Here is a 70,686-nt window from a genome sequence, read left to right as displayed (position 1 = left end):
AAGTCCACAAGATTACATCCTGGCGTTCTGCCCTTCATCTTTGTTTTCACCAGGTCTTTTACCATAGCAACATCATCCCATCGACCTCCCACAGCATAAACATTCAGTAGCAGCCGGTAATGCAAAAAATTCCAAGGTTCCATATCTATCAATGAGTTCGCAATTCTTTCCCCCAAAGCCACATTTCCTTGGAAACGACATGAATTGAGCAAATTAGCCCATACCAAGGATTCTAATGGCATATCCTCCTCCTCCTCCTCCTCCTCCTGTGTGGTTCTTAATATATCCTCTGCCTCTTGAATTAGTCCAGCACGAGCATAAAGATTAGCCATACACCAAAAATGTGCAAAATTTGGCTTTAGACCGTGGTTGTAAATCATTTGACTGAAAAAATTCTTTCCCTCAGTCAACAGTCCAGCTCGAGCACAAGCACACAGCACCCCTATGAAAGTAACTTCATCTGGATGGACAGAGTCACGTTTCCCCAACCCTGCCCGATCAACCATATCTTTAAATAACTCAAGTCCATCATCTGGATTCCCATGAAGGCAATGCCCCAATATCATTGCATTCCAGCAACCCAAATTCCTCCTTACCACTTTATCAAAAATTCTCCGTGCCATTTCAACTTTATGGCATCTATTATACATATCTATCAATGTAGTCTCATGAATTACATTCATACTCGAAAACTTCTTAACAATAAACCCATGAACTGAACGTCCTTCCCTCAATCTAGCTGACCTACCACAAGCACTAAGCACGCTGACTATAGTCGAATCGTTACCTCTCATCCCATCATTCATCATTTTCCTAAACAGCATCAACACGCAACCAGGATTATTACCCTTCAAGTACCCACTAATCAAGATGTTCCAAGAAACCACATTTCTCTCAGGCATTACCTCAAACAATCCATGAGCAATACCCAACTCACCAAGAGTAGCATACCCATCCATAATCGAATTCCACGACACCAAATCTCTATGCGACATTTCATCAAACACCTTCTTAGCTAACCCCATATCCCCACAACTACCATAACAATGGATCAATGAATTCTCTACTGGCAATATCCTATCAACCCCATTTTTCACAGCTTGCCCATGACACTTTTTTCCTAATTTAGCACACCCGACTTTAGCACAACACCCGAAAAGCGAAACAAAAGTGTAACTATTTGGACAAAACCCACTCTTTAACATCTCAAAATAGAAAACAAGAGCCTTGTTCGGCTCAGAACTAAGCGAATACGCTTTAACAACATTATTTACAACAAAAGTACCCGGAGAAGCAATAAATTTGAAAATGAAAATAGTGTAATCAATATCACCAAAATCTGCAAAATGTTTGAGCAGTCTAGGAGACCATAAGGAGAAAAGACCACAAGTAATCAATTGAGCTTGGATTTGGTAGAGATGAAATGGGTTTAGAGTTGAGTATAGAAGTTCAAATCTTGGGTTGTTGTAAGAAGTAATTGGCGTGTCTTTTATAGAAGCATAATATGAAGATGATGGTGACAAGAGGGTGATTTGTTTTGGAGTGGGAAGGTAGGGGTAATGGGTGAGAATGGCGTGTCTGAATTTAAAGATGTCTCTCGTTGAAATTCTTGCCATTCATTTGTGAATCTTTGAGGTTATTGACTTTTGATGTTTGATCCATTAATGCATGCTTTCTGATCTCATTTTTGTTCGTTTAGATTTCGAGTGATTGTTGTTCAATGGCAGCTGAACAAGGGCATTTTGATTCTTTTGAAATGACTTCCGGATTTTGTTTGGAGAAAAGGAGAAACCTTTAAACGGCGGCGGCTTCAGCTAAACACACCCCTCTCAAGCATTTGCAAACACAACCTTACACTTCAAAAGAAAGTTTCTCAATTATTAAAAAGAAAATAAAAAAATGCATGACTTCCTTCCTCGAAACATCAGGGCTATGCCACGTCATTTTGATCATGTTGTAAGCAGTGTAATGTAACCCCTTCGTGTTTTTACGAGTCAATTATGTGGTGTTTATTTTTATATTTTAAAAATATTTTTTAAAAAATTTAAATTTAAATTTTTTTTATTTTTATTTAAAATTAATATATTTTTAATTATTTTTAAATCATTTTAATACATTGATAACAAAAATAATTTTTAAAAAATAAAAAAAATATTATTTTGATACATTTTAAAATGAAAAATATTTTGAAAAGCAACCGCAACAACAAATACAATACAAACTTGAATTGTAAAAATAAATAATAAAATTATAAGTAATTTTTTTTTTATATATTTCAAGTATCTTAAAATAATTTAATTAAAAATTCAAACATAGTTTAAGTGACTTAAAAATACAATATAATTTTTCATGTTCATAGATTTTCATTAACTAACAATTAACATACATAAAATAATCAATCTATTATTATAATGATAATAATGATTCAAATAATAAATTGTTACATGTAAAGATCTATGGAATTGAAGTTTTCATTTTGCACCAAGAATATTCCATATAGGTATAATAATAATAATAATAATTTATGAAATCATTATCATTTTTAACTAATTATAAAAAAATTCTAGCTAAGTAATAAATAACACAATTAAAACAAAAATAAAAATAAACATATTAAATCAACTAGTAGTAGTAAGCAAAAAATTAGCAAAATAGATGATTAGTAGTTCAATACCCTTTTTCATAAAACTAGAATTTACTTGTATCCTTTCTTTTGTTTAATCCATCGCTTCATATATAAATCTTATAATTGGTTTTTCATTTGAATCAACTAATCAAAGAACTTTAATTGAAGAATATGTTGTCTTAAGACTTCTAGTGACATCATGCCAAAACCTGTTATCCAAAACACATATATTTGAATTTGCTTCTCTTCTTTTATTCTTAAAAACCTACATGAGCTTCACTATTTGGAAGTAAACATAGTCATTGGTTGCTTATTCAAACATTCTACGGTCAAGTACATAGTAAAAAACCGAGTAGTAACATGACTAATCAAATCTTTTCCTTTAGTAAAGTGCCTAAAAATAGAAATAAGAATAGTTATTGAATAAATATACGAGTTGATTCTCTTCCCCTTAACAATAGTTATTTGATATATCTTTAGCTTTTTCTCAAAATCTTCTAATATCAAATTGATACAGTGAGCATCATATGGTTTCCAAAACAATCTTTGTCTTTTTCCCATCAATAATTATTCTGCAGCCTTATAATTTGCAGCATTATTAGTGATTACTTAGACAATAATTTCCTCTCCACAATAACACCCAACATCTCAAACACCTTATAAATAATTTTAGACCTATTAAAGGTATTTATCGATGATTAGAAAAATTGTTCTTTTAGAACTATCAATCAAAAAATTGCAAATATAATGTCTTTTCTTATATGTTCATCTATCATATATTATTGAAACACACACACACACACACATATATATATATATATATATATATATATATTAACTTGTACTCCTCAATAAAATTCATTGTCTGATCTATTTTTTGTTTTAAATACTTTTCTCTAATATCATGATAAGATAGAAGCTTAAAACCTGACCCATGCTTTGCAACCTTTAAGTGCCTTAAGAAACCTAAGTTTTTTCACACAGTTAAATTGAATCACACCAGTGTAGAAAAACCTTGAAGTCTATTAACATGCTTTTTCTCTAAGATTGTTTTTTAGCAACTAGTTTATAGTAGTTTGTGTACTTCCACTCCTACTAGTTATACTTTTTCTTTGTCTTTTGATCTAATTTCTTTCCCTTTATCTTTACCATCTTTTATAATACATTGAAGAACTTCTTTTTTTTTTTTTTTCATTTGCTTCTTAATTTCTCACCAAAACATCCAAAATCATCTTCTTTATATTTTCTGGTACTTTATGACATGACTCCACATCCTTACAAGTGCAAGCCAGATAATGTTTGAAATGAAAAATGCCTCTACTAATAGTTTTTTTTTTTTAATACTTACACTAAATTTTTTTTAAATTCTTATAAATATCTATACCATATTGACATCACATATCAAGCCTATTACTAGAGGAATTGTTGCTAGATGCCATGTGTTCAGCAGTTCAAGAATCAATTTAAATAAGCCTTGTAATCAATTCAAACAATATTGTTAGAAACAAACTGTAATCAATTCAAACAAGACTTATAGAGTATAATTTACAAGCATTCAAACAAAGTTACATGAAATAAAACACTTCAAACCAAAAACCAATTCAAATCATCCATTTTTTTAACAATTCAAATTCTAGTTTCAAGTTCAAAAACTTTATCAATAATTTCTATTTTTTTTAATTATAATTTAACTTTTAGAATAACAACAAAAATCCAAGAAAACTACTTGGGGTTTTAGGGTTGGCTACATAGACTCTTCCATCAATAACTTAACTTCTAATGAAATCCAAGAAAATGTCTAATTAAAAAAATATCAACTGATAATTCAAGATCTTCTACATTTAATCTAGGTATTGGAGTTGAAATAAGAAGTCTATACACTTAAAATCAAATTTCCCCCCTAAGAAATCATAATTTCAAATCTAATTGACAAGGTAAAAACAACATACACGAACTAAGTACTAATAATTGTTTTTATAAAAGCATTCAAGTATCGTAATAACACTAAAAACAAAAATGAAATCATGAAATTAGGATAGAAAAGAAAAGGGTACCTTTCCATAAATGATGAGCTAGCAACCATTGATGCTGTTGTGTTAAAAAACCTAGGTTAAAGAGTATACCAATTTTCCTTGTTTTATTTAGGAGTATATTATTACTAGTGGTGACTATAAATCCATAAGTCATCTTGGAGGAGATGACATGTTGTGGGTCTTGAGTTACCCTGTCACCAGTGTTGTGACCATGGTGTTGTGAGAGATGGAGATGAAGTTTGGATCATCGACGAGGAGGAGATGAACAATTAGGTTTGTTAGGATTACGAGGGAGACATCGTGTATGATGCTGTTATGACAGTGAGGAATCAGTTAGTTAAGGCTAGTGGGGAGGGTATCATAGAAGGGGAAAAGTCCTTAGTTTTATAGTGAGACACATGTATTCTTGTAATGAAATTAAGCGATATTATATTTTCAATGAAAATGTTAAACCAATATTAAAATGACGAGTTTACTAATTTTACCAACTTAGAATGATTTCAATTAGTTTTTTAGTTTTTAAAATAATTTTGCATGATAAGCATATGATGATTGGTAAATCATACAATTTTACAAATGAACTCATAATTTTAACAACCTTGACCTAGCTTTTAGTTTGATTTGGATCTCAAATTCAATTGGTGCGACATAGTTAACTTGGAAGGTCAATCCACAACCTATATAAAATTGGTTTGACTTTAAAAAATGAATTTCAATGCAAAATTGTTTTAACTCTTTTTTATTTTTTTTAAATAAAATTATTTAAGATTGAATGAGATCAATTTAAGTTAATCTAACTAACATATAATCTAGACTTTGGACTGAATCAAGAATCAATCAAGTTTAATGATTTTAGTTGAAAGAAAAGGTTACAGTAAAAAAGAAGAAGAAAAATTATTACCTTACACATCTAAAATAACTAAGTTAATCTAATTAACATATGATCTAGACTTTGGATTGAATCATGAATCAATCAAGTTTAATGACTTTGGTTGAAAGAAAAGGTTACAATAAAAAGAAGAAGAAGAAAATTTATTACCTTACACATCTAAAATAAATAGGAAATATGATGGTGATTAATTATTCATAAGAACAGTGAAGCACTTTGATCTTTTTTCATTTTAAAACCTTTTTATTTCAATTATATTCTTTTATTGCTTGCCTAATTAAATGAAATTAGGTAAGTTATTTTGGTAAAAATTACCAAATTAAAAGAAATGAGATTGAATTGTAACACACAGAAAAAAAAAATATGATTTACCCCAAATCCACAATAATTTTTATTTTGGTATACAAGTTCCTTTTGTTCAATTTTTAGTTTTTAAGTCAGAGAGAACAAAGAGAAACTTATTGAAAAATGATAGTAGAGAGAAAAAGTTAATAGTTGTCACAATTTAGGCAATCAAAATAACCAAGAATGGTGTAAAATGACTCTATATAATGAGAGGAATTTATTGGTGGTGATTTTCCGCCTCTATGTTACTTGAAAAAATAAATTGGACTTGAGAGATAATTTTTTTTTTTTCAATTTGATCTTGTGTTTTTATACCCATTTTAAGGTGTTTTGAGTTGAAAGATTAGTTAACTTAGGTTTTTAAAATGTTTCTTAGGTGTTTTTTTTTTAATGTAGAAAAAGATTAAAAAATAAATATTTCAACCCAAAAACACCATAACCTAATTTTCCAACCACCACCCATGATTGAAAATTAGGCTAATAGATTTAGAGTCTGACCATAAAAAAGAAGGCGAGGTGCGTTTTGGGTCTATAAGTTAGGCCCACTCACCTAACCTTGTTTATTTTTATTTTTTCAAGGGATGAATGATATGCATAATTGTTTTTAATAATTATCTCATTAATATTAAAAGAGAAAAAAATCTGTATGTATTTTTTTTTATAAATTAATAACTCATGAAAAAAAATATATTGATATGAAATTTTTTGTAATTTTCTTTCAATAGAGTTTAAATTATTTATATTCTAACCAAAAAAACAATTAATGAGATCGTTGTAATATGTATTTTATCTTATTTTTTTGATTTAAAATTTTTTTTTAGAATTAATATAATTATTATAATTTATTAGCATACATAATTTTTTTATTTATTTTATTAAATGTAAGTATTGATTTTTTATTTTGTAATTAATTTTTTTCTTTATGCTAGAAGAAAAAAAAGTTAACCATGCCAACGTCTTTATATAATTGAATGAATTACATAAAATAATATATATATATATATATATATATATATATATATATATGTGTGTGTGTGTGTGTGTGTGTGTGTGTGTGTGGAAAATAAAATAAAATGTAAAATAGGAAAAAAGAAAGAATGAAAGAAGGTTGGGCCCGATCCTGGGTGCGCGCTGGCTTATTGAACAGGTAAAATTATTAGCAAATTAAAAAACGGTATCATTTAAGGGCTCTATTTCTTGAATCTTATCTTTAAGGATTGATTGAGAAAGAAGAAAGCAGCAGCAACAGAAGCAGCAAGAATCAGCAAAACTCCTAAGAAATTCTTGTCTGCCCACCCTCAAGGTCTCTCTTCACTCTTTTCTTTCAATAGTCCTTAACTTTGTCTACTTTTATTTGGTGGGGTCTAGGTATTGCAAAGAAACAAATTCGCTTATCAGTGATTCTATTGGGGTCTCTTTTTCCGTAAGTTCTGTTTATTTCTTGAATAATTATTATTACTTTGCTTTGTCTTTTTATATATATATATATATATGTGTGTGCGTGTGTGTGTGTGTGTGATTTGTGTTGTTATAGATAAACGTAGGAATCCCTTGTTTGTGTTTGTTTCCAATAGATGGAAAGATGATTGAAACAGCTGATGACCCAAAAATCTGACCCGGTTGTTTATTCATCTGCCGCAACAAATAACGTGTGATTGATTACTAGGTTGTCCTTAAGTTAGAGAGAAAGTCAGTGTCCTTTTTTTTGATATTGTGTGATCATTGCTGTTGTTACGATTGTTGCGGTTTCGTTTTTCAGATCCAATTGTCCAATCCCAGAATTATTCTGCATTGATTAGCCGGTTTTAGCTATGAAGCTGAGACTAAGGTCCGTGCAATCTAAAGAAACTGTGAAAATACAAGTGCCGGATTCTTGTACTTTGCAGCAACTAAAAGAAACACTTTCTCGAGCAATATCTTCTTCTGGCTCGTCTCTTTATTTGTCTCTTAATAGAAAGGATGAGCTCAATACCTCATTGCCTGAGGATTCTTTGCAATCACTCGGTATTACGTCTGGTGACCTTATCTATTTCTCTGTCAATCCCAAAGATTTCTCATCCTCTGGTCAACCCCTATGGTTAGGTTCTAGTTCCTCTATACAAGAACAGGTTCAAGGCCATCGGGGTAATGTACAAGAGCCTATGCCAGATCAATCGATGAGTTTTCAAGAGTCTAAATGTTCGGATTTGAATATGCTCGAGAAGCAAGATTTGTTCGTACAAGGGCATATTGGTGTTGAGGTTAATGATACCGATTCTCGAGAAACCATATCTGAAATCTCTCCACATATGCACTTGCTAGGACAGAAGCATGAGATTGCAGAATCAGATATGAATGGTGCAGTTACTGAAGGACATGGAGCTCTGGGTTCAAAAACTCGGAGCAGAGAAACCTTAGAGACCCAAGAATTTACCAGTGTGGAAGCTATGGATGTTGATCCTGGATCTGTAGATGTGGGCAATAAGAGGTTCTCTGAACCGTATTTCTTGAGGAGGCTATTGAGGAAAGAATTGGGTGATGATGGTAGCAACTACAAGCTCTTGGTTATTGCAGTTCATTCTGTTTTTATAGAATCTGGTTTTGTTGGGTTCAATTCTATATCTGGGATGCGAGTTGATGGATTTCACCTTCCAGAAGAGCAGTCATCTAGGAATTTGGCAGTGTCACTTTGTTACACTCTTCCTGAACTTTTGGATAGTAAAGTTATTGCTGAAACAATTGTTTTGAAGCTCCAAAGTTTAGGCCATTTTGTTAATGTCTATGGGAGTTTGTCCAAGGGTGGATCAGGGCTACATCACGCGTGTCTGGATATAAATAAATTTGTGCCAGCTATAGATTTTGTGTGGGAAAATGATAAGAATGATGGGATGAATGGAAGTGACAGGTCATCCATTTTGTATCCTGAAAAGGAAATTTTTGAGTTCTGGAAAATTGTGAAGGATGGTCTTGCTTTGCCATTGTTGATAGATATTTGTGAGAAGGCTGGTCTGGTTCTTCCTTCATGCTTGATGCGCCTCCCAACAGAGCTGAAGCTCAAGATTTTTGAGTTGTTACCTGCTATTGATATTGCAAAAATGGAATGTGTTTGTTCAGAAATGCGGTACTTGTCTTCAAACAATGATTTATGGAAGCAGAAATTTGTGGAGGAGTTTGGAGATGGGACAGCAGCACATGGAACTCTCAATTGGAAGGCGAGGTTTGCTTCATATTGGGAGAATAAGAAGCCAAAGAGGGATTTCAATGCATGGCGAGCGTCTCATCAATTTCTGCCCTTTCATGTCCCGATCAGGAGGGACCCTAATCCATTATGGTGTCCTTCAATTATAGGTGGTGACTATGACCGTCTGCCGGGGCTTGGTATTCCTCCTTATCAGGGTCCTGGTCTAGGATGGCCCCAACCTCGTCGTAATTTTTCACCCAATTGTAACCTGGGGGGATTCAGTTCCTAGTCTGGGGCTTGAAGGCTTTCTCGATGACGGTGGAATGCTGAATATGAACCGAATAGAGGCATTTATGGGTCAGTTATATGCATGATAAATAATGTGTTTCTGGTTGTAGTGCTTCCGAAGTCTACATTACAATTTGGAAGGTGTTTTTTTGGTTTTAATGTTTATAAAACGTTGTTGAACTCTCATCTCTTTGTTCTTATTAGTTATTGCCACTATTTTGGGTATATTTCAGTGTATTTTTAGCTTTTTGGTAGTTGGCATATTATATTTGACTATCATGATATGAAGCCTGGATGTTTTCTTCATGCTAAAAGAAGAGGGAAAATTATGTCTGGGTGGGGCATGGAGGAGTTAAAATATCTACGTTAGAACGCAGCAACATTATCCTTTCAGCTTGTTCTTCTTATTAAAAAATTATCAATCAGTAGTGATCGCATATTTTCTTTGTTCTAGCTAACTGCTACACTGAACCAGCGTTTTACCAATTTAAAAGATGATGGAGTTATGAATTCGAATCTTAAAATCCTATCACCTTAAAATATGGTTTGGGTTTAGATGCCCCCCCCCCCCCCAAGAACAGCAGATAATTATGTGGACGTAGGAGCTAGGATTATCAGTCATATTGACATGTATTATGGAGTCGAGGGTGAATAATAGATATGATCATGAAGCTGAGAACACGTTGCATATAACCCAGTAACACGAAGGAAATAGTTATTTGCCATTTTCAAGTGAAAAGGTCAAGAGTAACACTCATGTTTAGGTGCAACCGCTTTTTTGTTGCAAACTCAAATTCTGCTCTTTTGAAGCTAACAATTCTTACAGATCACTCAAAATAAGTAGACAACAAATATGACCATCCAATATGCGCTTACTTTCATTCAACCGCTTGTATTAAATATCTAACAAGAGTGCTAATCCTCCATTAAAACCAAAATGGTTCTCAAAAAATTCGTCTCCTTCGTGTACAGCTTCATAGGCCTCAGAGGGCATCCGAGGATTAAAGATGCGGCGGCGGCGGCAGCTTGTAGGAGAATCACAGTGGATGTGTCGGGCAACGTCAAGCAAGGCGTGCTCGAATCTCCTGTCGGATCATGTTCATCCGAAATCGTAGAAGCTGAAGGTGAATACTGTTGTGTTTGCTTGTCGCGATTGAAGGCAGATGAGGACACGAGTGCTTTACCTTGCTTGCACAGGTTTCATAAGGTATGCATAGAAGGATGGTTTAATAATGTGTGTCGAAGAACTTGTCCGCTGTGCCGGTCGTCCATGGGGGGAGAAGAGAGGTCTCATAAGAGAGAAGAACAGTTCACTGAAGAGATGGTAATATGGTTTTCTTCTTTTCATGTAGCTGGTTTTTGAGTTTCAAGTTTCTGCACATTTTGACACTTTGCAATTTAAAAAAAAAAAAAAAAAAAACTATTTTTAAGTAGGTCGAAGCTCATAAAAAAAAATCAATAACTCCGTTGCTAGAATCCAACCCAGGTCTCCTGGGTACAAATGGCCGCTGGACGGCAACGGAGCTGTTTCTTGTTGATGGCTGCAACTTGGTACTAACTAGGCCTGGTACCCTCGCTTTGCTTTGTACCAATCAAAAGTTCAATTATTGTATAAAAAAAATATGTGAGCAATGTTATTCTTTTTCTTGCTTGTAATAAAATATTTGGAACGAGGATAAAAAAACTATTTAGAGCATCACATCAAATTAATTCATCATCATATATGTTAATAAATATAAAAAGAATTAATGCGACTTGTTCGACCAAACAAGCCAAAGCGAATTATCATTTCATTCAAATAACAATCTAGCTTTTTAAAAAAAAAACTTCACAACTCTGTTGTTTTAACCTTTACCTAGTCCCAACTTAACCTAATAAGTTAAGAGCGAATTATCATCCCATTTATATCCACGTGGTTCACATCAAATAATGATATGTTTCTAGCGACATAGTGAAACTCCCTTTCATTTTAGCTTTTTTTCTCTTAATATATATATATATATATATATATATATATATATATATATATATATATATTGTATAATAAACCCTTGCGTATTTCAAATCTAATATGTTGTTGAGAACCTTTTTTGTGTAACTAACATAGTGCATAGTTCATTGACTTAATTAGGGTCCCGACTTGATTAAATTCAAACATGTGCTAAAGATAGTACCAATGGTTAAAACGATTTAAAATATAAGATACCATGAGGTTAAGTCTTTAACCTTAGATAAGTTATGGGTTTTTGTATTCCTTGACTCACCACACCAAGCATAATTTTCTTTTCAAATAAGTAAGGCGGACTCTCTCCAGCATAGTTCATTGATTTATTTTTTCTTTCAAAATGTACCGCATTTGCAAAAAAAATAATAATATTATGAGCCTTGCATGATTTTTTTTTCTTTTATTTTATTCGATCAATTTAATTTGTGTTTCTATTTCTACTATTATTTACTTAAATAAAAAAAATATTTTAATAAATAAATTTAGTAAACACAACTGGGTAAATATGATATCTTTTTAGATTAAATATCTTAATCTAAACTTCTCTCTTGATTTTTCAAGTTTTATTTTTAGATATCAGTAATGACTTTTATTTATTTATTTGCACACGAAGTTTTTGATTTATTTAATGACATGTATGTATAAATTTTTTAATTTAAATTTGAATTTTTAAATCACTAAAATACATTAAAAAACATACACCTATAATGTTTTTTTATAAAAAATAAAAAAATTGTATCCATGGGGGAGCGGTGACATAACTAGTGATTAAATATATGCCGACCACTCCAAAGACCAAACGACTTCAACTGGCCCACTCTCGCAAACAAAAACCAATCAATTTCCTTGGACAAAAATAATTCATAAGAAACGCCAGCCCCATGTCATCATCATTTGCAGACTTGATTTCTGAAAATAAATGAAACTGATCAAGTTATCTCTAAGTTGGACCCACCCACTACTACACTTCCAAGTATCTAATCTAATCTAATGTATTAATTGCATATTTCGTCGTCCCATACTTTTTGACGTTTATCTAGCTTATCTAGTCAAGTAATATTTTAAGCCTCTTCATTTTTTTTTTTTTTTTGAGGGGGTCACTTTCTTATCTAGTCAAGTAATATTTTAAGTGTGATAGAGATAATGTTTTTTTAAAAATTATATTTAATATTAGAATATTAAAATAGTAAAAACATAAAAAGACCAACTATATAACAAAAGAAAAAAAGAGAGGAGCAAAATACACTATAGGCAAAATACATCAAATTAGACCAGAAAATCTATATCCACGACACCAAAATACACTATAAGATGCTTGCTGCCTAACCTAATATGGCAAGTGGACCGAGATATTTTTTTCGCTCAAAAAGTTTATAAAATAACTGCTGTCTGTACTAAGGTGAGAATAGGTGATAAAAGAGAGAGATTTATTTTACTGGTTATAAATTTAAGTTTCGCCACTTATTTTTTTTTTTAAATGATAAATGATATATCTATATCTATCTTCACTCGGGTAGTGTTTGTTACTCGGGTAGTGTTTGGTATTATTGATAACAATTATTTTTTAAAATATTTTTAGCTTGAAAATATATCAAAATAATATATATATATATATATATATATTTTTAAAATTTATTATTGATATTAGTGCATCAAAACAATTTAAAAACACCAATTTTCTTTTAAAAATCAGAATTTTTAGCAAACACACAGTCAGTTGTGTTGCCAAACATATTCTTAATAAATCCCCCCATAAAAAACCCATAAGAACTATCATATAAGGAATATTTGATTTTTATTTGCAGGCTATTTAGAATCAATTATGTATTATAATTGAATTCAATTATAATATTCAATTTGAATTTTATTGATAAATAAATTAAATTTATATGTTTGAAAGAAATATAATTCAATTTATTTTATTTTATATACTATTCTTGTCACTTTCATTTTATTTCTTTAAATGCTTCTAAAAAAAAGATAAATAATAGGATATTTTGAAGAATCTAGTTCTAACATTAATTTCTCTTTTTTAGTGTAGTAAATTATATGAGTTGACTTTGTATTATTTGTAGAGATTGAATTTTATTTTAAATTCAATTTTTGATATTTAAAATATTATAAATATAAGATTTTAATAAAATTTCTAAATTGAATTCAATTCGAAAGGATTTTAAAAATTATGTTACAACTTTTTTTAAATATATATAGATAAGAAAGATGTGATGTATTTTCCATAAATCACGTTTCCATGCTATTTTGTTTTTCAAAAAAAAAAAAAACCTTTGACGATCTTTTAACTATACAGGGCATGGCTTCCATTTTTCGAGGTGCTGGATTGTAGTTAATGGAAAGGTGATATTAGATCATTTACACCTATACTACTACTTTTTTTTAGTTAAATTTTAGCTAAAATAACTATAAAGTCATTTTAACTAACTAAAAATTGTATCAACATTTTACGCAAGTTGAAATCATTTTATTATTATTTTCAGAAAATCTCAATTTTGTATTGATGGCCATAATGATACGGTAATAAAATCAGCTTCTACTAAATCATCAATTTACATTACACTACAAGTCAGGTCAAATTTTTATTGAACATAAAAAAAAATATTTAAATATTGCTAATATTTTTTTAGTGGAAAACAATTTAAATGAGGGTTGACTCGATATAACCCGACTACCTTACAGGTTAAAAAACAATCTGGAAGACCCGTACAAATATAGTTTGACCCTAATTTTTTTTTCTTCAAGATGACTTTGTTTTTAAATATCAAGATAATAACATATTAATTGACTTGAGTTAACATGTTAAATTCATAACTAAAGTTATTAGACTATGATAACCCAATAGAAACAAATCAAAACAAATTATAAAGCCTTTAATTTCTAATCAACATAATGATGAATGATGTAATTGAAAAAAAAAGTCAATTAAAAAAAACCTAAAAAAAAAAACAACTCCGATTAACTTGTCAAACTCGCAACTTACATCATTAAACTAAGATGATTTCATAGAAATAAAATCGAAAACAATTACGAAGTTTAATTACCAATTAGTCAAATGTTGAAGGCTGAGACTAAAAAAAATAAATCAATTAAGACAAACATAAAAAGCAACCTAATTTAATCCGTCAAACCCATGATCCAGGTCATATGACTGAGATAACCTTATAAAAAACATATAAAAAATAACTTGATTTAACTTGTTAAATCCATGACTTTAGCTATGAGTCTGAGATAATCTTATAAAAAATAAATCAAAATAAATTATGAAACTCGATTTTCAATCGATCATGTCGGACCAAATATTAAATGATGAAATTGTAAAAATTCTAATTAAAAAATGACAAAAAAATGAGCCAAATCAATAGGGGTTAACCTATTTAGCATTATTTCCAGGTTATGAGGTTATGATAACCTTATAAAAATCAAACTGAAATAAATCATGAGGCATAATTCTCAATCAAACACAATATTAATTAATGAAACTGGAAAAAAAAAATCAATTAGAAAAAGAAAAGAAAAACCAAGTCAACTGGATTAACCTGCAAAACATGTGACTCGATTAATGTGTCAAGAATAACCTAATAAAAAACAAATTCAATATTGAAGGATATGATATTAAGATAACCTCTTAGAAACAAAATAAAAAAAGACCTGATTTAACTAGTATTTTAATATCAAAACCCGCACCGTAATTATGAGGCCAATATATCCATATAAAAAACAAATCAAAACAGATTATAAGACTCGAGTTAACTCAGGTTAACCTATTAAACACTATTTTCAAGTTATAAGACTGAAATAATCTAATAAAAAAATAAAAACAAGTCATGAATTTTAATTTTCAATTAATCAAATATTAAAAGATGAAATTGAGAAGCAAAAAGTTAAATAAAAAAAATAAAACCTTAACCAGCTGGGTTAATCAACAAACTTGCTATCTGTATTATAAATAAATACAAGATGATCCTATAAAAAAACAAATTTAATATTAAAATATAAAAAATTATTAATTGAAGAACAAGGAAGTGTTTTTCTAGGACACCAAAACATGCGGGCAAAGTTTCCTGTTAAAGCACTTTCCGCCAACTGTTTTAGTGGCTGGTTAATTAAATAATTAATCATGTCAACGGCCACCACAAAACACCAAGAAACATACTCTTGCACAATACGAGAAAAAACAAGAAGATAAAAATAGCTCAACACAAATCGAGCTCAAAATGAAATCTCATATTCAAAAATTAAATTTTATCTCTAACAGTCACGAAAGGAAAAACACTTAAATACAAAATTTAAGGTCCAAACTTTAACCATTTTACCTTGTACGAGAAACAAAGAAACACTTGGAAGAATCAAATGAGCCTTTTTCAGTATGAGACTGGTTCAAAGAGTTTGTATTGGACCGAGGATTAATGCTTTCTATATAAAGTAAAACATCGTCCTCTTCACAATATGAAATACGCGTGTTTTCACCATTGATGGGGTTGAAAAGACCCACTGACCTTTAACATTTACGTTCGTTTTTTACATTAAAATGCTAATCCGACGACTAAACTCACCTTATAAAATACCATAATTACCAGAGCAGTCAAAAGATTTGAACGGGTTAAGAGCTTAGATTCAAGTAAATTTAAGTCACTCAGTGGATTTGTTTCAAGAAAAAAACCAGGATAATGTGGTTTTACGTGGGAAACGCTGAATTCTGGCCTCGCTTTGAATTGAAATGTTACGAGATGAACCTACAAAGTAAGGAGTAACCATGCTTTTAGGAGGAAGAAAAAACAAGAAGAAGAGAGAGCGCGGGGGCAGAATGACTGTTAATGATAAGGAAAGAGAGGGAGGTGCTGTACAGATGGACCCTAGATAGAGATAAAGCAGTACAGAGTTGTTCAAATTGATAGGCTAATTGCTTGGTTTCAGAACAAAATGTCCCATCATTTTTCACTGTACAACTCGCAGGGGCTGAGTCCAACATCACAATATTGTTTCCCAAATTTACCCCTTCAACCCCATGCTTGCAGGACAAGAGAATACAATACAAAGCCAAAACTAAGACCCACCAAATTAAGCTCCTACCTGTTTGGAATGCCAGAAACAACATCGGTTACCTCCTAGACACTTGTTCTTTCCTAAAACAACAGTGTTTGCTAGAGCTGCACCCTTTCTTGCAAAAACATCGATGCTTTTCCCCCCTTCTGCCCCAATAGGGAGATAGTACTGTGATATTAGGGTAAAGATGCACAAGGTAAAAATTAAAAGCACTGATACATCAACACCAGTTCTCAAAATGGGGCTGTTGATGTTCTTTGTAGGGTGTGCTTTTTTGGTAGCTGAGCTGCCGCGGCCAAATATAGCTGCCCAAAAAACATAGACATTTACATCAATTCTATTGGAAACAATGTAGACGCTTAGCAGCACTCCATGCTGCATTGACTAAATTAACAGCTAATGGTAATGGTCTTGCGGTGTAAAAAATGCTAAAGTCAAGAAATATCCCATCCAAAAACTCGACTTTCAGTAACTTAATTACCTCTTCTTGTTGTCTCTTGAGCCTTGCATTCTCTTTCAATAACTGTTCAACTTCGTTCTCCAATTCGTTGGTGTACGCCTGTAAGAAAAACACACATAAAGCACAAGCACAGAAACATGTCCCGTCAACAACAAAACAAGAAATTAGCACGGGTATATGTACATGTAAGAAAATGAATCTTTAAAGAGAAAGGGAGATTCCTGTTTTCTAGCTCTAGAACGAGCTGCAGATTCTCGATTCTTGATCATTCTTTTGTGTCTGCGATCACCAGAACTACCATCAGATTCTTGAGTTCTTTTCTTACAAAAAGAAGGCAAGCCGGGAGATGAATCTAAACCCTCAAAAGGACTAGTGAATGAGGAAATATTTGAAATTGGGTTGCTCTGTAATTGCGAGTCAGGCCTCTGAGGATGATCAGAGTTCTCAAGAAAATCAAAGCCAGGGCCAGAGTTCAAACTCAAAACAGTAGCAGGAGCGGGCACTGGAGAGCCAAAAGGAGTGGTGTCTCGAATAATAGAGACCATTCTTGTTGGCGGGTCTTTGTTGAAAGGCCTAGCAAGAAAATCTTGAAGGATAAAGTTAGGGCTGTTATTATTATGATGATGATGACGATGATGATGAGAAATGTTGTGGAGTCTTGGGGTCATAGAAAGTTCTTGATCGGTAGAAGTGTGGTCATGAAGAGAAGCAAGACTTATGTCTTTCCACACTTCTTCCATGGTTGCGGCCTTCTGTTGGGCTTGGCAGTGAAGATTATTGGAGGGTGAAAATATTGAAGGAGATGAGGAAGTGGAGGATGATTTTGAAGATATTGATGATGAGACTTTTCGGAGACTCTTTGTCTTATTGTTGTAGCTGGTGCCTTCGCAATCTGTTGGCGACAACATTTGGAAGAGTAGCTTGGCTAGATAGCAACTGAAATGTTCACACAAAAAGTTAAACGGCACAAAACATTGGATGCCAACAAACAAGTATTAATACCCAAAATTCTCATATTAATTTCAATTAATTGTTCATGTTTATGACATTATGTATAGGAATACAGAAAATATTATCTTCCACCCCACTAGCATAAAAAATAAAAAAACAAAAAAAAAACACGTCAAAACTCACACCGAAGTATACAACTTGTGCACACTCTCATTTGAAACTAGTTCCCTCTCTCTTTCTTTAGACAATATTCTCTCTACAAACAATTCTAAATCAAAATCAATCTGGGTTTTTGTTAATTGATTACAATATAATTTATTTTGACCTGATTTAATCAAAAATTAAAAATTTCTTAACTGTTGAAAAGTTAATGCTACATCTTGAAAAACCCTATAAATAAATAAATTCAATATTCTCTTGAATATACACAATATTTAAAATTTTATACATGTTTTAGCCTTTGTTTAACCAGATTAGTAATGTCTTATTGGAAACCATAAAAAACCCAAAAATCAAAGCTTACGAGTTACTATTCAGAACTCTAATGACTTAATTTGAACTTAAAACGTGTATAATTTATGTTTAACCCTTCTATAACCTCTTATAATTAGTCATGTTTATTTAAAACCCTAAAAAAACCCAAATTAAAGCTTATAAGGTATTGTTCACATAACCCTAATTTTATTACATTTTGTTTAACCATTGATATAACATCATGTAATATTGTATTATACACCATGAAAGGTTACAAAATACCATTTATTATAGTTCATCATGGTGGTTTGTCATACGCTTGAAAGTTGTTATTAATCACAAGTCTTGACCCATTCATTTCAAATAAAACATTGGATACAATTTTGGATGACAAGTTTAGGATTATACCATACCTAATACGAATGTGGAGAGCTCAGATTAAGGCGAAAGGGTTTACTAAAGGAAGCCACAAGAAGTCTTTTAAGATACTCCTTAGGTATATGTAGTTGTTGAAATAGTATAATCCATGTTATGATGTGTATTTAGAGTTTGAACTTAACTATAATTTGAATGTTTATTTACCATGAAGTTTTCAACAAGTTTATGTTTGTTTGAAAGTTACAAAAAAAGGCTTCATTAATAGATGTAGACCATTTATTGGTATTAATAGATGTTATCTTAAAGGTCTATATAGAGGTATCTTATTGTCAACAACGAGGTTGGATGCCATTAATAGATTATTTACCACTATATATGTTATTGTTGAGGCTAACAACAACAACATATGACGATAGTTCTTGTATGTTTTATATGGATCTATCAAGATTAGAGTATATCAGAGGTTGTTTTGCATCATGTCTGATAAGCAAAACATTATATTATCCTTTATATTTTGTTATATACAACTCTTGCATTTGTTTTCATGTTTTTCCTCTAATTATTAATATTTTCTTTTGCTTTTGTATAGTATACCAAAAGTTTTTGCTAAGATATTCCCAAAGGTAACACATAGGCACTGTGTAAGACATATTTATATCATTATAAAGAATAAAGGATTTCATGATTTGGAGTTGAATATTGAATTTTAGAGTGCCTCAAAAGCTTATATGAATCTTCATTATAACATTTACTTGAAGGACATCAAAGATGTTGACAATGCAACCCTAAATTAATTAAATAGCATCCATATTGATACTTGGGCTAGGTATTTGTTTGATAATACAGTCAATGTTAAAAATATAGCTAACAATTTGGATGAGTCATTAAACATTTGGGTCGGGAAACATAGGAGTATGCCAATTGTTATGATATATTTGCTTAAGTTGTAAATTGATTAACATATACCACATTCTATGTTAGGAAGTTGCTGGATAAGTCTATTAAAATGTCTATATATATATATATATATATATATGAGAATGATTCCATCAAGTTCTAATGGATATCAAGTCTTTGAGGTCCAAAGTAGAGTTTATAGTGATTTGGAGAAAAGACAATGCTTATGTGCTAAATGGTTAAAGAATAGCATTCAATGTAAACATATGATTCCTTGAGTGTATCACAAAAGAATTGAGTTAGAAGATTTATGTCATGCAATTACACTATTGAAACATTTAAAAAGATATAAAATGAGGTTGTACACCCATTATTAGACGGTAATTTAGATCCTAAAGAAAGATATATTATTTTACCTCCAAACCTTAAAAGGATTATGAGTAGATGAGAAAGAATAGATAAAACGAACGAAGAGAAGATAAACCTCGTACTATAAAAAAAAGGTTCTCACATTTAGGTGCAACATCTATAAGTAATTTGGCCACAATTATAGGACATGCCAAAAAGAAAGTGCTATAAGAGGATTTACTGGTGTTTTTAGGGGTATTAATGATGCTGGTAATAGTTTCAGTGATGTTGACAAAGGTTTTAAAGTTAAGAAAAGTTGGCGGATATTATCAAGAAATGGTAAAGGTGGTGGGAGAGCTGCCGATCCATCTATATTTCTACCCTCAACACAAACATACGTGAGTCGCTTAAATATATATGATGTTCATTTATTTTAGTGGTTACTCTATTATTAATCAATGTTTTTTTTTTTTTTTTGAAATCATAGACCAGTGTTGGTACTTCCTACTTTCAACACTCAGTTCAAAATAGTTGCATCGATTGATAGATATATAAGAACCATTATATGGATTTTCTTTTAATTGTTTGAAACTAGTAAGAGCATAAATATTATGGATCATTGTTGTTGTTATAACATGTCTAAATTATTAATTTTACTTTATTTTAATGTGCATGCTTTTGTTATATTTGATATTAATGTTTTATGCATTTTCTTTACTAGGGAATATATTTATTTCATTTCATTTGTTCATGTTGAACAATATTGTAGTTAGAAACATTAATACTACATATGTTAAATTAGCTACCTACAACAATTTTACATTTGCAAAGCTAGCCTTTATATTTTGATTCTTGATCGAAACTCTACATAATTTATCTTTCATTTTTTTTCACTTCATCTAGTATTCAATCGATATCATTAACACCTCATCCATTTCTTATAGTTAATTCAGTTTTATTAATGGGTTTGCACCAATCAATGAATATATTGTCACATAACTTGTCATCACATATTTAAAATAACTTGTTTCTATTTTTTATATCATTAGCACTCCATCCCTTTCCTATAGTTAATTTAGTTTTATTAATAGGTTTGCACCAGTCAAAAAATGTATTGTCACATGACCGTCATCACATATTTAAAATAACTTGTTTTTACTTGCTTCTGTTTTCGATATCATGACAATTACTCTTTCCCCCATATTTTATACACTTTATATTATTGAACTTTAGTCCATTCAAGATTTTGCAAGTTTATAAGTTATTAGCATTTGATGATTATAATGACATATTGATAATGCATATTGTTGTTGTTGGCAATAAATGTACTATAAATTTCGAGTTTTTGGTAGTATGTGTTTCGGGTATTTCACCAAAAAAAAAAAGTATGTGTTTTGGGTTGTATCTATGTTGAATTGATATGTGTTTTTGTTAGAGATATTGATTGTGTTTACCTATATTTTGGATAATGTGTTTGCTATAAATGTTGGCTATGTTTGCTAGATTCTTAAAAGTGGTGTTTGTAAGAAATTATGATTTTTCTTTGCTGGAAAATGTTGGCCGTATATGCTTGAATTTTGAGCAGTGTGTTTGCCAGATTTGTGATAGCATTTTTGCTGGAAAATTTGTTGAGTTTTATGCTCAAATGGTATGTTTTTTTTGCTCAAAATAGTAAAGAATTGTTATGAAAATAGTATAAGGAAAAAAAAATTGATGTTTATATGGCTAGAAATGGTGAGAGAAGAGGCAACATGCTTAATTGTTGGCGTGCGTAACACATACATCAACAATAAGAATTTCACCCTTTGCGTGTAAAACATGTATCAACAAAAAAAACTTTGTTAGCGAGTGTATCAATGTGCCAACAAAAAAAATTGGTCCTGCTAACGCATGTATCATTCATGCTAGACTAAAAAACATTATTGCTGACAAGTCATGCATGTGCAACCTACACATCCCTGTGAACTGTGCTTGTTTGGGAAATTTTCTTTAGATGCAAAAAAAACAAAAAAGTATGAACCGAATCTTTAGATGTGAACCCTGGCAGAATGTTTATTGAATTTGCAAACCTATGATTTATCTACTTCGGGCTTGAGATTGATAATTGAGCTTAACACAATGGACGATCTGTCTCAAGGTACTAAGATTATAATAACCATCCTCGTACAACATCTTGATCTAAAGATAAGCAAAAGAATAATAAAATCACAACAAAGATTAGTCAAATATTTGAAGAGTCAATTAAGAACTAAGCAAGAAAAATCCTTATTATCTATGTGGCAATTAATGTGTATTGCAATATGAAAATTAAGTTTTACAAAATAGTATTTATACATACTCTTGAAAATAAACCCTAAATATAATTTATTATCCAATTTGAAACTAGAGCTAAAATAAACCAAAAACTAACTAAATAACTTTAAAATAATAAAATAAATATTCTGAAATATGTATCATATGGTACCGCAACTAATAACTAAAAATATACATGAGAAATAATTGTTTGGATGTAAAATCCCTTCATGCCACAACTTCTCTTTAAGAAATAAACTAGAAAATTTTCTTGTCCTAATACTCCTAGTTTGCTGCCACCTCAGTGTCTATGGTGGAGTATAATTCTCTTTCCAATTAAGTCTCATTGATATATTAGACTCTTGTTTACTAAATATCTCATGATTTCCTTGATGGATTAGGAAACACAAAATATTTGACATAATAAGCCCATTGATGCTGAAATTTCTATTTAGGTCGTGGATTATAGCCCTCAAGCTCATCTTGAACATGAATCAAATTTATTAAGGCTTGTTCTTTTTCGTTTGTTTTTTTTTTTTTTTTTTCAAAACTCAACTCATGTGCCTTGCAAAAGCCCATTAAAGGCTTCCTTTAACTTATTTACACTAGCTCATGATTAGGTCTGTTGGAACTACTAATGGATCCTTTGTTATGGGCTGAATTACATTACTAAATTTTTTCCTTTCATAATAAAAGACAAAAATATATAAAAGAAAGAACCGGACTTGCAGTAATTGATAATTTGTATATAATTAAATTTAATTACTCCATTAATTACAATTACATTACAAATTACAAATTAACCAAAAAACTAAATTCATTATAGACCCCTTAATAAAGCATCATTTACCATAATATTATTTTGAGTATTTATATTCCTTTAAGCAATTTTTTATTTCAGTCACCAATTTGTTTTTCAATTTTTTCCATACACCTAACATTATTTTGAATTTGGGCCAGAGAAGTTGTTTTGATTAGCTTGATATGAGGATCTTGAGTTATTGAAAAATCTTTCTAATATTTGATTGATGTCCAATTTTGAAAAATAAAAATTAGTTTTGTTTCTTGGAAAAAATTGGAAATGAAGGTAATTTGACATTGTGCCTAAAATAAAGGGTTTTTTTTTGTTGTTCAAAACATGATTTTTTGCATTTAGAATTGTTTTGTTTTTCATTGCATTCCCTTGGTTTTTGTGATTTTTGTTATCATCCTACACTTTTTTTTGTTTATTTTTGAATTTCTAGTTTAAAATAAAAGAGGGAGAATCGTCAAAAAATGGTGAAGGTGAGAGAGTTTATGATTGGCTAAATTATAGCAATGAAACAAGTCATGATTGATGTCAACAAGTTCTATTTGACAAGAAAAGTTCTATTTAGGGTTTTTTTTTCATTTATCTTATTGAAAAAAGTAGATTGGGGTTGATAAAGATTTTGTTTTCCAAACTTTATTTTTTTTTCTTTACCAATTTAAGGGTTTTAAGTTGAGAGATTGTTTTCTTAAGGTTATGATTGTGTTTTTTGGTAAACATATGTTGAAAAATAGACTTTTTGGTAAACAAAAAACCTAGGATCAATTTTATGACCAACTATTAAATGGTCGAACATTAGGCTTTTAGATGACGCATCATTTAATTATTTAAAAATTAACCACAAAAAAAACTAGGCAAACAACCTTAGCCTTGTAAGCCCAAATACATGGCCTTTTCATTTTTGGGGCTAGGTACCTTGGCCTGTCTAGGCCCAAGTGCTGGCTTTTGTTTTACCTTGAGTAGTTTTATTTATTTATTTATTCTATTTTATTGCTTTCTTTAGAATGTCTATTTTTAGTGTCATGTAATTAAGTGAAATATAGATTCTATAAACAATATATTAAACCCAAGTAATTCTATTATTTAAGTCATGAGTTTCGATCATTAACTAGGTTAACCCATTTCCATTCAAAACATGGTCGATCAATATTTTTTAAAAACAATATATGGAAAACAACATCATCTTGAAACACTTCTTCTTCTTCTTTTTTCTCATTCAAACCATGTCTTAATTTTTTTAATTCAAATTCATTAAAATAAATTAATTAAGGATATATTTGGGATATTATTTAATAAAGTCCAATTCATTTTTAATAGGATTATAAAATATCTTTCTCATATTATCACGTGCTTTTTCTATACAAGTTGATGATTTTTTTATTTTTTATTAAAGTTAGTCCAATTCCTTTACTTTGGGTCTTTATTTTGGTTATCATATAATTAGATCAAAACCTTGATTCTAATTAATAAAGTTATTAAACATAACGGGTTTATGTCCCGTGTGGCAGGTTTGTGGGGCTAGCTTAGGTTGATAAAAACATTGTCTTCTCATAAAAATATAAGAAGTATTTAAACAATAGCAGGTTGGATTTTTTAGTCAAATCAGGTTTTAAGCAAAATTATTTTTTCTAAAATGATATTGATGTATAATTAAATAAAAAATATCAAATAGCATGACATGACATGAGATCATGTTTGCTTAATTTTTAGCTTCACAATTTAGTCCGCAGTTATCATTAATGACTTTTTTATCATTTGTTGGTGCATAAAATTATCAATTGGTTTTATTAATCTCGTGTGTCAAGTTCTTAATTTGAAATTAAAACTTTTTTTAGTTGAATAAGATTAACAACACACATAATTTTTTTTATCATTAACTTTTGATTAGGTTTGTAGTGGAACACGGGCACCTAGACTAGTAAAGAAACTAAAAGAAGTAATCCTTTTACGGTGGATTTCATGTTAATTCTCTCACAAGTAACTATTCATAAGCATTATTGCATTGCTTAATTTTTTCTTTTATCATTCAAGATCTTTTTTTTAGTTGTAGATTCTTTCAATTTAGTTCTCAAAATTTCTTGTTTTTTTCCCGAGTTTTTTTGTTTTCTCTATATTTCATGTTTGCACTTGTGCAAGGTGTCATGAATTGTTTTAGAGATTTAATAACATGTTGATTATGCATAGAGAAAATTTCAATTGTAGTAAAAGAAAAAATTAAAAGCATATAGGCTAAATTTGACGTTGTCAATAATGGACAGGATTTTTCTTGTGTTACTACTTTGAAAGGAGCATAAATCTACACTTTTTTCCCTTAGTTTTAGTTTTATTTTGAGCCCTTCTATTTCTGGATTTTTTTTGTTTTGCATTTTAGTCTCCAAGTCGTAGAAGAGAGAGAGAAAGAGTTCCCAAAAATCTTTGAGGAAAGAGTTTTCAGAAGGTTAGATTTTGGTCATCAATAACTTGGGTTTTCAATTCTATAGATTCTTCGAGAGAGACGAACTTGGCGGAGGTGGTTTTCATCTTTATTAATGTAAAAAAAAAAAAAAGTAGATTGAAGCTTGATAATTGTTTTTTTATTTAATTTGATTTTAATTTTTTAGGCTGATTAGAACATGCTTTTTTAGTTAGAAATGGGGTTATAAAGTTTTATGATATATATGGACCTTGATTGTTTAGTCATTGGTGACACTTCTAATGATCAAAAATACTGACAAGCCAATGATGTGTTGTATGCTCTTGTTAAGAAAAAAAACAGTGACATCTAGGCGTGTGGGACTTGGTTTCGTGTGGGTTCAACACACATGTCCATGCCATGTTTGCCCGACCTTTTTTTTTTATCATATTTTTTTTAATGTTTTTAATTGAATTCTTTTAAAAATGATTTAATTTAAATAATTATCAAATTATTCCCTTATTCTTATATTATATAAGTGACTTTCATGGTAATATAAATAATGTTTTTTTGAATAGTATATATGAATCTAATATGCTTAATTTTCTATGTGCGGATGCAATATCTATTTTGTAAAATTTCTTATTGCATATTTTTTTATATAATTCTTCTCAACATTATTATTATGTTATTTTTAAAAATATTATCATCAAAATTATCAATTATCAATTTTTTATTTTGTTTTATTAAAAATTGCTTTTGAGATTATAATAAGCTTTTATTGAAGAAATAAGCTTCTAATAAAAAAAAATATTTTGTCAGAGAAACTAAGAGTACATTAATAAGAGAAATAATTTTTTTATTAAAGAGATACCTCTCTTATACTTATTTCAAATCATTAGGATTTTTTATATTTATTTTAAATGCTTATAGATTTAATACAATAAACAACATAGCTAAAGGAAGATGTATTTTTTTTGTGAAGAAAAATATATGCATAAAATAAAAGAGAATTTATACTAACAACTATGATTCTTTTAAAAAAATTTAAATGGTTGCAATTGTGATGAAAATTCATTTTTATTACCGCATAATTAAATTAAAGAAAGATTTGAAGAGCACCGCAAATTACGATATCAAATATCATCATATACATTTATCTTTAATCTTCTAGATTTAGTCATTAATTAGCATTAATAACCTTTTTTCTCTAATTTATTAATCCATAGGATTTTTATTTTATTCCATTAAATATATGCATTAACTTTTCAATTCTTAATGTAAAACAATGTATTTATGATACCAATACATTCTTCTCTTACTTTAAAAAATAAATTTGAATCCCACTCACATAAGAATTACAATCTTTTACTTGATTTAATGACATATGTTTCCCCTATTTATCATAAATACTCCAAAATTAATTTAAAAAATGCCATTTTAACTCTATGAGCCATTAAATTAAATTAAAGAAAAAAAATAATACATGCAGTGCTTTCACTATACACGCACTGTACTGTGCAAGTGAAAACACTGTAGTTAGAAATTGTGCTTACTTCTTTTCCGTTTATTTTTTTTCAATTACTATATTTTTATTTTGTCCTTTGCGTTGATTAGGATTGGACTAGGTAATGTATTTTGATGTATCTTCTATCAGGTTTTGGTGTTGTAAGAAAAATCATGATATTTGTTTCCTGCTTTATTTTATTAAAAAAATAAATTTGATTTAGTTATTTGTTAAAAATTAAAAAATAGTGCATCAAAATTTAAAATGGGGTGGAAAATGAAGGATTTCTTTGGCGTAACATTGTTCAATCAATGTTTTTTTTTTAAAAAAAACAAAGCCTTGATATTTTTTTTTAATTTTAATCTTTTAATTTGACAATTATATGTTTTGATCAGAAACTTTATTTTCTTCATGTTTAGATCCCTGGATTCAAGGAAGGAGATAATGAATCATTAAATGAGATATGAGAGAAAATCATTTATCATATATATATACATTCTAATGACAAAACAAATCTACTCTTGATATCAATAAGTTTAATTTGATGTGAGGAGTTTCATTAATGTGTGTTTTACCCTTCATTTTATTGGAGAAAGCATATAAAGGTTGAGAAATAAAATTTTTATTCAGTTTGATTTTGTATTTTTAACTGTTTTAGGGGTATTTTGGATTGAAAGTTTGATTTATTGAGGTTCTAAGAGTTTATTTAGGTGTTTTAGATAAAAATGAATTGGAAATGAGTTTTAAATCAAAACATTTACCACAACTTCCCGACAACCTCTTCAATTGCTGAAATATGCATTATAAATAACACGGTTTATGCGGTGTTATATATATATATATATATATATATATATATATATATAAAGAATGACAAGTAGGCTATGTTTGTTTTCTGAAAAGTTGTTTTCGAGAAACCACTTTCCAAACTTCCCTGTGTTTATTTGCCATTAGAAAAGTTGGTCAACAGGAAAACACTTTCCAATCAAAAAAAGATTTAACTTGATTTTCAGGAAAGTGTTTTCCTGAAAATTTTGGACGAAAAGCATTTTTCAAAAATTATGAAAATTTAGAAATATCATATTAGTTGTTGATTATATCAAATTTGGTCCTCAAACTTTTGATTGCTATATATATATATATATATTGAATATTTATTTTTCAATTTCATCTCTTAAAATTTAATTTTTATATTAACTTTGATCCTTATTTTTATAATTGTTATTTGCTTTTTCCTTATCATTTTTTTATTGAAATTTTTTATCTATCAAATTTGATCATCATTCTTTTGATTGTTACTTATTTTATTTGAAATAATTTATGAAATGTTAATTATTATTATTTTAATTTCTTCATCTTTCATTTTTTTTAATTGTTTAGATTTGATCTCTATTATTTTGATTATTATTTTTTTATTTGAGATAATTTATGAAATTATATTTTTTTTCAATTTCATTCTCATTCAAATTTTTAATTTGTAAGATTTGTTTCCTCATTATTTTAATAAACTTGAAAAAATAAAACATTAATAAGTTATTTTCCAGCTCATTTTTAATGACATAACCAAATACTGAAAAATGTTTTTTCAATTTATTTTTCATTACACTACCAAACATTAAAAAATAATTCATTTTATCGGAATTTACTTTTAAAAAAGAAACTACTTTTCAGCAAATAAATGGGACCTTAAAAACCATTGGACTATTAATTTCTTTAATTAGATCATAGCTTTTTATTATTTTTATTATTATTCAGAATGCAAGTATGTATTAAGATTAAACCAGTAATTCCATATATATGTACAGAAATGAAGAGAAGGCAGAAAAGAGAACAAACTCCATATGAAATTAAACTGGATATAGCTAAACTATTTAATTACGTTAGTTGACCAGGAAAGCAAAAGAATCGACATATACACATAACAAAAGGTGGGATGAGAATAAACTCTCAATCAAATTTAATTGCGTTAGCTGATCAGAAAAGCAAAAGAAGCAACATATATACATAACAAAAGGTGGGATGGGAACAGACTCTCAATAAAAAATAGTCATGCAGGCCGAGAGAACAATTCTTATTATTATATTGGTAAGTGATATTTTTGTACAATTCTTCATGATATTTTTCTTTTAAAAAAAAACTTACTTCATTGCTAGATTTTTTTAAATATTGTCTGATTAAATATCGTTTGATTTTTTTTGTTTATTTTTGAAAAAGATAATAGTATTATTTTTATAATATTAGCCTACGACTTTTTTTTGCAACTCTTCTTACTTCTTTTTGTCAGTAAATTGTATGCGATGGATACCAATTTTTATTATTATATAGTTAAATAAAAAAATATTTTAAAAAACACTAAGTTCTTAATTTTACTTAGGCATATAAACTAGACTGCAAGTTTAAAATATTAATCTAAATTAATCCGAATAAATTTAAAATATTATCATTTTAGTGTAATAAAAAAAAAGGTTAGATCGATGCCATCTTAATTTTTTCCCCTGCATATTAAACCATTTTTTTGTTAACTAAATCACATTAAAATTTTCCCTCGATTCAATTTAAAATCCTAGCCAAGTAAGGGTCCAGTCCAGGCTGGGAGGTCTCTGTTTCAGCCCGCCAAGCATACAGTTTACTCTTTATATTTTTTTTATCCGACTGCGGCCGAGCTTTTTTTATAACTTACTCGTGTTTTTTTTTTTTTTATTTAAAAAAAAAAAAAAATGAAAAAATTTAAGTATTCAGTTGCTGACATCTGTTTCTGTTCAATTCACTGCATGCATACTTTCTCAATAAGGCTCTATATATATATATATAGGGTATGTATAGGGTGTAGCCCGGTAGGAAAACCTAATCTTGCCGATGGCTTCCAAGAACCGACGGGTCTAAGGAGAAACCAGAGTAATAACCCTCAAGTCATCAAGGTGAGCTAGCTAAGGACTGAAGCCCTGGGGAAGTTGATGAAAAGAGAGAATCAGAGCGAACCCAGAATCTAGTCTTTAAGCAGACAGCTGTCAGCTCTGCATTACACTGTTCAAGGAGTTAGACCATCTTTTACAGTGAAGTCCATTATCTACATGCCCCACCACTCCATTTGCTGTTTTTTCACCTGCTGTATGCACCACATCAAACCTTTCCACAAGTTCTTTTCCGCCTAGGCCTCTTCCCAAGCTGGGGAATAATCCTCACGAATCTCAAACAACCATGTACAGAGAGTTACTTGCCCCTTTCAATCAAACCCTGGATAATTATGTACCTTCCACTCTTTCTTGGTAGATTTGTGTGTGTTTTTTAAGTGATCAGCTTTTGGATGTTTCGTCCCAGTTTGTATCTCCAAGAAATGGGGTGTGTGTGTGTGTGTGTGGTCTATGTTGTAGTAAAAAGAAAGAAGGCTAAAAAGAAATCGGAGGAGAAAAGCCGTGCAAAGAACGAAGGGTGGCACTTTTAATGAGATGCCATCGCAGAGAGGACACTTCCTCTATTAAGGGTAATATCCATTAATCAATATGATATAGACCCGTCAGGCATCTCTATATTTGAGCTTTTCCAGAGGGAGAGAAATGACGTTTACCAGGTTCTGATCATTTTTCAATCTCTTTGGCGCTGCCTGTCCATTTCAAGGCTATGATCCATCGGGTTTGGACAATAAAGCTATAATAACCGTAGGTTAGCACGTGTAGCAAGTGCTTTAGAGGACAAAGGATAGTGTAATTGGTGGGTCCTATCATATAGTGAAGGGCAAGCTAGGCAAAGGACTGGCACAGCAGCAACGAGTCGTCTTAAAAGTTAAAAGAAACTATGCATTTTCCACTTCTACCAGCTCTTTTTCATGTGCTTTGCCCACTTTCAGATGAACTAACCAAATCCACGCAAAATGTTTCAATTCTACCATGCAACAGTGCAATGGTTTCTGCCGTACGAGGGTGACACCACCACCCTGCTTCCCGCTAAACTCAAATCTTAGTAAGAATGGAGGTTTCAATTCTTGTTCGCATGTATGATGTATGGCATTGCATGTTCATGCAATGCATTTGCTTATGTTGTTGGCATGGTGAAGCCATGAATGTACTTTCTTATTAGTGACAATTTAAACTACAATTAAAATATACTTGCAATGTTTGTAAGTATATCCTCCGACCTATGCATGTCCTACAACCGCATAACAAATGCATCCATGGAAACGAGAGTAAAGTACTCATAATCCTATCTCCACAATGTGAATCCGATATGGGCATACCAAAAACATCACCCATATTATTTGGATGGCCCCTGTGAAGAAGAAGCATCACCTTGAGCATATGAATGCCTTCCCGTGAAGCCGAAGCACCACCTCCAATACACGACATCCTATGTAATTGTATCTATAAGACATAAATTATTGTCGATTAGTATAATATAACAATAAAAAATAACATCCAATTCGTAAACTTATAATAAAGAGACATCTATGCTATTTTGTTGGACAAGATTTCCTATTATTGCATTCATGATTGCATATGTTACATCTATAATTGACATGCCTTTCTTTTGTATATATCTTGTTATGTAACTAAATGTGCTTCTTTTTTTTTAATTAAATTAAGTTCCCATCTCGAAAAATTTGGCTCTACTCAAAGACCAAAATATTTATTCTAGTCTAACTTATCAGGTAAAGGATGGAATGAAATCCTGTATATTTTTTTATTGCTCTAAACACAATAAAAATTGTTAACAAAATAAATATAATCAATATGACTTTCATCATAACATGCGAAAATGTGTGAATATGGTCAATAAACTATATTTCATTTACTATACCTACATATTCATTCATTCAATTTGATTGTCCATTGAATATTTTTTTTCAGGCCATGTTTTGGATGGGTTTACTTGCAAAACTCCATATTAGATGTTGCATAACATTGCAACATAATCTCTTAATCTATCCATATTTGTTCTTAGTTCAAACTATACAGCTAGAAGCCATATTATCCCATATATAATGAAATCAAATGCATGTTTTCTCTATTTGACAAAATAAGCATTACTCTTGTAAAAGGTCAAACAAATTAAATTAGAAATAGGCATTGCATGTGCACATTTCAAGATGTGATTAAAAGCTTTTGACATATTGATTATTATATTGTCATATTAATGACCTCCATTATAAGATAATGTCAATCTTTTTTTCGTCCATGATCAAACTATTCTTTATATGTTGGGCTTATTTTGTATATATTTGCAAAACACAAATCAAATTTAAACCTTAAAGCTTCATAATATATCTTCATCAAACCTTTCTTTGCAAACAAGTCTTTGAATTTGCCATTGAAGTTGCTTATAAAGTGTAAATCACAATACCAACAATATCCTAAAGGCTCATGCCATAATTTTTTTTTTTTTTCATTTTATTCTTCATACTTGCATGTCTGTTTGATATTATACATATATTGATATGGTCACCAATAATGTATCACTACAAGCAAAGCAAAATCATCTTTAATTGTAATTATTTTCCTCTTCAAACAGAGGCAATGCCAAAGAGAATGTCTTATTATTTGTATTAAAATAAATTATAATCAACAACTTCCCATCAAACATCTCATATAAATGTGTGCCATCAACACTAATAAGTTACCTACAAGACTTGAACCCTTCAATCACAAGTCTAAATGACAAAAAAACCTCTCCAAAAAACAATTATTTCATTATCAAGATTTTAATTATGATCCCTTACAATAACAATACAGGGATTTTATTTTTTGATTGCCTTCAAATGACTTCTCATGTGAATTAAAAAGTTACTCAAACACCTTTTGTTTTGCATCATATGCCTTGTTATTGAAAAACTCAAACAATAATAAACTAAGAAACCCATAAAATTAAAAGTGATATAGGATATTTACCTTGATTTATCAACTAGAGAGTGGTGGCATTGTAGTGGTTATGAATGGAGAGTGGTGGCAACATTAGGGGCAATGGTATTCAATTAAAAAATCGACCAAAGAAAAGCTAGAAGACAAAGAAATCTTTTAATGTGATAAAGCTACAAATGATCGATTCGCAATGGATTTTAGGCTAGAGAGAACATCAAATGGTGGAAGACAATAGATGGTGGAAGAGAGGGTGTGAGCAGGGCGGGGGTGCATGTTTTTTGATAAAATGTTATGGTTAAGAAACATAACATTTTAATTATTACAAATTAACTATAAAACTCATAAAATTAAGAGTAATATAGGATGTTCATCTTGATTTATCAACCAAGAAATGGTGGTAGTATAGTGGTCGTAATCAAGGATTGGTGGCAATGGTTTTTGGTTAAAAACAAATGAAGAGAGGCTGATTTATCAACCAAGAAATGGCGGTAGTATAGTGGTCGTAATCAAGGATTGGTGGCAATGGTTTTTGGTTAAAAACAAATGAAGAGAGGCTTGAAGATGGAGAAGAAGTTTTTTTGTTATGTGTTATAAGGTCGTAAATGGTCAATTCACAATGGTTTTTGGGCTAGAGTGAAGTACAAAAGGTGAAAAAGAGAGTGGGTAATCGCAGGTCTAGAGGGAGAAGATATGCGAGTTTTTATTTGGTAAGAAATATCAATCGACATTACAAACTATATTATTTCACCAAATGTTTTTTAAAATAAGTCATTTTGGCAAAACAAATATATGAACAGTCAAAGGAAAGTCTAATGATGAACCCAGAAAGCTAGCTCTAAGGTTATGAAATATAGAAATGCAGATAGGAGAGAGAGTAGATACGAAGTTTGAAACATGATGGCAACTAGTCCCTGAATTTCCAAAAGATCCCGAGGTTTTTCGAATCAAAGGGGAGACGCTGGAATCCTGCTAGCTGATATCTGGAGTTGAAGCCAGAATTTAAGGAAGCCATAACTCATCATCGTCTATTTTCCCCGGTGGCCAAGAATTACGCCATGGTTCCATTCCACGCTAACAAATGCAACAAACATGGTCACCCAAATAAGCAGCAGAAGACTTCTAAAACAGTATTCCAAATGATTTGTGAAGTAGCATTTCAGCAAAGAAATAACACTGCCACAAACATAACCTACGAGTACTGTAGACTGCTAATTCTCGAAATATTGAAGACTCTCTCATAACATTCATAAAACTGAATTCATTGACGTTCAACGAGGTCAATTCTTTTGACAACAAACCATGTTAACTGCATCAAAATCATACCACATCTCCATAGAACAAATATCATGGGTGTGCTGAACAAAAAACCAAGACAATTAGGTACACCACAAAGACGACCAAAATTCAAACTCATTTTGATTATATATTTCAATCTGGATCATCGTCCAAGAGGGTTTCCTGCCACGGCCGAACCTAATAAATAACACAGCATATAAGATCAAGGACATCAAGCAGATACACCCAGGATTCTGCCAGGCATTTTATTATCTCACTCAGCAAACCAATAAATAATAAAAATGGGTTTAATCAGAAAACCAGAACATCTCAGATTCCACAATCTCAGTCTTAAATGAACATGTAATGCCAACCACGTCCAATCCAAAGCTGGATATTTCAATGGCTTCTCACTCAAGAGGACCAATTTATGCGGTGAAATCTTCAAAAGGTTTGAAGAAAAAGTTATACATATTAATGCCAACTCTAATTATAACAATATGCGACGAGAATAATAATAATAATAATAATAATAATAAAAAGGACATCCCGTAACCAAAAATAGAGCAATAGTAGACGGCGTAGCATGAGCTTAGCATCCTGCAAAAGTCACCCTTCACTCCCCCCTCACGATATGCAGACACAGATAGAGCATATACTTAGTGCCACAAGTCAAAAAATCATGTTTCCTCCTGAAGTCTGGAGGTAATCTGACCCCAAAGATTTTTAAAAAGTAGCTGAGGGGCAGTAAGGGGAAGTAAAACCAAACCCCCCCCTCTTAAGAACAGCAACGTCATGCCATCACAAATAATCATGGGATAAAAAGGAACACTCCCATAAGAACATACATATATCCCAACAAACTCATGCTACTAGCTCAAAGTCATGAAGGTTCTCTTTTTTTTTCTTTTCTTTTTTCCTTTTTTTTCCTTTTGATTTCTCCCTTCAAGTTATTGCTATCTTTAAAAAGTTTTTTTTTTCCCCTCCTTTATCACAAGCTAATTCACTTCCTATTTGTCGGACAGGAAACCATGTTTCAATGTGCCAATGCAAGACCCACTACATTCAACAAAATCCAAGACATCCACCAGTTCAATCAAAACCCTCAGTCCCCACTTTCCTCCAGTATTTCGTAAAATGCGTAGCACACATTTTACTTACTTGCATTTCTTGATGAAGTGGGGAGATCCAAATCTCCTTGAAATCTGTTTTCATCAATTCCCTTGCTGCTAGACAGCTGTGACTGGCTATTAAAATCCCCAGACAATGATCTACCAAGAAAAGCTTCAGTACGAGCATCTGCTTGATTCCTCACATTGCTATGGCCAGCAGTCATCTCCTCCAGAGAGATGCCTTGGACATTGGCTGCCAGCATGTCATAGCCAGACTTCTCACCAGACTGAGGGCTGGAAACATTAGGAAACTGAATAGGAGTTGTCATGATCCACCTCATCCAATCATTTCGCTTCCTCACCTTCTCGCCCTAAAATACAACAGGAAAATAGAATTAGTGAAGGTAAGACATAGATCACATTATTAAATTCTGATAACTTGGCATGTATATCTGAGTGCCTAAATCATGCGCTCCTAAATGTGACAGGGTTCAGAATTGAGGACCAGAAACTAGTTAGGATGGGAAATCACAAAACCATTATTTTGTAACTTGAAAATTTCAACAACAGCAGATCTCAATGTACAGAAAAAGGCACCTGCACTTCGACGACACTTGAATTTCTTATAGCATCCAGTATAAGATGGATATTGTCAGTCAAAAGCAAAACCTGAACCACAAGCCACAAGAAGATATTGTTAAGTTAATAGCATATGAAAATACAGTCGCGAAATCATGTACAGCCATTAATATAAATCATTAGTGGGTTTCAGTGTCTTAAAGGGGAAAAACTCAGAAGCAGCATGGTATAGATACACACAAGCATACAAAGATAGCAAACAACCAGACAGTTCACATGCTGACAAGCTCAATACAGCAATGGAGATATCAGAATCCCTCAAATTAATTTAAAAGACACGCAAGAATGACAAAGGAAACAAAGTATGCAGCCTGACCTAAAACCCAACAGATCAGAAGCTCATGACAGCAATCCCCACATAGCATGGAATAATCATTCAAGTTTATTTCACAATTTATAGATCTGAGAGTGCCATCATACAGGGGGAAAAAAAAAACCAGGAAACAGAATTCCATTATGTCTGGAAAGCATAACCATTACCACCTAAGGATTAAATTTATAATGTCAACATCCCAATGAAAACAGAACGACATATTAAGCACAGCACTGATAAATGGTTCTAACTAGGCATGAATCTAAGCAGCAAATAATTACTTCAACCAGAAATTTATTAAAAATTATATTCCGATAATGCAGAAACTGAGACACAAAGAAAGAAGCAATTGTAAAATAATGGAAAACTTTCTACAAAATTATATCTGTGTAGCTTGTGTAATATAGGAAATTATAATTATGCCTATAAACAAATTATCTATTAAGGTATTACATGAAGCGATGCACACAACCCAAGGTCAAAATGATGTAGAATATAAGTTGTGACTCAAAAAAAAAAAATACAATTCTATCACCTCATCCATAAATTAATCTTCAATACAACATATCTCAAGACAATAGACTAAATATGAGGAACAAATATAATGATATACACAATAAATTAAGTGCAATTTACTAAACTAGGTAGATTTTGAAGAATAAGGTTGGGCCTCCACGCAACAGTAATATTGTTCTGTTGTGACCTAGAGGTCATGGAGAAGCACTGTATATTTGACTCTACCCAAACCCTCCCACAATGCAAAAAGAATCAAGAACTAAGGCCACCCTCTCTTTTCAGAAAAACAACAGGAAAAAAAAAAAGATTTTGAGCAAAACAAAAATCATAACTATATAGTTCCATCCACTTGACAAAATTTTCTATTATTTGTCCATACACCAATGCTCTTACAAGTGGATGAATATAGAAATTGTTTTGCAGATGACAATAAAAGCAAAATTGTTGTATTTTTATGTATTTTTGCATACAAGGGTAATTCTGTAATTACATTTGCTCGAATTTTCTACATCTAGGCTTTTATGTTTTGTTTCATTGTCTTATTAGCCCTTAATTACATAGGTTTAAATAAGAAGGACCTCTGCATAAAGTTCTGTGATCGTTCACAAGAGAATCAGAGTTTATGAATAAATTTTCCACCTATATGCTTGCAATCTATCATGGGTGTGACTTCTAAAAACTTATGATGCTCTTTTTCCTTGGTGTTGCTCCTAGAAAACCTACTATTGTCAGTAGATCTATAACTTTCAGCAAACAAACCCTCATATATCTATATCCAAATTTCAATTTACAAACACCTAAACCCTTCAATTTAAACTAGTAGGACAGAAATTCCAGAAGTTGTCTTGAGTCATCATTCATCAATCCCGGTGAAGTTTTAGTGGAATTTCCTTTGGCATTCCTATAATCTACAGACCAAATTACCTATTCCATAGCTACATACGTCCGAGTTTCCAGCTAATGCTAACTCCAGGCGCACAAAATTGATACTGGAATTATAGCATAATAAAATCACCAAGGAAAAAAAGGACCAACCATGCAGCATGTAAGAGATTGAACATGAATCTTAGAGACTATTGACTCTAGGAAGAGAATAGGTAACAGAATGAAATTAGGGAAAACCAATTCGTCAGCAACAAAATAGATAATCTACTAGTTCTTCTCAACCTTTCAATGCAGAAAGAGAAAAGAGACAGAAGATATATATCAGAGTGAGAACTTAGTATTTAAACTACCATGAAACTAAAAAGAATATAATTCAGACTCCCAAAGAGTATGTCTATAAATATTAGAAACAAGCACATTGATACTCTAAAACATGGCTCATGAAAATTACACCAAAAAAGTATTTCAAAAGAAAAAAAAGCTTCTAGAAACAACTTCAGCCTTTAGCTAGTTCAATCAGATATTTCATCATTGATAAGAAGACATGACCTTCACATGACTCTAGAGAAATGTAATTGGATTCCTGGTCTGAAATGCTGGCTGTAAAAACCTTACACCACTATTAACTGTCACAGAAGAAACCAGGATATCCAAAGAGAGAACAAAATGCGGGACATATTTAAATAATTAGGAAGTGGTTATCAGGTATGGGTAATTTCATCAGCAACAAAATACATAATCTACTAATTCTTCTCAACTTTTCACTGCAGAAAGAGAAAAGAGACTAGATATACATCACAGGATGGGAACTCAGTATTTAGACTACCATGACACTAAAAAGAATATAATTCAGACTCCTGAAGAGTCAAAACTACTAACCCAAAGTGTATGTCTATAAATATCAGAAACAAGCAAATTGATACTCTAAAACATGGCATGAAAATTACAAAAAAAAAAGTACTTCGATGGAATAAAAAAAAAGTTTCTAGAAACAACTTCAAACTTTAGCTAATTCAATCAGATACTTCATCATTGGCAAGAAGACATGACCTTAACATGCATGCTCTAGTGAAATGTATTGGAATCCTAGTCTGAAATGCTGGCAGTAAAAACCTTACACCACTATTAACTGTCACAAACAAAACCATGATATCCAAAAAGAAGACAAAATGCAGGACATATTAACATAATTAGGAAGTGGTTATCAAGCATATGTAATTCATCAGCAACAAAATAGATAATCAACTAGTGAAAGTGAAAAGAGACATGTGAGCTCAGTATTTAAACTACCATGACACTAAAATATAATTCAGACTCCTAATGAGTCAAAACTACTAGAGTATGTCCATAAATATCAGAAACAAGCAAATTGATACTCTAAAACATGGCATGAAAATTACAAAAAATAAAAAAGTACTTCAATGGAATAAAAAAAAAGTTTCTAGAAACAACTTCAAACTTTAGCTAATTCAATCAGATACTTCATCATTGGCAAGAAGACATGACCTTAACATGCATGCTCTAGTGAAATGTATTGGAATCCTAGTCTGAAATCCTGGCAGTAAAAACCTTACACCACTATTAACTGTCACAAACAAAACCAGGATATCCAAAGAGAAAACAAAATGCAGTACATATTTACATAATTATGAAGTGGTTATCAAGCACAGGCATAACCAAGAGAAAAAAATCATCATAAAAATGAACCAATATCACGATTACCCAAAGCAACTCACTTTGTTGAAGCTTGCTATCAGTTTAATAGGCACCCAGCCTTGATCATCCATGTTCTTCCGCAAGTATATATCTTTAATTAAATTTTCATTACTGCAACAAACATTTATGAGGAGAAATTGTTAACTTCCCAATATTGTACTGACACAAATAAACCACAGGAACATGTGTACAAAAGCAAAACAAGAAAGAAGCACCTGAAATAATAATCTATCTGACGCAATATCTTATTATGCAATGGGGGATCGGAAGAGAAAAAAACAGCATGAGGTGGTATTGGTGCCGCAATAATAGGCACACCTCTCATAGAATCTGGATGTGGGGCAACATAATACAGCGGCGATCGCATATCTGGAAATAGATTGGGATATTAGAGCAGACCCATGTGTTACCCATAACAGAACTGGAAACAGATATGGTTTACCAGGGAACCCCATGGGGCTGAAAGGCCGGACTGGTGGGGGTGCAACAAAAGTAGCAGCAGCAGCAGGTAGTGGTGGAGGTGGTGGTGGAGGCCTCATAAGCCTTGGGGAAACTCCTGGTGATGGCTGCACATGGCCACCATCCCTATTAAAATTTCGATGAGCATTCCAATCTTGATTTGAACGATCTTGATCATTTCTCCTGCCACCATAGCTATGATGATGAGAACCATCTCCTCGAGAATGTGGCCCACCATTACGGTTCCTGAATGAATTGCGTTGTTGTTGTGGATGATCATTAAAGCTACGGGATTGGGAATTCCTTTGCCCGTGGTCTCCAGAAGAAGAGTTATTTGAATGTCCTTCACCTGCCGCGCCCTGTGATCCTGGTGACTGAGGAGCACCACCATTAGAAGTTGTGTTAGCACTACTGCGCTTCATTGGCCTTTGGCGTACTGGCACTATATGGTTTGAAGTTGAATTAGTGTTTGCACCATTGGCAACTTGTTTCTGTGAAGATGAGGATGCAGTTCCAATTCCCTACATTAAACGAAAAGCACATATTAAAACAAGCACTCATGTATGTGCAACCAAATAATTGAACTGGGTATATTAAGCAAAAAAATGCTCCATTTCATAGCCGAGTTCAAAGAGAACCACAAGTTTGCCTTTTGTGTTTCTAGTTATAAAGGTCGAAAACCCACTCATTCATATCAAATGTTTAATAACCCCAATTTTATTGAGAAAAAAACAAGTTTGTTGTTTTGGTTTCCCCAACTAGTTTCGGATTGAAGCTCAGTTGCTGCTGCTGCTTGTGTTTTGGTATCTATAAATTCAACAATGCAGTAAAATTAAGATAAATATTTAAGTTGTGATTACTTTCAAAAAATAGTATTCTTGTTTCCATATGCAGTTTATTATTTATTATTAAAAAGACTTTTCCATCGAAAATTTAGCAAACATATTTATTAAGTACAAACTTTCCAAAATAGTAAACAAGGGCTTTGTTTGGCACAAATTGAAAATAACAAAGAGAATGACCATAAAACATTAGATGAACCAAACAAGACCCCTTATTTTTATAGTGGAGAATTTGGAAAACAACCATTATAGTGTTTTCCAATTTTCTGAAAAAGTCAAGAATTTGAAAAAACATGTTTAAAGGAAAACAATTTTCTTTTTCAGTTAATAAAAGTGCTTTCTTTAGTTTTCTATTTCTTACAAAAAATTTCTTAAGAAGGTTTCCACAAGTAAATGCAACCTTAGGTGCCTAAAGACTCCATTTTAATTTCTTTCAAACAACATACACTAAGCTTAAAAAAGTAGACATACAATCCAATCAGTCCAACTATGACTAACATTTCCCTGAACTTGCAAAATAGAGATCAACAATGATAAATCAAATATACCTCACTTAGATGTCTATTTTTTTTTCCTATCTAAGAGGAGTTACTAACCATACCAAACATTTAAGCAATAAATCCAATAATACAGTTTTGTTGTCCCTCACGCTCTACCAAAGTAACCAAGCTCATAAAAAAGGAGAATTTTTCATGTTTTGGTCTAGACAGCTCATATGAAAGACAGAAAATCATCGACTCCTATTCTACACCAATTTTGTTTCTAAAACTTAATACACTACGCTAATCTGAGTATACAGCTAATAAATATTTTAAGAAAAAATGTAAATCTCGCATCCATGCCAAGAATTCAAGAAAATACCCCAGATAGTACATTTTCAATGCACCTCAATTAATATAGGCAAATAAATAGCAAAAAAAGCACCTTTACATTATTTTTCTTTCTAAGACTTTACACACTAATCTCAACTAAATAAAACAAATTTTCCACCAGGCAAACAAAACAAAGAAAATCAAAATATAACGCCAATCAACTACTAGAAAATTATAGTACATTGAATTAACAAATATTGCATTTACTTAACCAAATAAAATGAAATTAATTTCTATTGGCACCTGTGAAACAGGGACAGAAGATGATGATCCATCGGATAATAAGCCCTTCAAAGAATCAGAAGATGATTTTGTCGAAGAAGAAGCCCTAGCAGCTGACTCAGATAAAGCAGGCCAAGAATCAGCCCCCATAACATTCCCAATCTCCAAAGGACCATTACTAGCTGTTAAAGGCTTGTTCCACACCGGTCTCTTACTCACATTATTCTCACTCTCCACACTCTCTTCCTCCACCACTAAAACCGCAGCCGCTTGCTCCGCCACCGTTGAAGCAGTAGAAGAAAATTCCGATTCAGCACCGCGCACGATTCGTGCCCACGGTGGAGAAACCTGCTTCCCGGCTTCCCGTCGCGATTGTGGACTACTCACCGGATTACTGCTGCTACTGATGTTATCGGCGGCGATTGTGTGACGTGGAGAGTGATCGGCGGCGGCGATGCTGTTCGGGTTAGAATTAGTTAAGGTTGCCATAAATTAAATTACTAAAAAAACAGGCAGTTAGGGTTTGTCTGTTGCTGTTAGTGATCAAACTTTTGTAGTTGATCGATTGAAAGGGGGCAAAAAAGGAATTGGATTGATAAAAAAAAAAAATGATAAGGGGAGAGAAATTAGGGTTTCGATTATTCTGATAATGTGAGAAAGAGTGAGATTTTCTTTTTTTAAGAAAATCAAAAAGATTGAAGATTGAGAGAAATCGGAATTAGAAAGATCGCAGTGAGCGAGCGTGGTGGCTCTCTCTCTCCCCCTCTGTTTCTTTTTTCTTCTCCTTTTATTTTATTGCTGTTTTGTTTATAAAAAAAATTATTTTGTTCCCTCTGTCAAACTTGTTGTTGTTGGTAGCCAAATTGTACTTTAAATCCTCGTAATTATATAATGCTTCATTTTGGTCTCTTTTCTGAATACTTTTCGATATAAACCCTATTTTTTCAGAAACTTGCAACACAGCTCTTCACAATGCAACTAACCTATAATATTAGCTAATGATAATAGGTCTAATTATTTATTTTTTTGTTTTTAATGACGTATGAGATTTCTTTTTTTATGATTTATGAGATTTTGTAAAACTAAAAATCTTCAAGAACAAGATATATTATAAAATCTAGATATGTATTATCTATATTAATTATTTAATTACAAAATAACATTTTTAGAGTCTGTATATGTAAATAGATTTTCTAAGAAATGATGAGGAAGATATCTAGTCTCAGGGTAATGAAATAAAGGTGTTCCAAATTGTGTTTAACTAAAAAACAAGGTAGAATATTGATAAATTCTGAGGGACTGAATTGTAATGTGCCATTGCTGGTTTGTTTGGTTGGTTGCTTAGCTCTAGGGGATTCTATCAAGGGGATCTAATGGGTGCGTGCTTTTCCGTAAATAGCCCTAATTTTAGGTTGTTTAGGTGTGTGATTGATGTATTGTTGATGTAGGGGTAAAATACGTAAAGTCAAAATTAGACGCTGCGTTTTCTTGTTTAACTGTAAAATAAAAATTAGATCTGATGAGAAAAAAATTGAAAAAAAAATAAATTGAGAAAATTAAAAAATATATAACTAAAAATATCAAATTGAATTATAAAAAAAAAATTGATTGAAGTAATTAAAATTATAAAAAATTTGATCGGTTCAGTTTGATTTTGATTTTATAAATTTGAAACCGAAAAAACCGAACTGAAACGAAACTAAAAAAAAAAATTAAGGCAAACCGGGAAAAAACTGAATCAAACCGAAAAAAATAAAGCCTAACCGAGCTAAAACTGACTCAAACTGGTTTGAATATATTTTTGTTCTAAAAAACCAAATCAAATTGAAATTCGATTGATTTAAACTTGATTTCAATTTAATTTTAATTTTAAAAAAAATCAATTTAATAATTTTTTATGTAAATATCAAACAAAACAAAAAATAATCCACTCTAATCACGTCGGTCAGCAGTCAGCTTCAGTCTAACTAAGCGTATCTGCTTAGTTGATTACGGAATATTTTGATCTATTTAAAAATATAAAATCTTTTATTAAGTGAATTACAAATAACAATTTCCCCTTTTTTTACTCGATATTTTATTTACTGTCTCCATAATGCATTTGTTGTCAACGAGGTTAAGTTATCTTTTAGGTTCGATAATATATTTATTTTCTTTTTTAAATATTTATACTTGCTGATACATTTCTTTATATATTATTTGTCTTAGGATAGAATGAGTCTTGTGCATTAATATGCATTTTAGCTTGGTGATTTTTTTTTAAAAAAATAATGATAGATACCTTTTATTTTTTTATTTTGATATATATATATATATAGTTTTTCTTTTTATTTTTTTTTAATAGATGGATTATTATAGAATAATATAATTTATATTCTGAAATCTTATATAACAGTTTAAACTATTGGATAAAAGTGATTTTTTTGATATAATATAAGAGTCCTAAATGATCAAGCGGACACGAGTTCAAATCTCACCATCCCTATTTATTTTATAAAAATTAATCACTAAGTAATGTGGCTCTATGTAAGTAATCTCACCCAACTGCTTAAACTATTGGGTTAAAATTGTTCTTTGACATTAATATCTATTCTTGTAAAATATGATTAATATTAATTTTTTTAATGCAAAATTATGGTAGTAATATTTTAATTACGAGCTTGTTTGGTATAGTAATAATATAAATATTATTAAAAAAATAAAATAATAATTTTCTTGCGGGGGTAGGGGACTACCAGCTCCTCCTTGTCTCCGCCCCTGCTAGCACGTAACTTGGAATAACTTCTCAATAGAGTTGTTGCTTTTGAAGATGCTTAACATGTGTGTTATGACGATGGACAACATGGAAAGGGATTTTTTTTTTTGTTTTATTTTTATTTTTATTTTATTTTATTTTATTTTTATTTTATTTTATTTTATTTTATTTGGTCTTAGAACAGGTTGTTTTCCTCCAACGCCAAAATTGTCCATTATCATTCACCTCATACCCATGCCCATGCCCCTGCCTATGCCCATGCCGGGCGACATTTCTTTGATGATGGCTTGACAAAAAGTGACATGAATCATGACAGGAATGCTTCCTTCGCGTATTAAAATACATTAAAAGGGGTCTTGCTTTTACTGTTGCGTTTGCATAGATACATGTGGATTTTAGCAGTAATGTTTTTTAAAAAAATTATTTTAATCATCAAACTTTTTATTTTATATAATTATAATTTTTTGAGCCCAAATTACCATCCATTTATATTATTTTCTTGGTGAGGAATTTAATTAAAAAACAGAAAATCAAAGTGAAAAATATAAATAAAATAAATAGCATCTTTAAAATTTGTTTAAAAAGCTCACTGTAATCCCTATATTTTTTAGTTATTAGGTAATCGATTCCTTTAATCTTGGAAAAAAATAATTTTGGTAACAAAATTTATTTTTTTTATTTTTCAGTCTTTACCAGCAGTTTTTACCAGCAGCTTGAGCCTGGACAACCACTCACATGTAGCAGAAGAAAGTAACATTTCGCATTACTGCATTTTGGCCATATAAAGTTATATCAAAACAATATTTTTCCTTCACAAGATGTTGAGAATATAAGGAGGGGGCAAGCCTTCATTCTTCGACTCTTTTTTTTTTTTTTTTCCTGGGAGTGGAAGTTAAGCGTAGAAGCGCGGACAGGGGGTATTTAAATGGCATTTAGTGCCTTTATAGCCTATAATTTCTTTTTTTGGATTCGAACAAACTTCACTTTCTAAAAAATATATTTTATAAGCTCAGATAAACGAGTAAAATCCCGACTGTCCCTTCTTCTTAACTCCACAAGGATAGCTAGGTAGCTAAGGTCCCTCGATCGGGTTGTTTGAACCTTCATGGAATGTAAAAAAGTCAGATTAAGCGTAGACAGGGCTACTTTAATGCCATTTACTGCCTTAATCAGTGCTATTGAAGGTGTGACTGCGGATAACCATACAGCTTCATATAGGATAGCTTGGTAGAAAAGGTCCGTAGGGTTTGTTCCCGCTTCCCGGAGAGGGGCCAGAGAAGACTGCCACGGGATGGAAAAATTAGAGGAAAAAACAAAAAGAATTTCTATCTTTTCACGTTTGAGCATTTTCTCAGTGTTTTTATGAGAAAAAGAGTTGATTTGGTCTCCTTGCACCATATATTCAACCACCATGCACTTGCTTTCATTGAAGTCAATGATAGCACAAACAACCCCCACAATTTGGTCAGGAAAAGGCACATCGATCTATAATTGCCTGGAAACTTTTGTTAATCTTTGTTGAAGTTTTTGGTATGTTTGCTCATAACTAATAAAGTTTTTGGTATGCTAAACGAAAGATATTCAACAAAAACCATACATGTTTAAAATCATATGCATGTAAAAGCATAACTAATAAACAAACATGTTTTCAATATAAAAATAATAATAAAATACTAAATATATATTCAAACTTTCAATTAATATAAAATATAAAATGTTAGCATGCATACTAATAATAAAATAAACTATGTTTAAATTAAAATAAGAAAGATATTTATTTGTTAAAGTACTTCAAAGTAATGAATCTTTTGTTATTGTAAGAGATAAATCATTTGTCCTTAAAACTTTATTGTTCTTCACTTGTGCAACTATGATATCTACAATATGCCTCATAAAATTCCAACAACATCATCTTGGTTTAAAAACATTTCTAAATAAGGTCTTTCAATCAAAAATTATGTAACTCAAATATCTCTCAACAATATGAACCTAAACTCTAGATTTATAAAGAAAGTCAAAATATAAAAAAAGAAGAAAAACACCAAAAATAAGATGAGGAAGAGTCTATAAAATATGAAAAATTCAAGTTAGAAACTCTTCTTTCACCCCTTTTTTTATAGTAAATTTTAGAAGCTAAAAGATTGAAGAATTAATTATCACTATTATCAACCATTGATTAGCTACCATAAATCAAAAGTTAAATTTAGGAAAACCTAGAGTTCTTTGAATGGAAAATCAAGGGTTCTTTGAGATTAATTTCTCATTCATCTATAATTTATTTATTCAAAACAAGCTTCCAACAAAAATAATAGAGCAACCTAAGCTCTAGAATGACTAAAGTAAACATAGAAAAAAGGCTGGAAAAATATAGGAGAAGAAGGCAAAAGCATTATTGCTTGATGTGATGAACATCTTCCCTTCAACCTTTTTTTACACTGATTGTTTGCACTAAAACTTGATCTAATATTAATTCTGAATGGTTTTTAAAAAAATTAAGTTTTATAATTTTATTCGTTTTACTTTATATTGGGTTATTCCGATCTCATAATCTAACTTGTGAGTTTAATAAGTTTACTTGGACGGGAATGGTCCTTTCTTTGGCTTATAATTGCTATTCTTTTATCCTTTTGTATGATTGATTTTTATTTTTTAATTTCATCCTTCAACATTTGATTAGTTAAAAATATTTGAGTTTCGAGGCTTTTTCAAATTTAGTGTTTTTGGCCAAATAACTCGAATCACAAGTTAAATAGGTAAACATGAATTGTCATTATTTTTTTGGGGCTTATTTTCTTTTTCGGTTTTATTATTCAACATTCTTTTTTTCTTCTTATTTAAAATGTGCTTGCATTAATTGAACATATTTGTTTTGCTCAAAAATCTTTTTATTTGACCCGCAACGAAGCAGCGATTGCTCAACTAGTATTATTCTAACAACAAATGGATCCTCTTGGTGCAATTAAATAGACAATAAAAATACTACTACTTTATTAAAAGAATGGAGGGTTAGTTTAACTATTCATGTGATTAGTGAACCAAGTTAATATATTTTTTAATTATTTTATAACAACTTCATGTTGTAGCTTAGTTGGTTGAAATGTGTGTGTCAGTGTGGTTAAAGGTGGTTTGATTCTCGCTAGCAGTATTATTTGTTTCTAGGCAACAAAAAGGAGCGAACGACAAAAAAATACTAGCTTAGGCCCGTTGATCTCCCTAAGGTTTATACATTTGGGCCTTGTTGTAACATGCCATTCGAGTTTTTATTGGCCTTTTAGGTTTTTTTTATTCCCCTTTTATCTTTTTATTATTTTCTATTTCATCCTTTAATATAATATTTTTATTTAATTTAATCCTTTAGTATTGAGTCTATGATAAATTAGTTTTTGTATTTTTTATCATATAATAAAATAAAAAAATTAACTTGATCTAGTAAAGTCCATAACCCGAGCTGTGAGTTTGACGAATTGACTAGGATTAACCTAACCAGTTTTCTTTTCCTTTAATTTTTTTTCTTTTGACTTGCCCAATCAACAATTTCATATGCAACTCCCATGCAATATCTATAAATGTGTGGAATTGATTATTTTTCTGATGTATATTGTAGAATATGGTATTGGAAGCTCCTTTTTAGATGTGATTATCATATTTTTCAGGGTTTTGAACTCAACAATGTCATGCACACCAAATCATTGCCTCACCTCCTCCTACACGATAGTATAGTATAATTCAGTCCAATACGGTCTCAACCAGTGCCATTAATTTGCTCAACAAAACCACATGGTCTCGCTGTATGCTAATAAATAACGGTCCCTACGGTCTCCTCGACATTGTTCCATCCTCTCATTCACTTCAAATTCAGCTTCTGCGCAGCACAAGCCTTTGGCTTTTCTAAACAATAAATTCTTCGTTATCTATCCCTCCCTTGCGCTCCAAGAACTACAGAAAGCAAAAGAGAGGAGAAAGATCGGTTTAGAATAGCAAAATATAGCCAAGAAAATGAGTACTGAAGGGAAGGACTACAGAGACCCGCCACCAGCTCCTCTACTAGACACGGAAGAGCTGAAGCAGTGGTCATTCTACAGAGCCTTGATTGCAGAGTTCGTCGCAACCTTCTCTTCCTTTATATTGGTGTAGGCACTGTTGTTGGTTACAAGGGAGTTCATAACAACTTGTGTGATGGTGCTGGCTATCTTGGTGTTGCTTGGGCTTTCGGGGGCATGATTTTTGTGCTCGTCTACTGCACGGCTGGAATTTCTGGTACCATTCATGGCTTTATTTTTTTCACAGCAGAAAATATGTTTATATTATAACAAAATAGAAATAGCGTTCAAATTTCTAGTAAATCCTAGCATTTTCTAGGGGGGGGGGGATTAATAAGCATTTACTCATTCTCATGGATTGAAATCTAAATTTTGTACAAAAGCTTCCATATTCATACAAAATTTCTGCATCATCGCCACCTTTACCTTCTTGTACAAAAGCTTCCACATTTTAACTAGATAAATTATTATCACTGTTATTTTGGCTCATGGATGCACAGAGATTTTAGCTAACAAGTTCTCAACCACCTCAAAGTTAAAAGAGAGTAAAATCATAGCCTCAGGAGCCATCTGAAAATGTTCTCAAGCTGTGTGCAATATTGCTCCAACTATCCAGTGATTGATTGGAGTTTGCTCCAAGCTCAATTAGCAAGCTGGAAAAGAAATGGTTTGATCTGGAAAAGAAGCAAGAAATGTTGTTCTTCCCTGTCTCATAACTCTTTAGCATCACCTGCACTGCCTAGAAAATTAATCCAACATCTAAAGTTCTATTTTCTGATTGCGCATTGCCTCTCTGAAGGCTAAATTTCCTGGATAACATTTTCCCAGCAGAATTAAGTCCAGTAGTTTTCTTTTGAAAAGACTTGAGAACATCCTACTAATCAGGTAATCCCCTGGTTTATCCGGATTAGGGAAAATGACCTGGTTACACGACAATAATCTGAACCTCTCCCCTCATTCGACAGCTAAAAAGCCATTGAAATGGGCCAATTAATTGTTTTTGAGTCCCTTTCCAAGCTAAGATCTTACAAGCAAGCATGCAAGCAAAAAATTAAAGAGGTTAGAAGAAGTTATATCCATGGAAAACAAAAGCTTGATCTCTGTTGTCAAACGGAATTTCTCATCGAAATGTGAGAAAGATTGTCTCAGGGAGAAGGCAAAAGGGCAAAATTTATCAATTAAAAGCTTGATCCTAGCTATAGTCGTGACTTGTTGATGCAAGATGGGTGGAGTTATTTTTGTCAAGCCATGGCTTTATTACTAGTAATGGGAAGTGCAGTGGGTTTGTCCTTTGAGTAATGAGAAGTACGGATTTTTAAACAAAACCTTATTTATTACAATTAAGACAAAACGCAGCCCCAATAACAAGCCCTAAAGCATTTTTTTATGTTTTATAAGAAAATATCAAGTTGAACAAACAAAGTAGTATAATTATTTGTCATGTATCTAGATCCACCGGACTCTATAAAATAATAACGCTTTAGTGAATGAACACTCTATAAAACTATTGCCACAAATATTTATTGTTGTGTGAAAATCAATGTATGTATATATATATCCAGAAATAATTTACTTTTTAGAAATTCTTTTTTCTTTCTTGAAAAAAACACTATTTCCTGGCAAACAATCTCTAGGAAATCTACATCCTTAAATACCAAAGAGAAATCCTGTACTTATACATGATATTTACTTAAATAGCATCCATAATTAATTAACAAATACAAAGAATTATTAATGGGAAGAAATGGGATTCGTCCTTTTCTTGAAACCACAGGAGGCCACATTAACCCTGCGGTAACATTCGGGCTATTCGTAGCAAGGAAGGTTTCGCTGACTCGAGCAGTGGCCTACATGATGGCACAATGCCTTGGAGCTATGCTCGGTGTATGGATGGTGATGATACTCACCGGCATTCACTACGATCAGGCCGGTGGCGCCGTCAACTTAGTTGCTCCTGGTTACTCAAAGGGTACTGCCTTGGGTGCCGAGATTATTGGCACTTTTGTCCTTGTTTACACCGTCTTAGCTGCAACCGATCCTAAACGGATGGCTCGCGACTCCCATGTACCTGTAAGTATAACGCTATCGACTCCAACTTGTACATTTAGTTGATGTGGCTCTCAAAGTTACGGTGGCTATATAAATAACCCAATCTTATGTTGCTTGGATCAGGTTTTGGCTCCGTTGCCTATTGGTTTTGCTGTTTTTGTGGTGCATTTGGCTTTAATTCCCATCACCGGCACGGGCATCAATCCTGCTAGGAGTCTTGGTGCTGCTGTGGTTAAGAATGCCGAAATCTGGGATGATCATGTAAGTCCCTTTTCTTACTTGATATAATATAAATTATATTTTTTAGAACCTCACTTAATAATTTAAGTTTTTGGGTAGAAATAGTTTTTTAACATGGTATCAGAGCCTTGATGACCTAGTGGTCACGAGTTCGAATCTTACCATCCCTATTTATCTGATAAAATTAAGCACAAGGTAATATAAGTCTTTACAAGTTTTTAGCCCAAAAAACTTTCACATGAGGGGGATATGTTAGAAAATAATATAAATTATATTCTGAAACCTCACTTATCAGCTTAAATTTTTAGGTTGAGATGGTTTTTTAACATTTATCATAAAATAATAACTTTCCTCGCAACTGTGCTTGAACTACAAGCAGCTGAAACCACCATAATTTTTTTTTTAAAATAAGATAACATCCTCTGCAACCTTGCTTGATGATCCAATTGTGTGTTTTGAGCAGTTGTCAATTCCCGAGACGCATATACTTTGAAATTTGTTGAACTCTAAACTTTTTTTTTTGTTGAACTCTAAACTTGACTACGTTCTTACGTGCTGGTGAACAGTGGATTTTCTGGGTTGGGCCGTTTGTTGGGGCGCTGGCAGCGGCAGTGTATCATCAGTACATACTGAGATCCGGTGCCGTTAAAGCTTTGGGATCGCTCCGCAGCTAGCAATCCTACTAGCTAAGGCAACTCCATTATCATCCACCGGCTTTCCTTGGTCTTCATCGAGCCTGGCAATTAGCAAAGCCATTCTATTATTTATTAGTTTTCACAGTGCGAACTTTATGTGCGATTCTGATAAGTCTCAACTTGATATGTGGGTGTTTTAAATTTGTACAATGAAATTCTTAACTTGTGTGCATAATTCCAAATTCTTTGTTTGCTAATGTAAGAAACTAGTTATATGCTTTTATGTATTACACCAAGGTTTCTCAATCATATTCTTAGATTAAAAAATACAAAGATAATTACATAGTATATCAATTTTATTCCATTTTTCAATGAGTTCTTAGGCTTGCTTGGTCGGATAGATTGACTTAATAAGATAGAGTTTTCATAGAAATTAAAATAGTAATATTTAAAATAAATCGGGAAATGAATTGACTATTAAGAGAGAGGAGAGAATAAATAAATAAATTATGAAGACATATGGAAGCTTCAATTGCAATTTAAATCAAATAAAAATAATAATATAATGAATATCGAACAATGATGTCTAGATATTATTTTAAGACTTTCTCAAATTCTGATTTCTATAAAATCTTAGCTCTAAATGAAAGGACCTCAAAAAGTTTTTAATAAAATTTCAATTCAGATTAAAATTTATTTCTATTAACATAAAACTACTTGTTAGAAAAAAAAATCTCCTACACCAAGTATAAAAGAAAAGACTCTTCTATGAGCATTAAAAAAAACCTTGTTTAATTTTGTGTAAAAAGAGGAAAACAAAAGGCAAATTGTTTCCAAACAACCAAACCACTAGTGGCCAATAACAAACATTATACCCTTTTCTTTTTTTTTTTTAGAAAGTGTAATAAATTCTTGAAAAATCATAAATTTTGGATGAAAGAATATGAATAAACCAACTTTAGAATTGAACATCTGGATCCAAATTCAAGCGCATGTTATAAAAATACAATTCAAGACTCAACTCGATGTTCGCTCAAATTTGTTCTCTTACAACATGCAGTCAACTGGTGTTCTAAACATCAGATTAATGTTCAAAAAGATATTTTTAAAAACTTTCATTCCTTACACTTTGGTCCTTAAACTTTTCAATTCTGTTCACTTTGATTCCAAACTCTTTTAGTAATATTATAATCTAACCTTTAAACTCAGTTTTTAATACCTTGAAGTGAGCATATGTGATTTAATTGGGTAATTATCCAGAATTATTTTCAGATAATTCATGTAATATATATATAAAAAAAACAGGGTTATGCTAATTACATTTTTATTAATAAATTTTCAAAGCTAATGGACAGTAAATTTTCATTGGACCAAATTTTTTTAATAAGTCAGTTAAAAAGAATTTAATAGGATAAAAAAACTTGGGTGGTTCAGGCTATTGATCAGGCAAAGGATATTCGGGCAAAAGAAAAAAAGTAAAGTAGGAAAATGGAAATAAAATCAAATAATTATCCAAATTAGTAGTTTTTATCCGAAATTATCCAAATACACGCACTTGGTCTCCGGTCCGATGAACCGTTCTTAGTTACTAGCGAGGTGCAGGGCGGATAACAGGGGTTCATTGGACGGTTTTTCTTATCTATGTGTACACCCCAATATTCATATTCAAAGGGTCCATAGAATTGGACGGATACCAAATTCATCAATCATTGCAGATGGGACGGTCCTACCTTAAAACAAGATAAAGTCTAAACATGATAATCTTTATAAATATCAGTCGTGTTTTTAAAATTTATTAAAATAATTTTTTTTATTTTTAAAACTAACATACTAAAACTAATTTAAATATATTAAAAAAAGCATGCAATTTCTCACCACAATCACATCAAAGCCAACCTGGCCATTATGGCTTCTTGTTGCCACGATTTTGTTCATCAGCCGCCGCGCCCCCGTAATGGCTATATTTTTGAGGTCAGAGGCTTGCAATTTTTGACCATAATCACATGGTCTCGCCGTATAATAAATAGCGGTCCCTCCATGGTCTCTTCGGAGTCAAAATTGATATCCGGGACTAATTCAAATTCAACCGAAACAAACCGAGGATCTTGAAGATAAATACTTCCATTCTCCGTCTCTCCATTGCAATATTCCAAGTGATATATAGAAAGTAGAAGAGGAGAAGAAAGATAGTTCGGCAAAGGAAAGGAAAAAATACTCCAGAGAAAAAAAAAATGGGTAGTGAAGAGAGAAACACAGAGCGTCAACATGGAAGGGATTACCATGACCCGCCACCAGCTCCTCTATTAGACATGGGAGAGCTGAAGCAGTGGTCATTCTACAGAGCCTCAATTGCAGAGTTTATCGCCACCTTTCTCTTCCTTTTTTTCGCCGTGTCCACCGTTGTTAATTACAAGGAGCCTAATTATACTGACCAATGCAGTCGTGTTGGCTATCTTGGTATCGCTTGTGCCTACGGTGGCATGATTTTTGTGCTTGTCTACTGCACTTCTGGAATTTCTGGTATCATATACCTACTTTTCTTTCTCTCCGTTAAATTTCATGTTTCAGGAAATTGAACTTAATTTATCTTTTATTCGAACCTCAGGTGGCCATCTTAACCCTGCGGTAACATTCGCTATGCTCGTAGCAAGGAAGATGTCGCTGATTCGAGCAGCTGCCTACATGGTGGCACAATGCCTTGGAGCTACACTTGGCGTATTGTTTGTGTTCGCCTTCATGTATGCTGATGAACAACAGAACTCAGATGGTGTTGTTAACGTTGTTTCGCGTAACTACTCCAAGGGTGCTGGATTAGGAGTTGAGTTCGTTGGCACTTTTGTCCTTGTCTATACCGTCTTCTCCGCCACCGATCCTAAGCGGAACGCTCGCGACTCCCACGTGCCTGTAAGTACATGGTGCTAGCTGCTCTAAAGACTAATGGATCGATGGTGTTAAGCAGAGTTTTGAGATTTTTTATGTTATGCTTTTCAGGTTTTGGCCCCATTGCCTATTGGTTTTGCTGTGTTCGTGGTGCATTTGGCTACAATTCCCATCACCGGAACTGGAATCAATCCTGCTAGAAGCCTTGCTACTAATTTGATTTATCGTGGCACTGCAGAAGCCATGGATGATCTGGTGCGTTCTTCTTTGACTTCGTCATGACACGTTAACAGCTATTATCCATTTGCATTTCAACGCAACATAAATATGTGGCGGGTGGTAATTGACAACCCTAGCCACGTCAAAATCTTAAATGAAACAACAGTTACTTTTGATTCGCAAGCATGCACACATTGCAATTCTGTAGCCTCGCACAATCTTGCTTAACCATTCTATCAAGAGTGTGAGTAATGGAAACTAGCATATTTTTAGAATGGCTGTCTGTCTAACCTCGATCTGTTGTCATTATGGTGAACAGTGGATTTTCTGGGTTGGGCCTTTTCTTGGAGCACTGGCAGCTGCAGTGTATCACAAATACATACTGAGGGCAGGAGCTGTTAAAACTTTGAAATCGTTCCGAGCTTTGGGTTCCTTCGGAAGCCACCCACCCGTCTGAGGGGTCAAAACCTTGGGGTTGTTCCGAGCTTAGGGGTCCTTTGGCAGCAAACCTTCCGGCCAACGGGCTCAACAAAAATGCATCGGCTTCTTCAGCAATTCTTAGTTCTACTCTGATTCATTATCCGGTTCCTGTATGCCATTCTGATTTACTTGTGTGTATTTGTGTATGTATGATCATCTGTAGCCAAGGTGGGCAAAGTACATCTCTGTTCCTTGCTGTGTTCAAGATCTGTATGTTACCGCAAGCCATCAATTTACTATTCTTTTTATTCACTTTCTTTTTTTCCTTTCCAGTCTATATTAGTGACACTCTAGAGTCTAGATTGCAATCCAGAACTGGAAACAAGGCTCGGTAAGAATAAGATTCACCTTAAAAACTCGCAACTTGTAGTTAAAAGTATTTTTAAAAAAAATATTTTTTATATATATTATTATTTTAAATTAATATTTTCAATATTTTAGTATACAAATATTAAAAATAATTTTTTAAAAATAAAAAATATATTTTTTTAATATATTTTTAAATAAAAATTACTATTAGCATGTAGAGTTCAAAAACTATAGTTTTTAGACCCGGTTCGAGTTCCGGATTTTGTTCGGTTAATTTTTTTAAAAAATCAAAATAACATCGTTTTAGTAAAAAAAAAAAAACATAAATCAATTGGTTGCAACTGAATTTTTAACCGGGTCAACCGGGTCACACTAGATTTTTTTTATTATTATTATTTTTAACCCAACTCGATTCTAGCTCTAAATCAACTGGATCTGGATCGACATGTCAGGTTTCAAAACTATAAGAAAACAAAGGTGAATATAACACCCCATCCACGAGGACGAAACTATAATACTATGCTATGAGATTATTATTTTTAACCTCCCTAGCTCCTTTATGCAATTTACACATTTCTGATAGAATTTATATATATAATAGCTACCCTAATTATTTTTTAGTCTCTAAATGGTGATAGGTCGCTTGCAGGTGCGTGTGTCTATTTTTATTAACCCCTGGCTTTTTTGTTTTTATCCCTTTACATTAATTGTTTTTTATTTAAATATTGATACTTTTTAGTTGCAAGATACTCAAAAAAATTAGCTTGATTTGTATAGAACATTTTTCACTTTAATATTTATTATGAATTAGTTATATTCGAATAGAATCTCTTTTGTATATATAACTATCTTTTATTTTTATTTCTATTATGAAAATTAACTTTTCACTTTAATATTTAATTAATATTAACATTTTTTATTTATCAATTCATATATTCTTTTTATAAAAAATATATAAAAAATTATTTCTCAATTAAGAAAAATATAATATATAAAAACATATTCATAATATAATTATTTTTTCCCGTTAAAAAATCAAATCCATAACATAACACATGCTGGTGTAGACATGTTCATTGTGACTTTAAGAGAATAATAATATTTTAAAATATATCCAGAACATTAACACATTTTTTGTATTATATTCAAGATTAACTTGAATTGGTGCCGGTAAGGATCAACTAAAGCTTGAATCTGAAAGAAAGTGAAATACTCCTCCCAAGTATCAAGACGGGGCTTTGGTGGTTGAATAAGATTCACCTGCTAATGTTCACTTAATGTTTAAGAACAGCTTCTTCTCGCTTGCGCAGCCACAAGCCTACTAAGAACATAATCAACAAGAAAAAAGCTAAACAGGCTGGATCCAACCAGAAGCCTATCAGTAGAAAACTTGCACCTGCAGTGCGTTTCGTCACTGCTAAGTCGTGAAATAACTACAATCTACAAAGGTAAGAGTAAGACAGGGCAGGGGATGAACTCAGCAAGCAGGTTTGCATCCACATGCTTGGAATGAATTGCCTCCATGCTGATGACTACCAAATCCAGGCTTAGGTCATCAGCAACCTCGCCAATTATGGCGGTGGGCTTGCTTCCTCCCCCCAGTCGCTCCAACAACTTGAATTCCTGGAACCCACCTATCATTTAAAAAAAGAAACATGCAAATGCATTAGCAACTCAAACAAAGAGACTAGATAACGAGTTTCCAAGTCAAAGATGAGCACAAGCTACAGGAAAAGAAGATAAGATTACAACTCCACTTCTTGTCTTTTGCGATTGATGTTTGAAAAGTGAGGCACAAGGAAGCAGCACAAGAAAGACACAGCAAGCACAAGAACATAAATGACATTACCTTAAATCAAGCTACTGGCTACATAAAGTGTGCACTTTGAATTGCAAATAGCAAGAAAAATCTTGCTTTCTTTCTAAAACTAATGGTTTCAGATACGAACCTTCAGCTAGATGCCAGCGAATGCTAGACATTTGGGTTTCATGCTCAGGCAACGACTCTTTCTGCCTCTCATCAATAACTGCAAAGAATGTAAATTTCTACATTCCATGAAATCTTGCATTGAAAACAGTCTGTAAACCAAGGGAAAAATAAAAACAGAGAAAGCACCTCTTGTACTTAGTTCCCAACACTTGTATAAACAAATAGCAAGGAATAAAAGTCAGTATGCTTACCTACAACCGTAATGTCAGCACCGTATTTCTTCGCCAATGCTGCAGCAGTAGCAGCAGCCTGTCAGACAAGTAATTACAAGTTAGAGCACAAAAAGGACTTTAAACCAGCTGCTTGCTACAGTTTCTTTCACTTGCACAAAGGGAAAAATGGAGCTAAGGCAAATAAGTAAACAAGAATTATATAGATCTATTGAATGAGGTGATTAGTCTACTAAAAATTCAGCCATAGAAAAGTTTTTTCTTTCTCTCTTTCTTGTCTTTGTAATTTTAGTTACGATTCGGAAGTAGACTAATCACCTCATTCAATAGATCTATATGTTTACAGGAAGAGCTTCGGATAAGAATCTTCATGTGAAATTAGCATTACTCATCCATGAGAATGGGTCTTTGAACGTCGGATTATTATTATTGCAGAATTTCCCCTCAATTTTTCTTCATTTTAATGCTATGATCAAGCCTTTTTTTTTGGTTTGCTAACAAATAATAAATATCATGAAATCCCTGAGCTAAAAGACTCTCCAGTTCTTAATATACAGAACCAAACAGTCTAAAATAAAAAATTATTTCCTTAAACAATGAAAAAAGATGAAAAGATAACCTGTCTAGTTCCCTCGGAGAGATAAGGATTCGTATCAGTAATTGGCAATAACAAATGCTTGAAATTAGTAAACGCCTCGGCTGCTAAACTCACTTCTGATTCTTTCGCCTTCGCCTTTCCTGAAAACAGTATTCCAAATCAATTAAGTCATCTGTCATCCTATAATTTATTTGAAAAGTAATAAAATATAAAATTAAATTATGAATTTACCTTTCTGTCCAATGCGACGGAATTTGGGAAATATAGATAGCTTGCGTGCTTTAGTTTTCAGTGAAGTAGAAGATAAAGTTAAATCAAAGTGATTTTTATTAAAAGAAAGCGGAGGAGGGGGGGGAGGGGGGGAGGTGCTAAAGAGTGCAGCTTTTGTGAGATTTGAGGGTTCAGTGGGAACGGCAGCCAAGTAATGAGCAAAGGCCATGGAAATGACACCGTGTGGTTAGTCCTGACAGAGGGAGCGCAAGAGATGAGCTTGAAAGTGAGAGAGGAGAAGGAAGAAGAAGACTGCTGATAATGATGATTCGAGAAAGAGAGAGAGATAGTGATTGCCCGGGTGTCACGTGCGAGACGGTCATTTATGATTTACCATATCCCATTTTCTTTCTTTTTTAAGAATCCAAAATTACAGATAATAGCGTCTGCGGAATCGCGGATAGCCACCCAATCAGAATAATTTAAAAATAATATTTTTTATTAAAATAATTTTTTTATTTTTAAATTAGTATATTAAAATAATTTAAAAATTAATTTAAAATAAAAAAATAAATATTTTTTAAAACACAAAAATAAATAAATTTTAGGTAAATATCTTGTGCTAAACCCACCTCACTAATTTTCTTCCTAAAGTTATATATATATATATAACTAGAGATAATTGAAAAGGACCATTTAAAATATTAGAAAGACAACCAGAATATAGCAAACTAAAAAATAATTATAAAATAAGGATCTCATATTTATATTTAATTAATTGATTTAATATAATTCAAAAATAAAAATCCTTATAAGAAAATTAAATTTAACAAATATCAAAAATAAAATATCCAAGGTGACCTATGTTTGTTTCAAATCGAATAGAAAATCCTGTAAAAAAAAACATGAAAAAACTTGAAAATAAAACCGAAAAGAATGAGCTTATAACAGGAAAAAAAAATTCAAACACATCTAGATGACCTTTTAAAATCAAAATTAAAGTTTGTAACATGTTAAAGTTCATATTTGGACTAAGCAAAAAATTTAATATTAAAAAATTAACGTTTGTAACATGTTAAAGTTCATATTTGGACTCTAGTTCGATCAATTTAATATTAAATAATAAAATAAATTAATCTAATAAAAAAATAAAAAAATAAGATCTAACAAAGGAATAGAAAAAAACCCAAGGCAAAATTAAACAAATTTAATATTGAGCGATAAAATAAATTAATTTAACTAATTAAAAAAAAACCCCTTTAAAAAAGCTAAATTGAGCAAAGGCTAGAAAAAAAAAAAAAACCCAAGGCAGCCCGTGTTATTGTCAAAATGACTGGAAAATTTCATAGAAAGTGATAAAAAATATTGAAGGATGAAAAATAATAAAAAAAGCAAACACATGCGAATCTCCTGAACTTGGATTAATATCTCAAGCTTACAACCCATTAAGCTCTAATTCCAAGTTTAATTAAGAAATTCAACACCTGATAAATTTAATATCAAACGATGAAATTATAATAAAAAATCAAACTAGAAAACATTTCAAGGTAAAGAAAAATAGTAATAAAAAAAATAAGGTTCAAATTTGATTGGAAAAAAAACTCAAAGAGGATAAAATTAGAAAAAAAAAACTTTTTAAAACCATTTCAAATAAAATAAATAGGAAATAAAAGAATATGAACCAAATTTAATATATAAAAAAAATTTATGGGGTGAAATTGAAAAAAAAAATTATTTTTATAAATTATTTTAAATAAAATAATTATTAATAAAAAAAACATCAACTAAATTTGAAAAGAAATCTAATTGAGGGCTGCATTGAATTATTTTTAGCGTCAACGTGTTTTTATATGATGAGAGAGAAAAGGAGAAAAAAGAGAAATAACTATTGACGACAAACAGAAGTGATTAAGTTACATGCCCCATCTGGAAAGGTCGGTACCATTGAGAGGGTTTGATCACCGTCTTGAAAGCCATTGTTTGGCCAAGTAAATTGTCTGCATGTGCTGCCATAACATTCCTGGAGTCTTACGTGCCTCCCTATAAATTATGTAAACTATATTGTATATTTGATAATTGACCATCAACTCCTCAGTCAAATCAGTTATTATCGGAACAAACAAAAGAAAAATACACAAACGCCTACCATGCCAGGTTTTTTTTTGGCTTCCAGGGGTTATGTCAATAATTTATTGTGCAATTCACTATGAAAAGTAAAAAAAAAAAAAAAAAAAAAACCCAAGTCAGGTAGATATATCATTTTGCTTTAAATGGAAAAAAAGACACTGTACCATGAAAAAAAATGTGTGTGGATCATTTTACCCTCAATTAATTTGGCAATGCCTAATGACCCCCTAGAAAAGATAAAAAATACCCTTGAAAACAATTATTTTGTTTTGCTAAGAAAGACAAAAACATTAAACATTGTTTCAATACATAGTATTTTGAATCTATGTACACGGTAAATAGTTGGTTCCTTTTAGCTTTTTTAATATAAAATCACATTACATTTATATTCCATTATTACATTTCATTAAAATTACAACAAAAACTAAAAGACAAAGATGTTTTCTAGAATAATACATAATACTTTTTTTTGTTATTAATTGTTTTTAATTTAAATATTATAGATTTAACTACTATTATTATATCATGAAATAAATAATATTGATATCAAATATTTATTATTATTCAACTAAACTATATGCAATGTTATCACATACGAAATTTATTCAACAATAATTATATTTTTCATGGTTTCTTAAGGACACAACAATAAAAACTGAAATTTTTTTTAACGTTATCAAGCAACATCCTTCTAATTTTTTGAATAAAATACAATTAAAAAAAATAAAAACTGATTTTTTTTAATTGGGTTGGACCCGACAAGAACATAATTAGAATTGCAATCAAATTCCACAAATGCTACATCATCATGCGATATCCTTCTAATTTATGTAGTGTTATTAAATAATAGTAAATACTAATTTTTCGAGTAAAACTCAATTTAAAAAAAAAATACAATTTCATTACGTACAAAATTCATTCGACAAAAACTATAGTTTTCATGATTGTTTGAGCATGCAATAAAATTAGATAAAATATTATCAGGAATAAATTGAGATTACAATAAGAATAAATTTAATTCATCTTAAACTATTTTTTTAACAAACAAAAAAAAAATATTGTTTATGTTCATGTGAATAGTGCGAGTGAAATCAATTAATTACACTGATTTTTCAAAAAAAAAAAAACCTAAACTTTTTATACAAAAAGTGCAGCACACTGGTTTTTCAAAAAAAAAAAAAAAAAAACGTTCACTTTAGTGAACAGCTACAGTGGAGCCATGCTCCACTGTTTATCCCTTTTTCCCGGTACAAGAAGCAGCTACTTCTTGTACATTGTGGTTGCACCACAGTCAATGGTGGGACCCATCATTAAAAAACTGTGATAGTAACCTTACCAAACGTTAAAAATTATGGTTGTGAATGAATCTTACCGCGCAGCCACAATACTAAACACCATTAACCTTGAGTTTGATTTTTCAACAACTTTTTAGTCAGCAAAATGCGCAAAGTTTTTTTTTTTTTTTTTTTTTTTTCAAGTATGAATGGGTGAATGGCTCTTTGAAAAATAAAAAATATATATCAAAGCACACGTATATGCCTTTGGTTGGCAAACCTATGCATCTACGCTAGCGGACTTATGTGCCTAGGCTAGCGGACTTATTAAGACCTACAAGTGCTAGGCCAACTAAGCTCACGCCTCTAGGTTTTTTTATAATATATATTTTTTAATTTTAAATTTATTTTAGATTTATATCCAAGATTGTTTTGTTTTGCTTTTCAGTCTCAAATAAATGTTTCATTACAAGTATATATTTTTATTTTTATTGTTATTTTATAATTATCTAAATTATCTTTAAACTGATCAAATTAATCCAGTCACGTTTAATTAACTTTAGTATGATTTATCATTTTTTTAATCTGCGTCTACTTTTTATTTTTATATTAAAAAAATTTAATCGGGCCCGCAGTCCAGTGCCGGGCGAAGATTAATTAGAATCACTAATTAGTGCAGGAAAGGAATCAAGGAAACGCACAACAATGACAGGGAAGAGTAAATTAAGAATATGTTTGGAAATATGGTTTAATCTGTGTTTTTTAAAAAATAAAATTTTATTTTTATTAAAATTAAGTGTGATTTGTATTTTTTTAATTCGTTTTGATGTGCTGATATTAAAAATAATTTTTAAAAAATAAAAAAAATTATTAACATGTATTTTGATACAAAAATTATTTAAAAAATAATTCTTACCTGCTGAACATACTCTAAATTTCCCTGCTCAGCTAACATGTCAGCATGCTTATCCAATCTCTCTGAAGAAGCTCTGACTGGTTGTGGAAAAAGAGGTTATGTTCTCCAGATAAATGGCACTGAGCGATCAGGAGCAGCAGCATTCACAAGAACTATGAGCTCTGAATCCATCTCAAGCTCAAACCCCTCCTCTAATGGCGATTCTCCCAAGCAAAACATAAACCCATCACTGCTGCCTAAATCTCATCCTTACCAGCTTCAGGAGGAGATGGTAGGTCAGTAGCAAAATAGTCGAAGAAAGTAAACGGTCAAATAAATCCCACTGCCATTATCCATGATTAGAAACTCAAATTGAATAAATGATTTACAAGCTCTATTCTATTTTTTATATATTATACAATAAAATCACCATAAGCTCATTGATCCAAAAATCAGTTTTTTATAATTAAAATATAATTGTGCAAACCATTTTTTTTTAAGAAATACATTAAAATAATATTTTTTTATTTTTAAAAATTATTTTTTATATCAATAAATTAAAATGATAAAAAAATAAAAAAAAATTAAATTTTGATGACAGCTGAAACAGGTATTAGAGTTAGAGGCTGTTCAATTCTCTCTCAAGTGATATTGTCATCTATTTTTCTTCATTTCATCTTTTTTAAGTTCATTTTCTCCAACTGATATCAATTTTTAAAAAAATAAAGAAAAATGACCGATGTATTTAATTATGCGACACGCATAAACTTAATGGGTGATGTATTTAAGCATAGGAGGATTTATTCTTAACAAGAATAAATCAAGGGTTCTAATCAAATAAACGTGTATACTTAAAGGACTGTCCGTGATTTCAAATTTCACACGGGTTCGTTTGACTCGCGAGTCGCGTGACTACTGTTTTTTACTTTTGCCACAGTCCATTCACAGATCTAAACGCAGCGGTTTGGGTAAGTGATTTTTTTTAATCACAGCGAACGTTCCGGTACTCAGACCACAGTTAACTAAATCTTTCTCTTATACCGGTGGAGATGGACACGGAAGACGGCGCTGACAGCGGCTCTTCTTCGGGCGGGAACATGACCACGGTATCTCAGCATACTTTCGGGGACAAATTTGACAAACCGGCGTTCACCATCTCAATAATCGAGGCACTACTTTTTATTTTCCATTCAAGAGAAAGAAAAAACCAAAATTCTAGCTCTCAAAATGTAGACAATGAATTCCATTTTTTTTTTTTTCCTGTTCTGAATTAGAATATGAAAGAAGAATATGGCCTGTTCGTGTGGCCATGTAGTGTTATACTTGCTGAGTATGTTTGGCAACAGAGATTGCAGTTTTCTGGTGTTAGTGTTCTCGAGGTAATTCGATTTTCTATTTTTTTTTTCATAATTGGGTGATATTTAGTTTTTTTTTATATATATTTAATCTGATATAATATAGTTTTGTAGCTTGGTGCAGGGACTTGTTTGCCTGGATTAGTGGCTGCTAAGTTGGGATTAGATGTTACTCTGACTGATGATTCTAATAAATTGGAGGTATTCCTTGTTAATTAAAAACGTTAACCCTAAACCAGTCTTCTCAAAAATCAATAAATATGATAGGTTGCAATGTACTATATAATGATATCTCGTTGACACAGTTTTATTTGGGTAGTCACTAATGTAGTTTCCTGAAATCTTTATCCCGGATTAGTTTCCTGAATAATATCGGCCATTGATGGGGTGGACTCAATTGGTGGGTCTGATGCTACTCCAAACTCAAATAGTTGATATTATTCGGGAAACTCATTCGGTATGGATTGTTTTTTAGGATGAATAGCATTGCTGGATCCTTAAATTGAAGCTCTTATGTTTCAATCTGGATGTTAGTCTCCTGAATAATATCGGCCATTGATGAGCTGGACTCTCAAACAGCACCAATCATCAAGTAGTTGATGTTATTCAGGAAATGCACACATGATGGATATTTCAGAATACATAGCGTTACTAGATTCCTAAATAAAAGCGCTTTATGTTTTGATGTGGTTGTTAAATAGGTTAGTTTGGTTGGATTTTTCTTGCCTCAATTGACTGTTCATAAGCATTATTGTTTTGGATCTGCAGGTGTTGGACAACATGAGAAGAGTGTGTGACTTGAATCAACTTAATTGTAAAGTAAGCTATCACTGTAAAATTGTTGTTCTCCATATGCTATTAGCCTTGAGGGTATTTTCTTCCTTCCTTTTTTCAAAAAAATTAGTGATATACTTCTACTTTGTAGGTGTTGGGACTGACATGGGGAGTTTGGGACGAGTCTATATTCACTTTGAAGCCAAAACTTATTCTTGGGGCTGATGTACTCTATGATGCAAGTGGTAAATTACTTTTGCTGTTATGGTTTCGATCTTTATGATTTTTTTTTTTTCTTTTCCTTAGTTGACTTCTTCCTTGCCCTGTATCTGATGTACTCTATGATGCAAGTGGTAAATTACTTTTGCTGTTATGGTTTTGATCTTTATGATTTTTTTTTCTTTTCCTTAGTTTACTTCTTCCTTGCCCTGTATATTGCTCAAATTTAATTTCACCGGAAAAAAGCTTACTTCCATTTCTGTTTGTAAGCTTTTGATGATCTTTTTGCCACTGTGACCTTCCTGCTCCAGAACTCTCCGGGGTCTGTCTTTATAACAACTTATCATAATAGAAGGTAATTAATGATCATCTTCAGTATTTGGATCTGATTTTATGCTGTACCATGCCATTTCTTGTTTGCATGCTCTTCTAACAGTAATGTGTCTTTTCGTGGTTTTCACACTTTTTTATTCAAATGTTTCTTATTCTAATGAAACCTTCATTTGTTTTCTTATTTTAATTATGAGCAGTGGGCATCATCTTATTGAATTCCTGATGCTCAAATGGGGATTAAAGTGCGTAAAGCTTATTGATGTTTTTTCTTTCATGCCTCCCAACAAGGCATCCGGGCTAAGTGGCAATATTCAATTGGCAGAGATTGTATTAATCAGTGAATAGACATTACCCGAGTAATTTCCTTTGATCAGAGCATCTGGATAGCTATCTAGTGATGCGGTGTTTTGATCACTTTCTACTCATTGCTGCCACGGGAGGCTTCCCTTCCATGATGAGATGACTTGTGGTAAATTGAAGTTTTTGATGCTGTGAATTAGCGTAGTTATAATCTATTCTGGTTTCTTCTACGAATGCCAAGGAGATCTATTATGTGTAGATTACTGGAGGACAAATAGACAATTGGTTTTCTATTTTGTTATTGTTTAGAGATTGTTCTCGAGTGCTAGTTACTCGGGCATGGAAAATACCTTTGGGGATCCCAGCTCTGGAAGTTTTTCTTTAAATCAGTGTAAATTTTCTTGGTATTTGATGCGATTAACCTGTTAAAGTTTTTTATTTTATTTTTTGGTCTTTATAGCCCAGGTAGGATAGATGGACCAAATCCCTGCTAATAACTGAGTCCAAAGTGTAGGCTTAACCATCTGTTGCAAGAAGTGGGATTGCAGGTAACTTTGCTTAGATAAATTGACTCCTTACTAGCTTCATTATTTGTTATATTACGAACCGTGGCTCTTATGATCTAAAAGCCACTACCAAGAAAATATCTCTGGATGTATTATTCTTCAAAATATCTATTACAATATAAGATAGATGGCCTTCATAGCTATTAGCAAATCAGATGTCTAGTTTTTGCTATCGATACATCTGGTTGATTGCCATTTCACAGTTTAAAAGTAATGAACCAAGCTAACAGAACCTTAGTTTACCACCCTACAATCCTTCCTAACCTCCTGACCGCCTGTGATGCTACTCATCTTGATCATGGATGATACAAAAGCCTTATTGAAATTGGCTTTGGAGCTAGCAAACTTGGTGACCAAATCTTTAGTCTTTGGAGTGCTGAGTAGAGATTGGTCTGAGGAGAATAGACCCTTTTTCTGGAGGATCGACTTGAAATATGTGTTATCAAAAGTTGTCGACGAGGGATCCATGGTTGTTCCTGCATTCTTTGCCCTGTTCGATTTTGGACAAATACTCCTTAAGCTGGCTGCAAACGATGGATGCATGGATGGGTCTATGTCATAAGTGGCATTGAAATTGCGGATTCTGCTTTGGAAGGATGAGCAGTGGGAAAACCCTAAAGTATGGCCACCTGCATATGAGTAGCTGGCAACGTTGTGATTTCATAGATGAAAACTATTGAAACAAATAGTAACAGTAGCAGTCAGGCTTCTGTTTACCTGAAAGAGCCACGAGGTCATCCAGGGACAGACCTCTCTGAGAGAAACTCTGCTGCAGCTGAGCTATGTTAAAGGCAGGAGAAGGCAACTGTGTTGTTTCACTAGCCCTTGACTTTCTCCCATCTTTTCTTCCTTTTGGGACATCCCATGTTGGACCTCCGGACTGCAATATGAAATTGATAAAACTATCAGTAACATAATTATTATTTTTTGTCATTGTTATCCCTGTTTCAGTTTCCAGGTTTACTTTTTGTTTAGACAAGTGATAGTCCTGATCTTGAGGGAATGTTTTAGCTTGTTTTGTTATCTTACAAATACAACTGCATCTCTTGCAGCTAAAGCCAAGATATCAGCGCATGATACCACTCCCGGGCATGAAGCTTCCACTTCTTTCTTCGCGTTGTCAATGACAAAAAACGCATGCAAAGAGGCATTAGGTGGGCCATCTTTCTCTGCTTTGTTGTTCCCTTTCGAATTTAGCAGAACAGAGGCATCACAGCCCTGAAACAAGATGCAGACATCCAGGTTAGGAACAAACAACGAGCACGAAAATGACAGAGGAAACCTTGGAAGAAAAATATAAAATGTTAATCTCTACTCTTATGAAACAGTCATGGAAATGCATCCGGAGGAGCGCTGCGGGGACCGTTTTGTCTTTCTTCACTGCATTATTGACAGCTTTTGTAACAATGGAATCGACATCAGGGCACGTTTTCTCATAGTAATTCAAGCTCAGTGCATCCGCTCCTGAAGATATCGAGAATACGAGAACCGAGCTCAAGCATAAAGCAGCAACAAAACCCATGTTGATGCTAGGAATTATGACTTGGCTCCTCTCAACTTGGATCTTCGCATGGAAACTGAAACCGGCTCTCGGGACTCTTTATACTGGAACTGAGGGAGACCATAGACTGAGAGTTGCTGTCAGAGGTGAGATGCTGGCCCAGAGTCGTGAGTCGGTGAAGGAGAAAGCTAATAATGGAGTAGTGCAATTTAAGCATCCTCACTGTAGTGTTACTACAAGACAAACCATGTCATTTTTGCCTTCACGCTCCTGGTACAGTCCACGGTCGTCTCATCGGTATCAGTAGCAATCGTAATTCATTCGAGTTCTGTATCTGCTGCTCAAGACGTGTGTGGGGCGTGGATTCTCTTGCAGCCTCCTTTACTTGAGATTTAAGGCGCTAATGACTGTATTCAACTCCTAATCACAGTTACAGCATGATTGATTGGAAAAACTTCAATGAGTATATCGAGCACGGGAAGAGAGCTAATTAATTACTTGAGCTGTTAAAAAGCCATTCAAAATCACTACAATGATCACCTTTTAACCACCACGTTAAAGAACAATGAGGATCAAAGAAATCCCACTTCTAAATAATGTCTTCTCCTCTTTCTTCTTTTCCTTTTATGGCCTGGTACTCTCTTTTTAAAAAAATCATCACTAATCGAGATCGAGTCTTTCTTGCTTGCCGAGCTAGTCAAAGAGAGCAAACGGGTAGGGCAGAGAATTCATGAGAATGGCCTTGCTTAAGCCCCGTTTGGGGTTTGGGATTTCGTTCTTTAATTTATTTTTTGCTTAAAACAGCTCCGAGCAATGATGAAATTTATATCATCCATTAGCTTTATTAATGAGAGTTGAGAACACGCTCAATGCCTCAACTAGCAAAGGTAACCTCAGCTGGCTGTTTAGCATAGTTATTATTAAACCTAGATTCACCCGATGGTCGATCTGGATCCGGTCAGCTCAGCTAGTCGATCCAAGACCTAACGACCTGGTGGTTGAACCAATCCGGGTAAGATAAAAGACCGGGATGAGTAAAAACCCGGCTGACCCGTGACTCGGGCTGCCCGGAAAAACCTGGTTGAGACCTTATTTTTTTTTTTAAATGTGTTTTTTCTCCTAGTCAAAGACTTTTTTTTTATATATATATTTTTGAGTTGGTTATTAATTATTTTCAAAATTCATTATATAAATACCAAAGTAATATTTTATTTTTTCAACGTGAAAATTGAAGTCCTTTAATATATATATTATATGTTCACAAGAAAGAGTTATATTTTTTTAATGTGGAATAAAAAATATTTTTTGTTTAAATATTTTAACTTAAAATAATAATATATTAATATAATATTTTTTCAACTTGAGATATAAAATATTTTAAAATAATTTTTAAAATTTTATTATTTATAATATATCTAGCCTGTATTTATATGGATTGCTTTTTAATATTTTTATATAAAATATTAAATTTTTAAATTTTTAAAATTTTTTTAAATTTTTTTAAATTAATCCAAATTAACTCATTCAATCCAAAGATTTTTTAACTAAATCAACCCCGAATCAGGTGCTCCTGACCGGGATTTGTCCGACCCTTAAATTATTACTGCCATCTTTTGCATCGGAGCTTCGGCTGAGGGCGGCGTAGGTAAAACAAACCAATCAAGGAAGCTTTGTCCCTTGAGCAAATGGGCCTGTAACCAGAAAAGGTATGTCGGGAGGTGGTTAGGGTTAAGCCATCAAATTAGTTATCAGTGAGAGTGAAAGCTTATTTTTCAAGTCTCAGCTTTATTCGTGGCAGCTAGAGCCTAGCATGCAGCACCAATTAGAAATTAGATACTGCTGGGATTTTGTTTTATTCATTTGGGGACTTGTGCAGGTGGCGATATGCCTGCTCTTTCTCTCCGCGCGTGAGCCCTAATCTCTACTGTTCATCATCTGTTAATAACTTGTAAAACAAGTCTATGAACACGAACCAATGAGGAGATTATCTTTCCTTATAACACTAACTTGGAATTTAAAAAACACATTTCAATCGTTTTTTTCTTGAATAGGATAAAAACGACTTTAGAATAATGTGTCAAGCTGTTCTGGCATTGGAGCACCTATCATTGTTTAACAGTAAATTATAGCAACTGTGTTCATTTGCCCCGCAATGCTGGTTAATAGTTATAGTCATATTATTTAAACATTGTAATGGGAGGTTTTATATATATATATATATAGTTATAGTAAAATTCAATATTTATTGGACTTAATATTTGCTTTTTAATTATGTAGGACTTAAAAAATATTATATATTCTTTTTATTAGTGTGAAATCTCCAAACCCACTTCATATCCAAAGAAGAGAATATTTTTTCAATTGCTACAAATCTGATTAATATGAAGCGAATATGGGGTAGGCATAACTTATAATTATCTATTTGGGAATATAATTATAATTGTTTTTTAAAATATTTTTTGTGCTGAAATACATTAAAATAATATTTTTTTATTTTTAAAAAATTATTTTAAAAACCAGCGTATCAAAACAATTTAGAACATATAAAAAAATTCTATATTTTTAACATATAAAAACATATAAAAAACAATTTATTTTTTAAAATAAATACAACTATATTTTTAAAATTCTATGTTGTGCAGGGTAACAACTAATATTTTTAATGAGATGGTGGAAAAAACTCTAATATTTTTTTTTTATAACGAAGAGGACTGCAATTATAGTGAAATTAAGGTTCCTTATATAAAGAAAGACTTGTAGAAGAAAAGAAAGTAACTTGAAATAAGAGGGATGCTTCAGTACCTAAGTTAGCATGATAGTGAAGGGAAAGAGTCTTTATTAACAAACACTAAAAGGGGTTACCTTTTCCCATGTAATAGATGCATCATGGACAAGCACTGAGTGCAACGTGAACTTATTATGTATGCATTGAGTTTTTTTTTTTTTTTTTTTCATTATTTCAAGACTAAATTTAAGGCCAATTTAAAATAAATTATTAAGAAAAGATAAAATTAAAAAATAAAGACCTAAAGTGAAAAAATTAAAAATAAAATAGATGGTAATTTCAAAGTTTGTGTAAGAAAATTCACTTTTGTCCATCTACTTTTTTAATGATATATTTTAAATCTTTCTGAAACTCAATTTTGATACAAAATT

General features: G+C 31.8%; 8 protein-coding genes and 1 pseudogene across 14 annotated transcripts in view; 4 read left to right on the top strand and 5 right to left on the bottom strand.

The window, feature by feature from the left end:
* The window catches only part of LOC118029880 (pentatricopeptide repeat-containing protein At3g51320), a 2,593-nt gene extending 732 nt beyond the window's left edge, over window positions 1-1,861 (bottom strand). The window contains 1 exon segment of the mRNA XM_035033843.2: window positions 1-1,861. This exon segment is cut by the window's left edge and continues 63 nt beyond it. Within this exon segment, the coding sequence (XP_034889734.1) occupies window positions 1-1,616 (1,616 nt within the window). The 5' untranslated portion in view covers window positions 1,617-1,861.
* A 5,178-nt stretch (window positions 1,862-7,039) lies between these two features.
* LOC118029883 (F-box protein SKIP22) lies at window positions 7,040-9,566 on the top strand. 2 transcript variants are annotated; one of them, XM_035033845.2, is made up of 2 exons: window positions 7,040-7,196; window positions 7,653-9,566. In XM_035033845.2, exon 2 carries the CDS (start codon window positions 7,705-7,707, stop codon window positions 9,340-9,342), a length of 1,638 nt encoding a protein of 545 aa, XP_034889736.1. In that variant the 5' UTR covers window positions 7,040-7,196; window positions 7,653-7,704; the 3' UTR covers window positions 9,343-9,566. The 2 variants fall into 2 exon arrangements, with proteins under 2 accessions (XP_034889736.1, XP_034889737.1); XM_035033846.2 differs by having other exon boundaries at window positions 7,043-7,316.
* Window positions 9,567-16,240: 6,674 nt separating this feature from the next.
* Window positions 16,241-17,827, bottom strand: LOC118029884 (protein FD). Its single transcript, XM_073409176.1, has 2 exons — window positions 16,886-17,827; window positions 16,241-16,709 (listed from the first exon to the last, which is right to left on the bottom strand). The coding sequence occupies exon 1, from the start codon at window positions 17,770-17,772 to the stop codon at window positions 17,029-17,031; it is 744 nt and encodes a 247-aa protein (XP_073265277.1). The 5' UTR covers window positions 17,773-17,827; the 3' UTR covers window positions 16,241-16,709; window positions 16,886-17,028.
* A 16,426-nt stretch (window positions 17,828-34,253) lies between these two features.
* Window positions 34,254-42,421, bottom strand: LOC118029885 (la-related protein 1C). Its single transcript, XM_035033849.2, has 6 exons — window positions 41,633-42,421; window positions 39,659-40,196; window positions 39,432-39,585; window positions 39,237-39,327; window positions 35,745-35,816; window positions 34,254-35,518 (listed from the first exon to the last, which is right to left on the bottom strand). The coding sequence occupies exons 1-6, from the start codon at window positions 42,098-42,100 to the stop codon at window positions 35,189-35,191; spliced, it is 1,653 nt and encodes a 550-aa protein (XP_034889740.1). The 5' UTR covers window positions 42,101-42,421; the 3' UTR covers window positions 34,254-35,188.
* Window positions 42,422-48,188: 5,767 nt separating this feature from the next.
* LOC118029886 (aquaporin PIP2-7-like) lies at window positions 48,189-51,636 on the top strand (annotated as a pseudogene).
* A 1,729-nt stretch (window positions 51,637-53,365) lies between these two features.
* LOC118029887 (probable aquaporin PIP2-8) lies at window positions 53,366-56,470 on the top strand. Of its 2 annotated transcripts, XR_012169952.1 has the most exons (5): window positions 53,366-53,850; window positions 53,936-54,234; window positions 54,322-54,465; window positions 54,749-55,119; window positions 56,369-56,470. XR_012169952.1 is itself a non-coding variant. In XM_035033850.2 (4 exons), the coding sequence occupies exons 1-4, from the start codon at window positions 53,562-53,564 to the stop codon at window positions 54,884-54,886; spliced, it is 870 nt and encodes a 289-aa protein (XP_034889741.1). In that variant the 5' UTR covers window positions 53,366-53,561; the 3' UTR covers window positions 54,887-55,161. The 2 variants fall into 2 exon arrangements, 1 of the variants encoding a protein (XP_034889741.1); XM_035033850.2 differs by lacking the exon at window positions 56,369-56,470 and having other exon boundaries at window positions 54,749-55,161.
* LOC118029888 (uncharacterized) lies at window positions 56,330-58,573 on the bottom strand. 2 transcript variants are annotated; one of them, XM_035033852.2, is made up of 5 exons: window positions 58,208-58,573; window positions 58,091-58,116; window positions 57,400-57,457; window positions 57,168-57,245; window positions 56,330-56,852 (listed from the first exon to the last, which is right to left on the bottom strand). In XM_035033852.2, exons 1-5 carry the CDS (start codon window positions 58,413-58,415, stop codon window positions 56,659-56,661), a joined length of 564 nt encoding a protein of 187 aa, XP_034889743.1. In that variant the 5' UTR covers window positions 58,416-58,573; the 3' UTR covers window positions 56,330-56,658. The 2 variants fall into 2 exon arrangements, with proteins under 2 accessions (XP_034889743.1, XP_034889742.1); XM_035033851.2 differs by having other exon boundaries at window positions 56,414-56,852; window positions 57,998-58,116; window positions 58,208-58,570.
* Window positions 58,574-63,382: 4,809 nt separating this feature from the next.
* LOC118029892 (uncharacterized) lies at window positions 63,383-67,221 on the top strand. Of its 4 annotated transcripts, XM_035033856.2 has the most exons (9): window positions 63,394-63,651; window positions 63,757-63,861; window positions 63,952-64,038; window positions 64,606-64,656; window positions 64,763-64,856; window positions 65,101-65,185; window positions 65,361-65,632; window positions 65,924-66,011; window positions 67,082-67,216. In XM_035033856.2, the coding sequence occupies exons 1-7, from the start codon at window positions 63,532-63,534 to the stop codon at window positions 65,506-65,508; spliced, it is 690 nt and encodes a 229-aa protein (XP_034889747.1). In that variant the 5' UTR covers window positions 63,394-63,531; the 3' UTR covers window positions 65,509-65,632; window positions 65,924-66,011; window positions 67,082-67,216. The 4 variants fall into 4 exon arrangements, with proteins under 4 accessions (XP_073265444.1, XP_034889750.1, XP_034889747.1 ...); XM_073409343.1 differs by lacking the exon at window positions 65,101-65,185 and having other exon boundaries at window positions 63,383-63,651; XM_035033857.2 differs by lacking the exon at window positions 65,924-66,011 and having other exon boundaries at window positions 67,082-67,221.
* LOC118029891 (peroxidase 64) lies at window positions 66,097-67,970 on the bottom strand. The gene is made up of 4 exons (XM_035033855.2): window positions 67,345-67,970; window positions 67,059-67,247; window positions 66,747-66,909; window positions 66,097-66,658 (listed from the first exon to the last, which is right to left on the bottom strand). Exons 1-4 carry the CDS (start codon window positions 67,549-67,551, stop codon window positions 66,264-66,266), a joined length of 954 nt encoding a protein of 317 aa, XP_034889746.1. The 5' UTR covers window positions 67,552-67,970; the 3' UTR covers window positions 66,097-66,263.
* Between the last annotated feature and the right edge of the window lie 2,716 nt (window positions 67,971-70,686).

Source organism: Populus alba, chromosome 5, assembly GCF_005239225.2.
Source record: "Populus alba chromosome 5, ASM523922v2, whole genome shotgun sequence".
Classification (NCBI taxonomy): domain Eukaryota; kingdom Viridiplantae; phylum Streptophyta; class Magnoliopsida; order Malpighiales; family Salicaceae; genus Populus; species Populus alba.
Note: the sequence above shows the minus strand (reverse complement) of the source record. Positions and strands in the feature narration are given on the sequence as shown.

Bases quoted from the DNA above. Each gene is read 5' to 3' on its own strand.
- LOC118029884 (XM_073409176.1), bottom strand. From the start codon at position 17,772: ATGTTGTCGCCAACAGATTGCGAAGGCACCAGCTACAACAATAAGACA.
- LOC118029887 (XM_035033850.2), top strand. From the start codon at position 53,562: ATGGGTAGTGAAGAGAGAAACACAGAGCGTCAACATGGAAGGGATTAC. The intron at 53,851-53,935 runs GTATCATATACC...TTCGAACCTCAG, and splicing joins CTGCACTTCTGGAATTTCTG to GTGGCCATCTTAACCCTGCG. The intron at 54,235-54,321 runs GTAAGTACATGG...TATGCTTTTCAG, and splicing joins CTCGCGACTCCCACGTGCCT to GTTTTGGCCCCATTGCCTAT.
- LOC118029891 (XM_035033855.2), bottom strand. From the start codon at position 67,551: ATGGGTTTTGTTGCTGCTTTATGCTTGAGCTCGGTTCTCGTATTCTCG. The intron at 67,248-67,344 runs GTAGAGATTAAC...ATCTTGTTTCAG, and splicing joins TCCATGACTGTTTCATAAGA to GGCTGTGATGCCTCTGTTCT. The intron at 66,659-66,746 runs GTAAACAGAAGC...ACTCATATGCAG, and splicing joins TGACCTCGTGGCTCTTTCAG to GTGGCCATACTTTAGGGTTT.
- LOC118029885 (XM_035033849.2), bottom strand. From the start codon at position 42,100: ATGGCAACCTTAACTAATTCTAACCCGAACAGCATCGCCGCCGCCGAT. The intron at 40,197-41,632 runs GTGCCAATAGAA...CGTTTAATGTAG, and splicing joins CTTCTGTCCCTGTTTCACAG to GGAATTGGAACTGCATCCTC. The intron at 39,586-39,658 runs GTAAACCATATC...ATCTATTTCCAG, and splicing joins CAGCCCCATGGGGTTCCCTG to ATATGCGATCGCCGCTGTAT.
- LOC118029892 (XM_035033857.2), top strand. From the start codon at position 63,532: ATGGACACGGAAGACGGCGCTGACAGCGGCTCTTCTTCGGGCGGGAAC. The intron at 63,652-63,756 runs GCACTACTTTTT...GTTCTGAATTAG, and splicing joins TCACCATCTCAATAATCGAG to AATATGAAAGAAGAATATGG. The intron at 64,857-65,100 runs GTAAATTACTTT...TCTGTTTGTAAG, and splicing joins TGTACTCTATGATGCAAGTG to CTTTTGATGATCTTTTTGCC.
- LOC118029888 (XM_035033851.2), bottom strand. From the start codon at position 58,415: ATGGCCTTTGCTCATTACTTGGCTGCCGTTCCCACTGAACCCTCAAAT. The intron at 58,117-58,207 runs GTAAATTCATAA...TACTGTTTTCAG, and splicing joins CCGTCGCATTGGACAGAAAG to GAAAGGCGAAGGCGAAAGAA. The intron at 56,853-57,167 runs GTTCGTATCTGA...TTTAAATGATAG, and splicing joins TCGCTGGCATCTAGCTGAAG to GTGGGTTCCAGGAATTCAAG.
- LOC118029883 (XM_035033845.2), top strand. From the start codon at position 7,705: ATGAAGCTGAGACTAAGGTCCGTGCAATCTAAAGAAACTGTGAAAATA.